Genomic DNA, 71,402 nt, shown 5'->3' on the forward strand with positions numbered 1-71,402 from the left:
TTTCATAGTGGAAAACCTCTCTCTGTTTATGGACAGGCCCTTATTCTTAAATTTCAGTTTATTTGTTTAGACGAGAATTACGAAAAAGTATTAATTGAACCAAATGTGAGGAAAGTGGGTGGATTAAATATTTAGTATAAAAAAACAAAGTTTCATTTTTTTTTTTTTTTTTTTTTTTTTTTTTTTTGAAGCTTCGGCTGAAAGATTTACGAAATATCAATTAAACTTACTAAAAGTTCCAGACTGTACGAAATTCATCACTTTGAAAAACATGCCTTTTTATTTATTTAAAGCTTCCTAGCGATTGGTGAAACTTTATTTATTAGCAATTCGTGGGTTGAATAAACATGTGATCAAAATAAAAAGTCTCAAAGTGAAATAACAATAACGATTTCAAACATTTTTTTTGACTGGGTGACAAGAGCAACTCAGTCTAGTTTCAATAGCATAAAAATGTCATCTATAAAAAACGATCATGCTCAACTAGCTATAGTGATAGGTGGTTTAGAAATTTTTATCGGTGTACTTGTCTTCGTTCCGTTTTATTTGACCTCTACAAAAGATATTTTCGGTTTCTTTGACACACCATTTTGGGTTGTAATTATGGTAATATCACTATGAGCATTGCAGTTAGGTTTATTATTTCTGTTGTTATGATATATGCTTAAAACATTTTGCTTTTCTAGTTTCTTGTCACTGGAATTGTTGGAATTATAGCTGGTGCAAAAAAGAACCGAAATGTTGTAGGTATTTTGCCTTTCATAAATGTGAAAACATTTAAAAACATTTTATAATGTAATAAAACTTTTTGATAATGAAAAACCGCATGAATATTAATTTACATTAAAAAAAAAACTGTTAAAAGTATTGAATTATCTTTAAAACGTGACTCATATTTCAGATGATCGCATTTACGGTTTTGAACGTTGTTTCGTGTATTGGTATAGTTATCGCTACATATATGTGCATTAAGCTCAGAGTGACTAGTAAGTGATATTGTTTGATTTGTAAGTGCTATTTGTATCCTTAACATGTAAATGTCATGCCGACGGCTCATAGGAAACTTTTAAAGATTATAGAGCTACTTGAAGATTTCGGTTAAAAACGATCTTTGGTGCTGTCTTAAGAGTTTTTATACTCTTAAAGCAATAATAATGTTTGTTTATTTTTCGATAAATGAACTAAGAATCGTTAATATGTAGGTGTTGCAAAGAATTCTTCTGAATCGTCGATGGTTTCATCCATTCTTAGGGTAACCCGTTGGCTGTTGCCTATTACAGCATCTATAACGGTTGCGGGAGGTATACTCGGAGAACGGGCCATCTTCAGCGCAATTGTAAGTTTTTATGAAATAGCTTCTATTTTGTTAAAATTGTTCAAAATAATAAAATAATGAAAAAATGTAAGACGCGACTGTTAATAATTCTACTATAATAAATCAGACTGATAGCATTTTGATATTAAAGTTTTACAATATTGAATACTGACTAGCAAATTTTAACAAAAATAGCACTTACTATCGATGACCTGAATACCTTTCTAAAATTTTTGAGATGAAGCGTTTTTAGATTAAGACTTTTTCGACTAAACAAACGATCGAAATTAAATAATACTTTGTAACCGTTTACAAAATATCATTTTTTTTACATCATACTATGTATTATCCATGTCATTTTCCAATTTCGTTTTTCATTTATAATCCAATTTGGTTTTTTATTTAGCCCGCTCAATCGCCGTCTATCGAAATAACAGAAACAAATTCGTATAAAAGATTTAAAAATGAAGTTTAACAATACTAGTTATAAGAAAATGTAACAAAATATTACGCTTATAGCGTTTCGATTGTGAATTCATATTTTTATTAAGGTGTTAGTAATTCATATAAATCGATAATAAGATTAACTTGAGTCATAAATTCATATCTATTTTCTATTATATATTATATAATATATTTCTATTATATATCTATTTTATTACAATCCAGCTCTGTGATTTTGTCATGTAGATTGCGTAATAATGTAATTATATTGCATAATTAACATTGAAACTTTTGAAGTAATAATTTTCTCTTGTAACAGAAAAAGCTACAGATTTATTTGAGAAAAAAATGATTATTTGTGTTTGACCGAAATATTTTTTAAAAAAAAAGTTTTTGTAGTTTTTCTGTGTTAAAACGCGCCTTATAAAACAAATGTGAAAAAAAAGTAGGATAAAATAGCCCGAGGCTGTTTGGTGTATTGGGTTTCTGTAAGAAATAAATATTAAAATATCTTCAGATTTTTGTTGACATAAACAATAATACACGTATACCTACTGATTCCCTCTACCCAAACAATTGGTACTTAACTATATTGTAATGTTACTTAACTATATTGTAATTGTTCTTATAATATTATTAAATTTTTCTTATAATATTTCATTAATTGTCTATGTAATACATAATACTACATACACAAGTTTTTCTAATAAAATAACAAAATGGACATGCAGGGAGGGGGCGCTAGATCGCATGCATGTAGAAAGTTTACAAACAATTTTAATTGTTTTTAAATTTACTACACAATCTAAATGCATGAGATCTATTTTGCATATGTATCTGCAATATTTTTCTATTTCAATAACGAACTCCAATTTCGGGAGGGGACGATTGTTTTCACATGGAATTGTGCCTAAATATATATTATTACATTTTTCTTCAATTCAAATATATTTGAAACCACAGATCTAAAATTGAAAATTTTATATATTTTTTTAGACCCAAAAAGTAAAACCTTTTTTTACAAAAAAAAAAAAAATCTCTAACTATTACCACATTTCAGAGCTGAAGATTTTTTATCTGAAATTGTATTTTAGTTAATTTTATTTTTATTTTATTTAGTTAATATTTAAGTTTCTCTGGTCTATGGTATGAAGAGTTTGGTAAATAAAAGCTGGTTAGAGTGCAACTAAGGTCCTAAGCAATTAATAAATGTCTAAACTTTGTGTACAAGAAAGTTCGCAGTTTGATCGCAAATACATCAAGATAAAACAGTTATTTTTTGTGAAGGGTGATTACTTTCTGATAACTCTTAGATTTTTGTATTTATCTTTATATATATATATATATATATATATATATATATATATATATATATATATATATATATATATATATATATATATATATATATATATATATATATATATATAAATATATATAAAGATAAATACAAAAATCTAAGAGTTATCAGAAAGTAATCACCCTTCACAAAAAATAACTGTTTTATCTTGATGTATTAACTGTTTTATCTTGAAGGTAAGTATGGGTATTAAGGCCCGGCGGGTAATAAGGCCCACTAATCCAAAATTAGGGAAAAAATAAATTGTGAAACTTTTTTTCGACATTAAAATATTAGAGTTATCTGGTTTTATCACTGGCAGCAAAAAAAAATCAGCATTTCTTTACCGCGCATTCGACAAAGGTGGGCCTTAATACCCATACTAACCTTATATATATATATATATATATATATATATATATATATATATATATATATATATATATATATATGTATTTATATATATATATATATATATATATTATGTGTTTTATTTATGCTATTACCTTAAAGTAGATAAAACCTATAGCTGACTAAAAGCCTAATTGTTTTAATTAAGTTTATTGAAAAAATGATTATAAATTATTTATTATTTTACCAAAGTTTTATTAAGCTGTTTTCCAGTCCCTTTTCTATCAGTTATTGTTCTCTTGACAGACGATAGTCACACTTTTTTTGCGAAGTAATAAATTTTTCTTGATAAATTTTTTAAAATAAATAAATATGGATAGTTAATAAATATTTGTTGAAAGCTATTATATTTGTTATCGGTTATATAATTAACATCTATCATCATTATCAATAGCGTTAGTTATTTAGTCTAAATTAAATGCATAATTTATTATTATTCGCGGAAGTGTTACTGGATGTTAATAGGTTATATATAATACAAATATATAAATTTATTTCAGCCGCTTTCAGTGAACTAATTGTTTCTACTCCAGTAGCAATAACGCAACCATAGGGTTTAGGTGCAGCAGCTAAACAATCTACTCTTGGTTTAGCAAAAGAATCATCTACTCCTGGTGCAGCTTTGGAACCAACTATTCCTAGTGCTTTTGAACCATCTTCTTTAACGTTTATCGGTAGTTAGGATTTTGTGATTTTTGCCATATCAGTAGCAACACCAATTTCAAAATCATCCGATCGAAAGCGAGGTGCACTATATAAAGCGGTGCTAATAAATATAAAAGCTACAAAAAAAAACTAAAGTATCTATCAGGAAAAACAAATTAGCTAAACGAAACAACAAAATCAAAGAACATAAAGAAATTCCAGCGTGCCTAAATTTTCCTAAAGTTCTCTGAGTTAGACAAATGAACATTCTGATTCTGTTAGTTTTGATAACAAAGATGGCGATTTAATGATCAAGTAATGAAAAAAAAAAAAAAAAAATTGAAAAAACTTTGACTTAATTGAACCAGTTTTGTGTCATGCTTCTTTGTTTTTTCGTTTGCTTGCTTTTTTTTTTTAATTTCTAAATGCAAATTAATGTTGCTCTTTACGTTTTTCTTGTTTTCCAGTTGGTTAGTTTTCTATCTATTTCAGCCATAAACCCTTTGTTACCATTTCTGTTAATCACCCATAAACTTAAGATAAGTTTTATGTTTAATATAATTGTACATTCTGTATATTATGTATTCTGTAGATTGTGTATTCTGTATATTATGTATTAGCATGAATTATTGTTAGCTACTATTTACTGTTTAAAATTTTATGGAGTTTTTTTTTAAAAAATCTAAAACTTATAAAGAACTTTAAAGTGTGTGCGACCTTTCTTCATCAAGTTTATTTTAAGTTTTATAGAACATACACAAAGTAATTATTTTCTCCAGTCCAAGATATAGAAATAACAGCGTTAACCATAGATAAAAAATCTGCTGTAGAACTGTTTAATTGCCGGAGTTGAACTTTTTCTTATTGCGACAACCGCAATGATAAACAGCCGGTGAAGAACTGGTGATGTGGAATAGTTCCATAGCGCTCTAAAACGCCCTTGGATATTTGTTTTTTGTTTTTGAAACAACATTTTTTTTATTCTGTATTTTTTTTATTCTTTTATTTACAATTATATGGACAACGGATGGGTTATCCTTGGAACATTTCTAATCCCGCTTTATTTTATGTTCAATGTAAAAATGCTGATAAATTTTTCTATTAAATGAATTTTTTTAATTGCAAAAAATGAGTATTATGGAAAAAATGATGTTGTAAACAACCAGACAGATGCGAAAAATGGATTTAACAAAAAAAGTGTCGAAAATATGAAAACAATAAGTGACGTATTTTGTAAGGGGAACTGAACAGTTTTTAATTTAAAAAAATTTAAAAAAATTTTAAAGAGAAAAAAGAAAGAAAAAATTAAAAGAGCAATTATATTAAGAACGGAAGTTTAACTTTTTAGAGCTCACTCTTATATAGGTACTCGAAAATGATAAAATCATGAGAATGACGCAAAAATCTGATAAATCATGAAAATGATGCAAGAATCTGTAAGTTTAAAAAAGACTAGTATCTCTGAAGTTGATAGTAAAAAATTCAGAAAAAAGTTTTATATTTAAGGTCCAAAGGACATTTTAAAAGTAAATTAAGTAGCGATTGTTATTTTAAAGTAGTATCTTGACGTCAATCAGACGAACAGCCTTACGACCTTTAAAGGACATCTAATAACACAAAAATTTTTTAAAGATTATATTTGAAAAAGGAGGGAAAACAGAGTCTAGTTTGTTACATCGAGATCTTTATAATTTTAGGGCTCGATACGTCGAAGTTCTATCGTAGTTATAAGTAAAATTATTTAACAATTTCATATCTAATCAATCTAATTTACTTTCATTAAGTTTAAGAAAAGACTTTTTTTTTTTTTAGTGATGCATATTAAAAAGGTTAGCCCCGCCACAATTGGAGTTAAAACTTTATGTAAAAATTTAGTTTCAGTTATATTTTTTTGGTGCTCGTTGCGCCAAAAAAATAATCCACCTAATGTGGATTATTTTTTTGGCGCAACGAGCACTAAAATTTTCTCACGCGGATTTTGCCTTTTTATTTTCCTTTTTAATTTCATTATTAAGCAATCCTTAATTTTGTGCGAAAAAAAAGCTTTCACTTGATGTGCGCTAATCAATTAAAAAAAAATAAAAATATAAAATTGTAAATTGGTTTTTTTCCCTATAAACTGCTTATTGTAAATAATAAGTTTTCAAACTTTATTTGACATTATTGCTATTTTATTATTTGACATAATTAAGTATGAAACATTATTTATATCACTTTTTATTTATATCACTTTTTATTTTTAATCTGTTTTTGATGAAGCAAATAAAAAAAAAAAAAAGAAAATCTAAAATTGGAATTAAAGTTTTAAAACAAATTTAAATTATTTAGTGTAATAAAAAGCGCGCATCCTAAAATCTGCTTTTTTAAAATCATATTGTGGATCTTGATGGTAATAACAATGTATAAAACAAATCCCGCTATCCTCTTTTGTTTCTAGTATTATTATCCATAAGACTTAATGAATCCACCATTTTGGTTTTTCGCTCCCATCTGGAGTTGTTTAACGGCAAACTGTTTTCTTTTTGACTTGTTTTTTTCATCCCTTTGATTACATCTTTGTTTTTATTAAAAAAACACGACGCCTTGTTTTCTAAAAATTTCTTCGTTTATTGCTTTCTGCATAATTTATTACTTCTTCCTTTGAGGTTTTTGAATTTAATAGGTGAGTGGCGCCAAGAGTTAACGTTCGTTATTGCTGCACTGCTCAACTCTGCCGACTCGAGGACATCGCTGAATTATGAAAGTTCTCTCCACTACCTCTAAAATCTCGTACAGATCACAAAAAAAGCTAACTTTTGAGTTAGGTTCGGAATTTTAAGTTTTACTAAACGTGCTTTTTTTTCAGGATCCTTTTTTTAATATTGGTTTAGCGATTTTTGCGAAACTTTAATTAACTATCTGTTTACTTGTTTCAATGACTGTTTATCAATGTTAGGTTGAAACTGTCCGGAAATCAAATCCTTTTTCCAAATATTTATTTCGATAATCATTAAAAAAAAAAAACCACCGACGAACCGGTGGTTTAGCCCGTTACTGCTTTTCTCGAATTAAAGTTTTTTTTTTTAAAAAAAAAACAAAAAAAAACAGGTAAGGTTTTTGAATGCTAAACGAATTTTTATATCAAATATACACAAATCGCAAAGTGCTAAGAGTATGCAAACACGTTTTTGATAGTTAAAAAAATTTATTCAAAAAATCTTAACCAATTTTTTAATTAAAAAAATGACTGCGATTTCTAACAAAGCATAAGAATAAAGTCATTTTTATTGCTTGCTTAACTTATTTAGAAATATAATTGGTACCGCGCAATAAAGAGAATGTCTTAAAGTGTCATTCTAAAAAATCATTAAAACATCCGCTTAAATCTTCTAATTTTTATGAACAACTTCAGAAACCTTTTTTTAAAGTGACGGAAGCTTATACAGCTTGCTCCTTGTGTTTTCTTTGGTACCAATCGTGCTGACTGCTCCACGTCGCAAACCAGCAAAAAACTGAATGCTTATTTTACGGTTTGACGAATCTGAAACTGGCACTGGTTGTAAAACTCGCTCAAAGTTTATCCGCATCAACAACTTATTGCAGTACGTTTGCATAAATTCAACAACATCATTTTCGTTGTTTTTGTTTATAATGACATAATCTTCATCATTTTTTATTGGTGATCGACGCCATTCAAATTTACATTTTCCAGATTTCTTAAAAATAATAAAGTAAATCATAGGATTTGCAGAAAATCCCAGCCACGTTAAAGTCAGCAAACACTCGTAAGCTACCAAAGTATTTTGTTCTGCAAATTCACATTTGTATAGAAAATAACATACTAACTCCAAAAGCATGAGTGGCAAATTGCAACTTATGAATACTACAAACGCTGTTAGAGTGAATCTGTTAAAGTTTCTATAAAGTTTACGACGGTAAAGAACCAAAGCAGTTGTCTGCTTTGGATATGCATTATTAAAAATACTACTTATAGTTAAAAGTCCAGGTGCTATGTACAATATTATCAAAAGAAATATTAGGTAAAGCTTTATTAAGTCCGAGGAAGGATATTCGCTTCTTGTAAACCAAAAATGCTTCTTTTTCAGTATTAATTTTGGAGAAGAAACGACAAATCCAGACAGCAAAAGAAATATCTGTTCAAGTTTTGCATGTTGACTTGTTTGTTTTCGTGTTAGAAGGTTGATAGAACATTTCTTTCGTATAATAAAAATAAGAGTCCATACAAAGCTGTAAGTGTATATTAAATGAAATGCTGATAAAACATTTCTTAGGGCAGGTGTATGTTTAGAGAGAGATGTCTCTTTATATACGACATATATCGGTATATAGATTATAGAGACGAAGAGCGCAATTCCACTTAAGTTCATAATATAATGTCCGAAAAAGTACCGACTATTTGAGCAACTGTCCTTCAACAAAAGATACATCTGGTAAACATTGGTGGAAAACAATAGTACGAGCACCACAGGTATTATTGACAATCGAACCAAGCGAGCTGAATCGTTATCTTTTGTTGTAAAATATGCAGTTAAATTTTCCATAGCTTTTTTTCCTATCGTCTAAAATGCTCAGTGTCCCTGAGAGAAATCGTATAAATTTGTTTTTGGATTGTTCTGCTATTGAAGTCGAACTGATTACACATTTCTAAGATAATTCAAGTATTCTCTTGGTTTCCTCCATCACGTTGTTTTTTTAGTTTTCTTTTACTTCTTCTTCTTCTCTTTTTCTTTTCAAATCCTAGCATTGTAATGAAGTAAACGAATGTATAGTATTCAGATTATTCAAAAAAAAGATCATTTTTACGGAAAACTACAAAAAGGGTATTTGAAAGCACGAGGAAAACAATTGGTGTTGCTAGAAACGTAAATGCGTCCTTAAAAATAAAATAAAACAATGAAATAGAACCGTCATCGTGATTAATTAATAATATCAGGAGTGTTCAAGCCCTTTTTATTAAAAGCCGAGTAATTGGAATATTTAAAAGAGAAATCTCATAAAAGCATTATTTCATTAAATGGAAACGTTTACTGTGATCTTTTTGAAGCAATATGCTTTTATTTTTTAAAAAATGAAAAACAGCCGGGCATTTCTCAGCTTATATAGTGTGATAATGTGAGTCACAGAAACAATAGGGTAATTGAATCTTTAGAATAAAATCTACGTCAGACAAATTAAATCAATTCAATCACTTTAAACACAAAAATCAAAACTAATAATCAACTAATACTTCTGTAACTTATGCTTACGTATCTTCGTTTTTCTTTTTTTAATGTACGCACGTCAACTTAAATTTGTATTACAAACCCTGAATGGGTTCTTTCATATGTATCTTTTGTTTTACATTTCAATTTTGTTAGCAAAGTATTTAATTTGCAAATATGTAAACTCTGATCGAAAAAAAAGATTTTGAAAACAAATGAATGGGTGGGCAATAAAACTCTGAGTTATGTTACTCATTGCACCGCATACTATGGGGTTAGAATTTTTTTTTTCTACACTTATTCGGCTCGCAACTCTCATTATAACGTAAACGCCAAACAAAAGATTTTGAAACATTCATCGTGGTTTTTTTAAAAGTAACAACGTCTCTTTATTTGAGAGGCAATTTTTCTATTTTTTGTTGCATACGTTAGCTAGAGCCCCCGGCTCTAAATCTGAACGTTTAGATTTTATCTCTGAAAAACTTAGTTAAAGAAGTTTAAAAAATCAGTAAAAACATGATTAACGTAAAAAAAACAGTTTGCTTTATTTATTCTACTGTTATGTGCTTTTATGGTTTTAAAACATTTTTAGAAATATTTTAATTTGGATCGGAACTCTAGAATATTTTGTTGCACACAGCTTAGTTTATTAGCAAGGTTTTTAAAAACTGAAGAATCTGTTGAATCGATGAGACCGTGGATAATCTAACCTCAACTTCCAAACTATGCATATACGTGTGTGCTTGTGTGCTTGTGTGCGTGTGTGCGTGCATGCGTGCGTGCGTGTATGCGTGCGTGCGTGTCTATGTGTGTGTGTGTGTGCGTTGTGTGTGTGTGTGTGTGTGTGTGTGTGTGTGTGTGTGTGTGTGTGTGTGTGTGTGTGTGTGTGTGTGTGTGTGTGTGTGTGTGTGTGTGTGTGTGTGTGTGTGTGTATAAAAGCGTACTTAAAGTTTGCATAAAGCATGAAAATTTATTGTTAAAGTTCATTTACATCCTTTTTTTTTAGGATTAAGCGAATTTTTTTCTTAAAAAAGATTGTATTTTACCAAATATAAAAAAGGCTCATTAACAATCCTCCCCTCCTCTCCCCTTTCTCGTCTTTTCCATATTTTTAATAATACGGATTTTGTTGGGTATATTACCAACACATTCTTTTCTCAAATGGTTTGTCATTGATTTGTCATTTTAGTTTAACTTTGCTAATTTTAAATTTTTGATTATTGAATGCCGTTATATGTTAGGCTAAATTTTCTTGTATTCTTGATATTAAGCTTCAAGGTTTGCTTATGGTGGTAACCGTAGTACTCGTTGTTTTTAGTATATTCAAAAATGAAGTTTCTAAAATCTGTTATTACTGCTTCTAATTATTTAGAATAATTCAGTTTTATTTATTTATTTATTTTTTTGATAACATTAGTAAGAAACTGTTTTAACAACTTGCCTGACTTATTTTGTTGCTTATCTTTATTCGACGCGCTCTAAGGTTAGTTACGTTTTGCTTAGCGCTAACATTTTGTAAGATCAATTTTAACGACGAGTAACTTCAAACGTTCTCCAAGTAAAAAAATTTATGCATAAATAAATACATACATGTGGCGTGGTTTATGAAAAAACCCAATGGTGAAAATGAAGTTAACAGCATGGTTGTTTGGTCAATAAACTAAGGAATTGAATTTTGAAAAAATTACGTAAAAACAGCTGTAATAGTTACGAATGAAATCTTTTTTCGTAACAGAAGTTTGAATTTTATAATTTTTATGAAAGTATAAGAAAAATAACAAAATAAGGTAAAAGCCTAGAAAACTATTTTCATTAACGATTAAAATACTTTTCATTAAAAAAAAAGTTTCACAAACTGATAGGTTTTTCCTACATAATTTTTGATATTTAATTTAAGTTATATTCCTACGCAAAGTTGATCAAAAGTAAATTTACATAAAAATAGATAACAGAATTGGGCACCTTTTCATAAACCACGCTACATATGTTTGAAATTAAACTAAAGGTTTTTATAAATTTTTAAAGGTTTTTACCCATATAACTTGTTCATAGGATGATAAAGTTTATTTTTATACATTAATCTACGTTTGTAATAGCAATAATTTGATGGGTTTTGAAAAATTGCATTCCCTGACTTTTTATTAAGCATCTAGATACATCTGTAATAACAACTTTAATTCTTAGAGTTAGCGTTTATTAGGAAATAATGAGAACAAACGTACAGAATTAAGATATATTACTAAAGCTAGGCAATAAGCTGGGCAATAAGCTGGACAATAAGCTGGGCAATAAGCTGGGTAATAAGCTGGGCAATAAGCTCAAAACTGTTTTTAAGTTTGACTTAAATATAATTGCATTAAAAGATCGAGTATAAACAAAATAATGCAGAAACAAGGAAACATCCTTGAAATCCTCATACACAACAAGCATCTACTCAACTTAATAACAACAAGTACTCACTTAACTCAATGGCAATAAGCACTTACTGTACTCAATAACATCAAGCACTAACTAGCATCAAAGTATTCGTTTATCAGCAACTCACAACTTCGTTTTTTTTTTATATTTTTGATTAAAAACTCTATTTTAAAATGGTTTAAATATATAAACAGTAAACCTCTATTAAATCTAGCTTCAATGATCATTCTAAAAGTTGAAATTGATAATACCATTTATTAGACGCTGATTTCATTTAGACAATTTTTTGCCTTAAGATTCTTTCAGAAATGACATTTTCCCTTTTGTTCAGTGGATTGCAAGAATCAACGTTTTATAATCCTATTTTAACAACTCCTTTCTTCTCCAGATAAATATCGGTTGCACTAGATTTAACTCATCAATTTACAGCTCGTACAATTAAATTCTCTCATCTTCGTATAGAACTTTATGTTACCAATTCCACAAAGATACCTATACCACAAAGAAAAAAAAAGCGGATGTAACTCATCAGCTTATTAAAATCTAACAAATATCGAGCAAACTTAAAAAAATCGAGCAAACTTAAAAATTGTGTTCGGTGCTTCTGATGAAGCTTGTTTTTTGACAATATAGCAAAAGTTTCGGAAAACGATTGGCTGTCTCTCTTTGCCTTAAAGATTGTTTGTGACAGAAATGTTGATAATTGACTTAAAATTAGATGACGCAATTAATTCACAATACAAAACTTTGGTTTGCTTCGATTTATTCCTTTACATTAACTATTCAGTCAGAGCTAATTTCTTCTCAACACTTCAGTTTTATATAGTTCGTATGAAGTAAAATTGTAATTAATGTATTAAATTGCTTCATGATTAAATCAGCCATTGCCGTACCAATAACTTTAAATTAAAAAAAAAAAAATTCAATTAAAATTCAACTTCAAATAAAATGATGAAAATTTCAGAGAAGAACTCGTGCAGAGAAGTTGCAACACCCAGAATTAGAGTAGAGGTTATTTTTATACATCGTCACTCGGGCGTATGTTTAAAACCTAATATTTGCTTTTCATAATCTTCACAAGAAAACATCTGGATTCAGATAAAAGAAAAATATTAGTTTTTATTGCTTTTGAAAGAGAGAGAAAATCCTTTTTGTTTGTTGTAAAAGGTTTAGTTACGCAACTTACTGCTTGATTTGACGGGTTTATGATGTTGTACACGAATTTTTTGAAGAGAGATCGCAAATAAGGTTCTTGTTCCAGAGAACGATTTTGAAATTAAGTAACTAATTAACTTGAAGAAACAATCTAATCAGTCTGTTTAATGGCGCGAGTGAATGATATTTGTTCGAAATATTAGTAATAACTAACTGTTCTTTAGATATCTTAAGAATGTTAGTAATTTGTATAAAGTTAATAACTTTCAGTTAAGATATACAAAATATATTTGTTATTAGCAGAGTTGTTCTGCAATCAATTCTCAACGATAATTGAGACATTCACTAAAGATTAGCTTTTAGCTTTAACTTAATTGAACTCCATCACGGTGCTTTGAAAGTCTCATTAGAATGTTAATCAAGCGTAAACAAAGGGTTGGCCTAACAGCCTGAAAATGTTACAGTAATTTTTAATATAGCATTTTTCAATGCAAAGCTGATCATCTCTATGTAAGCAAACTTTTCAAAACCCATGCCTGCTTCCAAACAATAACTGTATTTATTTTATATGCGTGAAAGAAGCGTGCGATGTGTTTAAGAAAAGTTTTTAAAGAGTTAATCTCTAGATCTCTTGCATTTTGAAGAAAATTTGTGTAAAATGGTTTGCAAAATTTTTCAGCATTTTTCATTTGCCAACGAAACATTGGAATTGATTAATGTATTACGGAAAGAGCGGCAACTCTGCGATGTTATTTTGAAAGTTGAAAAAAATGAATTTCATGTTCACAAAGTTGTTTTAGCTGGTACCAGTCCTTATTTAAGAGCAATGTTTACCAACGGTATGTTAGAATCAGGTCAAAAAGTTATTACTATTCACGGAATTAAATCTAAGACTATGGAAATGTTAATCGAATTTTCTTATACTGGTGTTATCGAAATAAATATTGAAAATGTTGAAGAACTTTTTTGTGGTTCTAGTTTACTTAATATAGAATCTTTGCAATCAGCCTGCATGAGATTTTTATGTCATCAGTTAGAATCTTCAAATTGTATAGGCATTAGGGAGTTTGCAAATATTTATTCATGTACCAAGCTAGAAAGCTACGCTACACGTTTCATGCATCAACATTTTCTTGATATAGTAAATTCAGAAGAATTTTTAAACCTGAAATTTGAAGATCTATGCAATCTTTTAAAAAGTGATACTATTCAGGTTCGCAGTGAAGAAGATGTTTATAACTCTGCAGAAAAATGGTTGCTTCATGATTATATGAAGAGGCAAAAGTTGTTCCCTGAAATATTAAAATATATTCGAATCCCTCTTTTGTCTCTTGAATTTTTAGAATGCAAAGTTTTTCCAGCCTCTTTTATAAAATCCAACTCTACTTGCCAGCTCATTTTAGCAAAAGTTATAAATGAAAGGCCTGAAAACTTGCCAAACTATCTTTGCACCCAAAGAGCATTACCTCAGTCAATATATACTATTGGTGGACGAAATAGTATGCATTGTCATTTAAATAGTGTTGAGAGGTATGATATATACACAGATAGCTGGTTTATAGAAAAAAATCTTAGTATTGCAAGAACTGCAATCTCTTCTGTTTGTTTAAATGGATGTTTGTATGCTGTGGGAGGCGAGTGTGCTGTAAATGATCCTCAAGATGAAACCCTATATTTGCCAAACGTTGAATGTTTTGACCCAAAAACAAAACAATGGTCTCGTGTTGCAGATTTAAGTGTTCCAAGATCATTTGTGTCAGCTGTAGTTTGCAGTGGAAAGCTTTATGCCATAGGAGGTGAAGATCGCATATCAAGTTTTAATATTGTGGAACAGTATTCTCAAAAAAAAAACTGTTGGAAGATAAAAAAGCCAATGCAGAAGCGTAGAGCTGGAGCTGGTGCTACTTCACATGATGGTTGTTTTAACATTGCTATTATCTTAAACTTAAAACTTATTATACTGTCTTACAAAATAAATTAATTAATTTCATAGATAATACTGTGTAAAACAGTGTATTATTTGTAATAAGAAATCCCAATAGTTCACAAATGTTAGTTATCTTTAAGATTAATTTTTGTTTACATTCAAACATTACTTTTTATAATATAAAAGATTTTCCACCAGTTTTTCATTAAATTTAGCTACTAAAACTATTTGAAAGTTTTGAAAGAACCTTTTAAGTAACTTTTATCCTTTGATTCAATTCAATTGAAAAGTTCTTTTTTTTTTGTAGGTATGATATATGTTGCTGGTGGCTATGATCGAACTATGCATTGTGATCGAGCCTCTGTTGAATGCTATTGCCCAATTAGAAATGAGTGGAAATTTGTTGCTGAGCTTGAGAAGGCACGTTCTGGATTAAATTTGGTATCAATGGGGTCTTTCATTTATGCTATTGGTGGTCGTAATCGAAGTAGTGACACTTATTTTGATTTTTGTGAACGGTACCCTTGTTTTAGTTTCTATTTTTTAAGTATTTACTTCACTTTAACTATTCACACAATTTTACTTCATGCTAAGTATTGACTCCTCTAACCTAAAAAAATTATGCTTTTTAGTTTTGATCTCTCAACAATGCAATGGACAGTAATATCATCAATGCTTTCACCACGTGCATGGTCAGGCGTTGCAGTGCTAAAGAAAAAGATATTTGTAATGGGTGGTTTTGACGGCATGAATCGATTGAGTTCAATTGAAGTTTATGACTCTGAAAAAGATTGTTGGGTTCATAAAAGAAATATGAACTTTGCTAGGGCAGGATGTGGTGCTGCAGTTCTGTAGCTTGTGCTTTAACAAATTTTTTTAGGTGATAATTTAATATATTGTAGAAATGTTTTCTACTAATAATCTTGACAGATATGTTTATTTTTTTTCTTTACAGATTTTACTCACAGCTACTCTTTCTTTGTTGCATATACAAATATATCATGTCTTATAAAATTGTGATTGGGATATATATATATATATATATATATATATATATATATATATATATATATATATATATATATATATATATATCCCATAGCTTTGTAAATATTTTGTTAATATTGGCTACTATCATAAATACTTATTTTGATACACTTTTATTGGAGATTTAATGATGTATATATTTATAGATATATATGTATATTTTTTACTGTATGTATTTATTTAATTTCAATGGATTCGTTTTTTAAAAAAGTTGTCGTTTGTTTTGGTGTGTAACATTTTTGGTTTTTAAAAACTTTCGAATAATACTTTGTTGCTGTAAAATGGTGGATTAACCGTATTAAAAGGTATTACATTTTGTTACTTATTAGCCCCTTAGCAACATTAGCGGTTGTATTTGTTGGTAATTGTTTAATAATAACCCTTGATTTGTTTAGAAAGGGTAGATTACTGTTTTCATGTTTTTCATTGACTCGGTTATAACCGAAACAATTACCGCCGGAAAACCGAAAATCACAGTTAAATTATTTGGGAGAATAAAAGGAATTAGCGTGATGTAACACGATGGAGTGTTAAGATAATGAAAGGTAATTCCTACAAATATTAACTTTTGATGCTTCTGGTAAATTATCAAAAATGAATTTTTTAAGTTAATTTACTAATTAAATGTCCTTTTAAAACAAAAAATTGTCAACGGTCTAAATTTTTTCCTTTTTTATCAGTGATGTAATTTTATACAACGCAGTTGAACAAATTATTGTATTATCTAAATTATCTTTCTTAAGGTTTTTAAAAACTTAATAATAATTTCGAGGTTCTTTTTCTCTTTAAGTAATTAAACTTAATTGCCATAAATTTTTAAACAAATGCGTTTCGATAATTTCCTTCAACGGTTGCAGTTGAAAAGCCGTTTTATATAAATAAATTGTTATATATTGCACCTGTTATGAAGTTCTAACATTATATTCAGAGATTTGAAATTTTAAAGTTAAAGTAAACAGAAAAATCAATAATGACAGAAGAAATAAAAATTTCTGGGTAATAAACTATTTGAACTTTGTTTTATTCGTTTTAAAACCAAGGATATTTTTAACTTAAATTTAAAATATTTTTATAGAAAACTTTTATTACTCCTGTATTTTTCTTTTTATCAAAAACGATGACATTCTTTCTCGCCTCCCCTAACCCAGTTCACGCTGTTAAATTTAAAAAGTAAACACTTGTGAATCAGGAAGATTGCTGAAAAAAAATGTGTTTTTTTATGTTAGTAAAAATGTGAATGGGGAATTTGCAGCATTTATGATTGAAAAAGAGTGCACAAACTTGTGAAAAAGGAGTTTGATTTTAATAATGAAAAGGTTCAAAGAGTAAAACCAAGGGATTCAACAACATGATTGAAGATTCTTTTGTCTTTGCTGAAAACTCTTAACTTGTACTGAATTAGATCGCCCCTCTCCCCACTCCTAAGAGAGTTTCATCTTCCTTTGGTGGTTTTTAGTCATCATTTTTTTCAAAAATCTTCTACAGTATTGGCCAGAAGTGGCTGATCTGCAAAACTAAATATTCAATTGGCAGGGAATGATTGCACTAACCTGTAAAAGAACCTTATTATTCTTTAAAGAATGGCTGAAAATCTGCGCATTTCAAGCTCGAGGCTTTGTTGAAAATTTTTATATTCTTCAGAAGCGTTGTTAGCTCAATTTTAGACAAATGCTAGTTAATAGAATATATATCTTTTTTGTCAATGATTTTGACTCCTACTAAAAGAAGGAGTCAAATCATGGTTGTAAACATGCTGTTTACAACCATGATTCGGAAATTGAACGCCATAACACTTCGCTTATTACATTGAACAGACAACAGAAGTAATGCCTTCAATATTCAAAGATCATAATTCAAGCGTTGTCGACTTCAACAGCAAACATTTGCGGTCGTTGAAGAAATATTTTAACTGTAAAATGTTAATAAAAAATATAATAAAGTAAAAGCGCGCCTAATGTTGGTGTTGTTCAGTGAGAAGCATATTTTTTAAAGCATTTTTAGAAAAAGTTTATATTTAAAAAAATGTATCCTTGCTAATTAAAGGTATATTTCATCGAAATTTCAAAAGTTGAGAATATCTCTTGAACAAACCTAACAGATTTTGATATTTTACTTAGTTACTTTATCTGTATTTATTCAGAGCTCTAAAGGGTCTTCTTAGGAATCGCCGAAAACATCAAAACTCAAAAGTTTAGAAAGCGTGGTAAAAGTAAATATTTTTTGTCTTTTTTATTTTTTCGCATATTTTTTTTTTTTTTTTTTTTTCATAACTACTTTTAAAGATATTAATTGTTTAATATAAAAGTAGATGTACCAAAGATAGATAAACTACACTAAGTAGCAATTCTACACGCGTTTTCTACTGTTCACCTGTTAAATAGCAAGTATAAAATGTCCACTAAAGTGCAACAGAGATTCTATATTTGCTTAGTTGATAAAATACATTTTTAGGACCATCGAAACCAGTTTTAAAAAGGATTTTAGTAACAAATAGTGGGTGATATAAAAAATACAGAAAAAAAGGGAAGTATAATTGTAGCAATTTAAAGCACTTAAAGTGTCATGTCTATCAGGCACCAACAGCAACGGTATCCAAATTAAAAAAAAATGGTTAAAATAGTAATTTAAGGTGTAAAGTGTTCCTACGTCATAAAAAAAGTAACACAATATACTGTAATAAAAAGTATTAAACATTTGAAAAGCTCTTAAAATGTTTCTAAAAATTTTTTTTAATAACAAACAACTGGAGCATGTTGAGCGGTGTGGTTTTATTGAGCGTTCTTTGCTCTTTTTGTTTTTAAATTTGCTTCAAAAGTTACCTTTAATATACTCTCTATATTCTGTAATTTCTTACACAGCCATTGTGAGGAGAGAGGGTTGTAAATAAATTTATAGTTCGATAACTATAGTTTACAACAAAATCATACTGAATATTTTACTTGCGTCATGAGTTTATGCACTTTTTGTAAAAGATAAACAATCTTGCGCCTGCAAAGCTTGGTTTAAATTAACAATATGATGATAACGATATGGCAAGATATTTGTATGATGAATGCTAAAGACATAATGAGACTTTCTGCAAAGATTCGTTTCATATAAATTTCCGATTGTTATAAGAAAATTTTCTCAGTACTTCACAGATAAAATAACTTGATTGAACAAAAAAATCTCGAACGGAGAGGGGGTCCTGTCATAAATGATATATTACATAACATATTACTGTCAAATTCATAAGAATCTAGCGGTTAGGTAATAAAGACGATATTTGTGGCTTGGTTAAAAGAAAGATGACTAGAAATATAAAACATTAATGGTCACTGTTTACTTTATGAAAACCAAGTTTTTAAATTTAAAAAATCCTGAATGGAAAAAATGCGCTTGAAAGTCGAATAAACCTTTCAAAAAACCTTCAGCTGCAAATTAAAGTTTTAATTATTTACATATTCTAAAATATAGTCATATTTAAAATTTCATAATATATAGAAATTTCATGCCAAGCAAATAAAGATATAATTCTTGTAACTGTGTTTCTTAATTTAATAAAAAAAATATTTTCTTTTTAAAATGTCTATTTCTTTTTTTTTCCGCTCATTTTGTTTCTCAGATCATCTTTCATCTTTCTCAATGTTTCTTGAACTTGATTTTCTTTGTGAATAATACTGTTTACAACGGAATGCATCTGGTGATGATTTTCTTCCCACGGTGAAGAAAACGACCCATTCCGATCTTTTAATTTGTAATCCGGACTGGCATCAGGAAACTCTATAACAGGATCAAAATCTTCGTGAGGTGCTTCTGTCGTTGGTGGCTCATGAGAGTTTAACAAGGTAAATAAAGTTAAAAACAATAATAACCCAAAAATGAAACTCATTGTTTTCATGCTGAATGTGATACTTAGATGAAAATCTGCTCAAAAGAATTGTGAAGGCTTAAGAGCCCTTCTGAATGCACAACAACCGTTGAGAATGTAAAGTGTAGCATCAGTTTCTATCAGTTTTCTATTTTTTGATTGTTTCAAATCGAAATAATAACGCTTATTAAATTACAGTAAACCATACCAAACCATAAAACTTAACTGGGGCTGGGGTAAATGGTGAACTGATTTTTAATTTTTTCTAAAACGTCGTACAATGCGTTTTTAGCCTGCTCCAAACCGTTTGTTGCTTTCCAGTAGGTTGCATTTTTTAACTCGTCTTTAGGAGGTTCAGGATATTTAATTTTCTCTAGAGCATTGTATGCATCGTATGCATCGTCACTGTATGCACAGTATACATTCTCATTAAATTGATTTGTCTTAGCAGATAATGCGATAAGCATCAAACCTAAATAAACTAATCTCGAACCTTTTGTACGCACCATGGCAATTAAATTAGTTTTTTTTATTTTATCAATTTTAGCTTATAAAACCCAGTTAACACTGTTCGACCATCTGTAGTAAACAATCTCTTAATTCAATGTTGCTGTTCATCTCAATAAAACTCGTTCATCTCAATAAAACTCGTTCAGCTCACATCTTTAACAATGATCACGTGATTGTAAGTAGCATCAACTGTTAAGATTTTTTCAAAACATAAATAGTCGTAGTTAAAAATACAAAAATAAAGGCAGAAAAAATTTAGTGTAATAAAATAATATAGTCTTGGTAAATTTATCTCATTAGAATTCACATAGTTTAAAATTTTAGAAAAATGATTCTTGATATCAAGCGAATTTTAAATCTTCTTTGAGATTAACAAAATTTTTAAATAACTATAAAATATGTAATTAAAAAACGAAAAATTTATACCTTATGATTATTTTATTTTAAGTTTAATCTGATTATTTTAGTCAAAAAACAGGGTAGTTGATTGTATACCTACAATTCTTAAGAAATCTGCTGAAAAAATCTGCTTGCAACATCACTTTAAAAAAGTTCATTAAACAAAAAAGATCATCTAAAAACAATCACGATAAACGTAAGAATTCAGTTGTTAATATACATACTTTTAAACTAAGCTCGATTTTAAATTATAAATCTAATATTTAAAAAAAGTTTATAGAATTTTTACATGTGATTACATAACAGTAATATGTTTTTACGTGATTTCATCGGTTTATTTTTTTTTTTTCTATTTTAAACTTTCAAACTGCTTTAGTGTTTTGTACCTTTTTTATACCCACAATTTTAAATATACCTTACTTAATTTAAGCTGAGCTATAAATTACAAAAAATTTAAACAATGTTAAACGGTGTGCAACAAATGCCACTAGCAAACTACTTTCTTCAAGAGACTAGAGATTACAATCGTCTTGCAATTATACAAATATATATTAAATATTTATATGTACTTGTCTCGGTGCAAGACAATGGCAATCTGTATCTGTTTAACTTAAGCACAAGATTATAAATGCAAAATATAATAAATTAATTTATGTTTGAACATTTTACTTTATAATATTGATGCATAGATTTTTATACATTCTTGTATATTATTATTCATTACTATATACTACTGTACATCATGGTATATTGTAATATTTTATCCAAACAAGTTATAAAGAGTTTTGATTTTGTTTTCAGTAAATTTGAGAAATCACTTCAAAGGATTTTAAAGGAAGCGTCAAGCCAGAAAACATAGTTGCTCACGGTTCAACAATTTTCAATAAATAATTGAACGCAGTTATGCTGAATGTTTGCATGAAAAGCTTTAATTACTTGATTACCACTGCTTTCGCCGCAAGAACTGCGCAGTTAAAATGCAAAAATGACGAAAGTTCCCATTCCGTCGTTACTGTTTCTTTTGGTTTTTGTATTGAATTGTTACGCCAAGCTCGGTGAAATCTCTGACAAAGACACTCCAAAAAACGTGGTTAAAAAAGGTGGAAAAAAACAAGAAATCTTACTAATTGTAAAAAAGTTCTCAACTTCTACACAGGAGCAGCAAACAAAAGCTCGTGAAATATTGAGAAAAGCTCAAGCCAAAGATAACATAAGCCCAGTTTACCAACTCAAAAGCAAAACAAACTTAAAGAAGAAAAAATCGGCCACCAAAGTTCAAGAAGTGCTTTTATTAGGCATAAATAACACGAGCTCCTACAATAAAACTAAAAATCTCGCTTCAAAATCAAGTTATCGCAATATCGGTCAAGAAGTTGCGGCGAACTCTTCTAAAAACGAACAATCTACCATTTTAAAAAAAGATAATCATAACATTGATAAAGTAAACAAGAAGCAGCATGGACTTAAAAATAAAACAGTTTCTATTAAAAAACAATTTAGCAAAAAATTCGATAAAATGTTAATGCCAATAACGAACGTCAGTGACGATTATCAGATCGAAAGACTCCACGCGATGAAAGCTTTAATTCATAGCGTTATACTTAGTACGAACCCCGCCGCATCGATACCAGTTATGAACATATATAAGAATAAATCGACAGAAACGCTTCATACAAAACCTAAAAAAAATAATGCAGAACTAAAAGAGTCCGATTTATTTATTTACCACGACAATAGTAACGATATTGTTACGACTACTCCAAACGAATTGAGACATCACCATCTTGTTTTAAAAGATGATAAAAATTTTGCTTCTAAATTTTTTACAAATAATAAAAATACTTTAAATAGAACAATTATGCAAACGAACTTTAACCCTATAGCTGATTACAGTTTTGGAGTTATGAATAAAAAACCGACACTTTATGACCCGCTCTCAACAAAACTCATTCAGGCTAAGCATGGGGGCGCTAATAGTTTTCAATTTATTCTCCATCCAGTGAATAAAAGTGTAGAGTATATTGCTCACAAGAAAGAAAAAACAAAAGCACAAGACATAATAAAAAGCATAGAGTATAAAGTTTCAAAAATGCATGGAAATGAACCAGCGAAGCCAGACCGACCAGAACAAGAAACTCCTAAAGGACTAAACTTAGAAAAAGTAGGCTATAAAGACTATTGGGAACAATTAGAACAGGAAAGACAAAGAAGCAGTGATCGAATGAAAGAAAAATTTGAAAAACTTGAAAAGGCTATGAATGACCGTATGGAAGATTATAAACAAAGAGCCGAGGAGAGGCGCAAAGAGCGAGAACGCAAGTATGAACAAGAATGGGGAAAGAAGCTCTATTCTAGAAACTCTGCAGTAATTTTGGAAAATAGAGGTATCGATACACCACTTTTTAATAAAAACGATTCTCTTAGAGAAACTAAATGCAAGCTTTATAACTGCAGTTTATTAAATAATGCCTCGGCAATATCATTTAGAAACAAAAAAATTAACGTTTTTTCCAAGTACATTAATTCTCCTGTCAACCATGAAGAAGTAGAATTGAAAAAAAGCAGTAAGCTCATGATTTCTAATGAAGAAGACGATGAAGAAAACAATTCTAAACATAAGAATGAGTTCGACGAAAATGTCTTATTAAACCAAAATATCGAGGTTGGGGCACTAGGGGACTCTCATCAATGGCAAATCATCAGTGAAGATTCTGTTGTGAAAGAAGATATGGTAAATAAACAAAATAAAGCTCCAGTCAAAGGATCTCCTAGAAACGGGAAAAAATCAAAAAAAATTAATGTAAATGAAGATAATTTTGAGAGAAAGAATCATCATAAGAAATTATCAAATAGCAGCATCAGTAAACAAGAAAATACCTCTCAGTATAATATGGCACTCCACTCAAATAATATAGTTTTATTGAAAGAAGCTGAGGATGATACTTTATTCGGGACTGTTTTTAAAGAAGAACCGTCCTCGCTTTCTCTTCGTGAAAAGGCTTCTAGTAAGATTGAAGACTTTGTTAAACACGAAACTTTAAAGAAACGACTAGATGATACTAAAGAGTTTCTAAGAAACACCAAAGACATTATCCATTTTCGAAGAAATTTCATTTGTCATCCAAGTAAACAAAGAAAAACATCAAAAATTATTCTCAAAGGTCAAAATGATCCTCAAAGAAAAATTGGTGAGCATCGTTTGCTACAGAAAGACATTTTAACCGATGACAATTGAAGATCAAAAAATTTATAGACAGCTAATATAGCTTACCAAAATTATAGTTTACAAAAATACCGTAAAAGTGACTTTAATTTATCTACATTACAGTAAATAGAATGATAACCTCCGAAAACACACAGACAGCCTGAAACATCAATTAACCGACAGCTTGCACAAATGAACCGACAGATGAGAAAAACAAACTAAATACGGAACAACGATTATTACTGTACAAATAAAATAAAGATAAAGTAAAAAATAACAATTAAAACATACAATTTCAAAAACTTTAACGGTATTAATGACTTTTGATGGTTTGTATTCACTACTAGTTTAAAAATATAAGAATTAAAAATTAAAAATAATTAAATAACTATTGATCAATACAATTTATTCTTTTTAAGTACAAACAGGAGCGTCTAGCATTGAACCGTTTCGTCGCTCAGAGGTACTAAAAGATGAGAAAACTATCGATATCAATTTAGTTTTGCCTAAAGCTGAAACTCCACCTCCTACTTCCCCTGCTCCTTCAACATTAAAGGAGACGCAAGAAAGCCTTGCTGAATTGTTACAACGCACGCTAGATGCGCAGCAAAAATCATCAAATAGTGCAGATGTTTCATCAGATAAAAATATGATGAGTCACATGGTTTCAGATTTAACTCGAGCTCTAGATAGACAACAAATGACAAATGAAATTAATCAGATAACCAATACACTCGCACAGACAATGATGAACACTATGTTACTTAATCAACGCCCGCAAGAAAAGTCTTCTTCAATTGTAGATCTAGAAAAAGAGATTAATAGTCTTAAAACGAGAACAGCAGTTCCAGTTGAATCAATTGATTATGAAGCCGCAGCCGTGCCTTCACTTTCCCGAATCTTGCATAAAATTAAAAGAAAGAACAAACGTTTAAAAAAATTGATAAAAAAAGTAAAAAAAGCAAACCGACTTTCGACAAATTCAATGCTTTATATGGAACCTCCTTCCAAACTTATGCAGAATCAAGTGCCTCAATTTCAAACCGGAGGGATGTTTATGTCCGGAGGAACTGCAGGTGTGCCACAAACTGTTACTCAACAAACTCAGCCTGCAATTATTCCAAATATCCAACAAGCTCCTGCACCTCCACCAATGATAATTCAAAGTCCCCCACAACCTCAATTTATTTCAGCTCCTGCTCCTCCTCCTGCTCCTCCACCTCCTCCTACTACCGTTTTACAAGTTGCTCAACCTGCAGTTGTTCCACAAATTCAACAAGATGTTCAACCTGCAATAATTCCGCAACCTGCAATAGTTCCACAAATTCAACAAGATGTTCAACCTGCAATAGTTGCGCAACCTGCAATAATTCCACAATATCAACAAAATGTTCAACCGGCAGTTGTTCCACAAATTGAACAAGATGTTCAACCAGCATTTGTTCCACAAATTCAACAAGATATTCAACCAGCAGTAGTACAACAAGTTCAACAAGTATCGGTTGTTCCGCAAAAGGTAGTTAAACAACCAGTGCAATATGTTCCGCAACCTCGTCCAAATGTTGTTCAAGTTGCTGAACCAGTAATCCAAACTGCAGAAATCACAAACTTACCTGTAGAAACTCAGCCTAGCGTGGAAGTTCCTGATACTCAATGTCAAGAATCTCAACCACCTCCACCAGACATTATTCAAGATATTGAGCAAATCCCAGTTACTGAGGAACCAATAATAGAAAGTCCGGTACAACCTCAAGTGGATGCTCCCGAAGATCGCCCAACAATATTTCAAGCTTCTAATCTTAAACCATTGCGCTTATCTGAAGGAATGTTAATCCCAGAAGAACCATTGACTGCTCAGGATGAGATGGATCAAGAGAGTGAGGATGGAGTAGAAGATGGAAGTGAGGGTAGATTTCAATACAATCAACCTGAGTATATTCCCAAGTTAAGACAAGCTAAGATAGGGCAGCAATCAATTAATGAACCTCAAAACGTTCAAACAGACGCGATGAGCTCACAAGACGTTCAACAACCAGATCTTCCTCCTCAAAGAAATTGGTTTAAAGAAACGTATCAACAACCCGAAGTTCTAGTGTCAAAATATCCCAGAAAGCAAAAAGCTCGACAACAGTCATCTCCATATACCTTCGAAGATTCTGAATATGCTTCCATCAACAACACGGGACTTTATCCTACTGAAAATTCACACCTCCATCGGAAAAAGGGCTCTAAATTAAAACTTTATCCTGGCCATCACCCTAAAAAACTACAAAATGGACAAGGCACGAACGATGGGAAACTTAATACAGAAAACCAAGGCGGAAATAATCACAAGAATCTTCAAAACGAAAATGGAAGAAATGATGATAGTAGAGCTCCTACTGGTTCTAATGTAAATCACCATTCAGCCCACTTGAAGAAAACGAAAAAGGGAAGACATTTTTATAAGAAAAAATCTAAAAGTAAAAATGACAATGGTAACACTTCCAAGGTAACACCTATGAAAGGAGCAAAACCACATAAAGATGGTCAACCAGATGAAGGTCAACGAGATGAAGGTCTAACCAATAGCTTAAATTATGAAAACAACTACGGACAAAACGAACAAACAAGTTCATTTGATGAAAAAATGGACGATCAAAATGACAGCGACGATTTTCAAGAAGATGCAATCATTAATTCTGCTGGTCCAAATTTTAATTATAAAACAAATGATCCAATAAAGACATTAATGGAAATAATAAAACCATCTAAACATCGTAAAAACAGCAATTCTAACGGAGAAGGTTTTTCAAGCAGAAAATTTGTTGAAAGAATACTTTTAAAAACAGCAATAAAAGCAAATAAGTTACTGCAAAAAATGTCTAAACCAAATATGTCTAAACTGAAAAAGACTAAATCAAAAATACGAACAGAAAAAGAAAATAAAGAAAAACTGATGCTCTCGAAGTATGTGAAAAACAATGTAACTCCACTTTATGAGGCGGTTACAAAAAAAAGTTTGAAAAGAAATTCATCTTCACAAAAGAGTTGGAAAAGAACTCCTTACGGACAATATAAATTGCGTGAACAGCAACTCACAAACGTGTGGTTGAATGACCCAACTTTTTAAAAGTATTGACTTTATTGTTTTCTTAATCGATAGCGTCGAGTGAAAAATCTTTTACAAGAATATTTTTAAAAATATATTTTTATACATTTTAAGTTTTTATGATGTGTATGTCGCGTAATAACTGCTTCTACATTAACGGTTTTCAATTCTGCGCTTAAAAAAGAGTTAGCCTGATCTTCTCTGGAAATGCTTTGAAAAGCTTGAAAAATAATTCTGAGACTCATATTTTTCGAAAAGGAGCATGTTGCTTCTCACAAGGTATGTTGATAGGATTTCAAAAAAAAAATTGTTGACGTTGCCAAAGAAGAGTTCTTTATTTATTACTAAATAACATCAAATGTATCAAAAGTTATTTTCTGTTATTCCTGTTAAGAAACTGTGCACAGGGATCTTCCTAACTGTAAATGGAATTTTAACTAAATATACAATTATCAATTCTGAATGATCTAAATATCCCTTCTAATATCAAAAGATCTTTATACAAAAAAAATTCTTTATCTACATTTTAAAGGAAAAATAATAATCTCGCACTTAGTTTGATTCATACACGATAACGAATCAGCTCATACCACGTTAGAAAAAAATTATTATCACGCAAAGAAAGCTTTTACAAACACATAGCAAAGATAGAGTTTTTACATTACAGGGTGTAAACAATTAACCAGCTTTTAACAAATCACTATGAAATGTGCAAGAACTTTCCCGTGCATTTAAACCTCATTCAGCATTTTCCATCTCCAGAGCTCTTAACTGTATTAATAGTTTAGCATAGTTTTTCAAATAAAAAAATTTTCACAGGTCACAAAAAAAAAAAAGAAAACAGACACTTCGAACCACGTCTTACAAAGTAGTTTCTTACAAGATTTATGTCTAATATTTTTAAGCATAACCTAATCTAGAGAAAAATCTAAAAAACATATAAAGTTGGAAACTGAACGTTCTTAACTTATTTTGTTTTTATCTAGAGTATATATACTGTGTGTGTATATCTATATCTATATCTATATCTATATCTATATCTATATCTATATCTATATCTATATCTATATCTATATCTATATCTATATCTATATCTATCTATATATATACATATGTATATAAAGATCTAAAAATCAAAAATACAAATGTATACCTTTGATCCAATTTCTTGCTGATTTTCTACTCACGGACGACAAACAAAACAGAATGCCAGTAATTTATTATAGTCGCTCTTAAAATGCAATAACCGAATTATCCTTAGCAGAGATTCATTACACAGTCAATAAAGAAAAGCTCAATTCAGAGAGGCGTTAATGTAAAAACAACAAATATCTTACAATTGATGTCTTGTAAAAAAGCCACTTCAAAATATTGATAGGTTTTCTTTTACAATTATCAATTTAATGAATGGACCTACAGTTTGGTTAATGGAAATTTGGGTGTTATATGCTTGTTTGTCTGATGGACATTTCCCTTCGAAACGACATCTACATGAAAAATTGAGTTTTCATAACATTAAATATTGTTACACACTTACTCTCACGTGCTTAATACAAGGGAGGGGGGGGGGGCAATAAAAGGGGGTTGGGTGGGTGGGAATTTTAGTCCACATCTAACAAACAAGGGGGTCTTAATAAAAGGGTGGGTGGGAATTTTTTCTCAAATCTAATAAAGTGGGGCTTGTTTTGATGGAAGAGCAAAGGATTTTGTCTCAAAATGTAATAGGCGGGGGTTTCTTTAAGAAAGGGACCTTTTGAGTTCTAATAAAAGGAGGGAGGGATGAATACCTCAAACGTACAAAAAAAATTTCCCAGAAGAAAATGAACAACTTTTAAAACAAGATCACTATTTGGGAGTTTTCAGAAACCGATAATTTGTACACTTTTTTGTAACTTTTATAAAATTTGCCTAAGCATTTTTTTCTTGTTAAATATATTTATCTCGGCAGTTCGTGAAAACTTCCGATCTGACGCCATGTAACGATATAAGTATTTTTTGTAAATAATTTCATTTATCGTCAGCCTATAATCAAAACCTCGTAAATCCCAATAAAATTTTTTTTTACAGAACACACATAAAACATTTTAATTCTAGGGTGGCTTGCGGTCAAATGCGCATTTTTTTGACATCTGTTTTATCTAATTTCAATAGGATTTAATCTGCTTATATAATTTTTATAGTATGGTGAGGAATAAACCTAAATCTCATTTTCTACAAGTCGAGATTTGAGAAATTTTTTATTGGATTACACTGAAAGTTATTTTATCAGTGAGTTATATAAATACTTTCTAATTTTTTCACTGAATTTTGTTTTTTAGTTTTGAATTTTTTAGTTTTTTTGTTAAAAACAAGTGAAAATTAATAAACAGGTGGAGAGGGGAGGAGGAGGGGGTAAGGGGTCTTAATAAGCTTGAGGTGGGTGGGAAAATTTTCTGAAAATTAATAAATATCCCCTCCGTGTATTAGGCACTCGAGAGTAGCTTCATTAATTTATTTATCCCCACAAATAAAATTATGCATCGTATTATATAATAACCATTTAAATTGTTATCTAATAATCATATAGTTTACTGAGCAATCATTTAATTTATTAAATAGTAACCATTTAATTTATTAGAATTTCTGCCGTAACAGAACAAGCGGCAAAATTATTCATATCCTATAAAATATATAAAGTATAACTAATAAAATATATAAAGTATAACTAATAAAATATATAGTAGCAATAAAGCAAAAACCAAATTGATCTAATTAATTTTAATGGATACTTAAAAAAAAAAAAAAGATTTTAATTTTTTTTAATAATATAAACATTGACATTTGCAAAATTAAATTTTGTTTCCAAAAAAAATGAATCTTTTAAAAATGGTGATATTAGGATCTTTAAAAATTTTTTTTTATATATCCGAGTTTTTTTCTTTGTTATTGACTAATATTTAGTATGAAGTCCTTGGGCATTGATGACTGCTTGCAAACTACGAGGAATACTATTAATAAGATTTTGTAAATAGTTTTAGGTAATATTCGCCATTAAAGCTGAAAATAAATTTTGTTTTTTGGTACTGTGACTACAATTTGAACTAAGTTAGCAACTCCATTATAACTTAAACAGATTTCAAACAAGAATATTACCACCTTTGTTTAGTTTAACTATAATCAAACCAAAAAACTGATTTCCAAAAATCTTAGTGGCTTTGAAAGGTACTTTTTCGGAAAGACAACGCAATTTGTTTTATTTTTTCTTGAAATGAAACGGTTTTTTTTTGTGCTATGGAACCAATATAAACCTGCATTATTATACCAATATAAACCTGCATTATTATACCAATATAAACCTGCATTATTATACCAATATAAACCTGCAGAACGAAGTCCACGTTGTGGTGTTAGTCCAAAAACGTTCACTTTTATAGCTCTGCCAGAAATAACAGGCTCTTGCTCTATTTCTCATACAATAAGCTTATTTTCTCTAGATGTTACTGGTGGGCGGCCTGAACTTGCTTATTTTGCATACTTTTAGATTTTTTTATATATTTGTGTTATTGATTCCAGCAAAACAATCAAAAAATAAACTTACAACACAAAATAAATCAATAGGTATGAATATTTATTTCGCAAATAAAATTGCACTTTAAATGTTATGCATTAAATATAAGCTAATATAATGATTTCATCATATTTTTCAATACAGGAATATTCCTTAATATCATGTTTACACATATTCTTTTTTTTTACAGCATTAAATAATCAACATGTTTATGAAAATTAAGTATTATGCGAGAGGTATATATAAGTTTGTCGCATACTATAATCGTTCAACTTTTATGTTACGCAGGTTAAGCCAATATTTGCACTTTATTATGTAGGAATTGTTGTGTTTTTTTCATAAAAATTCGGTCAGTTTATTTACCTTTTTAACGTGTTTTAATAGTTGCAATGTTTTATGAAACATATTTTAACTTTCATGACTGTCCAGGTTCTTTGGTATCCACTTGATTCGACTGATCCACTTAATGATATGTCTATACTGAGATTCATTTTCCTGCGTTGTTTTTTTATATATAAAAACTTTTTTCAAAGAAGAGTGAAGATGGAGGATGATGAATATGGATGATGAAGATGAAGCATGAAGATAAAAGATGAAGATGAAGGATAAAGATAAAAGGTGAAAGATGAAGATGAAGGATAAAGATAAAAGATGAAAGATGAAGGATGAAGAAGAAAGAAAAAAGTGATGATGATGATGATGATGATGATGATGATGATGATGATGATGATGACGACGACGACGATGATGATGATGATGATGATGATGACGATGATGATGGTGTTGTAAAGAAGATGTAGGCTTCCGTTGTTTAGGATGCATATTCTAAGGGCTGTTTGTGCAGTACCTTAACAACGGATCTATCATAAAAGATGTTAATCCTTATTTAATGTTTTTATCCAAGCTGCGTGGGTCTCAGGTCTGAGGTTTGTGTACTGTATAATTTCTCACACAATTAATTCCTGCTAATGGCTTTCTAATAAAACTTGGCACTTAATCTCTCTAATAGTTCGATAGACTAATGTTTATTGGTTATGTGGCTAGAAATTTGTATGAATATGAAAACTCTGATTTAAAATATGGTAGGTTGTTGTGGGTGTAGATAACCATAGCTTTCTTAAGCTGTTATCCTCTTTTACTAAGTGTTAGTGTTTTTAAATTCTTTGACTGACTTTTCAGGGTATACTCCTTGGGAATGACATTCTACTGCTTGATGACAGAGACTTTCAGAGCTGCAACACTGCTGTGAGGAGATGCACAGGCCTTTGGCTCAATACTGATCTCCTGAGGGTTTAAGTCTAGGAAGCTTGGTGGCCACAAAATTTTCACCCAAAAAATAGGCATGCTTTTTCTGGACATTCTCAAATTTCTAGTATATTGATACTGGTGTCGAATGAGGATGACTTGCAAAAAATCAGTGTAATTGGAGCTAAACCAACCCCGCCCCGACCCCTAATTGCCCCCTTTGTAGAACTACGTCTCCTTTAATCATAATTTTTTTTTTCTATTACAAACTAGATCAACATTCATCGATAGATTTCAAATTTCATCAAAAAATTTCTTTTCTTCTAAGATTTGTAACCATGCAAAACTTAAAATTACCTCCAACTACCCCCTGAAGTAACTTTAAATGGTCTTAATTTTTAATCGAAAAACTTTTTTTAATTGAATTGAAATCTGTCAATGAATTTTGATTTAGTTTAATATAAAACAAACAAAAAATTGAAAAGGGTTTTTAGGAACCATACCATAGGGGAGGACTGTTAGGGGTCGAGTAGGGTTTGTTACAATCACTTATTACCGTAAAAAAAAAATCCTGGTCTTTATGGATAGTTTATGATTAATACTTTACATTTAATACTTTACATGCAGATGTTTATTTTAGAAAGATATCGGTTAACAAACTACAACCCACACTCCTTTTTTTTCAAATAAATCTTTTTTAATCTCTTTTAAAATTTTGTTTACAACACCTAGCAGTATATCTAGACCAGGAAAATTTACAAGTTCTGGTACTTTTTTTTTTTTTTTCCGCCTGTTAATAAAGTAGGATTAACAACATTTATGTACTTTTTTGCATTCTTTTAAATAAGCATTATCAGCCGTCCATTGGTTGTACAATCAACACAAAAACTCTCGAGTATAAAGATCAGCTTTTTGAAAGTCTGGAGATGACATCATGCAATACGGACAAGGGTGCTTTGATGTTGCTGGGTGATCTATTAGATTTTTTTCATCATAGTTGTATATGTTGCCTGGTAGAACATATTGTATGATTTTGGTAAGATATTGAATATATTCTTCATAAACATTTGCTCGTGATTTTTTATGTTTGGCACAAATTTATTTGTTAGCTCTGGATGTCTTTGAAAAGATGACTTGACTAAATCAGGCCCAGGAATGACTTTATACTATTTTACTTTTCTACCAGAACTATGGGTATAACTGTACGTAATATTACGTAAGTCTTCTTTACCAATAGGAAATGCAAATTGATTTAATTGAATGGTACATTTGACCAAGCAGTCTTCTCTAATATGGAAAAACAATACGGTTTACCAGGTATAAGTTATGTTTTCCTTTCAATTTGTAACAAATCGTTCTTCGACTATCACCATATTTTATAGCTTACTCCTGTGTCAGCTTTTTAGATTTTACCCCTTCAAGACATATAGCTAGATCGTCCTCTGTATAGTTTTTGCATTTTCTAATCTTAAGTTCCTTTTTGTAATGACTTTATATCTGGAAAAAACGTCACTAATATTTTAATTTGACCTTGAGTTACCCAAGAAATTATTTAAAGCTAAAAAAAAGTATGAAATAACTCTGCTTATATAAAATATCAGGAAGAAGTTTTAGAAAGTATTGCTTTTGGATGACCAACGACATTTAAAGTGAACTTTGTGCATTGTGCAAAGTTACCCCAATATCTGCCAAAAAAGTACTTTATTTACAAAATCGTTAAACTTTAATTTTTTTCAATCGATAGTCGGTTAAACACTTAGTATACTTCAAACCAATACCATGACAAAACTTTAAGCAGTTTATTCACTTTTGACTTTATTTCTGATCTGCTGCACAGATAAAAGTGGTTAGACATAATTTTTGTATTCTACTTTTATGTTTACACAAAACGACTCGTGTTGTGAGAAAATGCGTTTATAAAACTATTTTATATGAGTTTCGTATTGACACTAAAACAAACTGTCGGATTCTAAAGTGATTTGCATTTTTAGTTCAAATTTTTAGTTGCTAGAGAGTAAAAAATGTTTGATATATTATTGTGCAAAGTTACCAACGGTTGAGCAAAGTTAGGCACTTTACGGTATGATTTTTGAACTTTTTAGCAATTAGTTTTTGCTCTGCATGTTTTCCTTTTTTTTCCCCATCCCTTTTCCGTTCCCGTAGCTAAACAGATGAGTGGAAACTGACCTTAAGTAAGTTCGTGAGGATTTTAAAGGACATGCTTTTCATTATCGGATAATAAACACGTAATATATTTAATATCCATTTCAAAAATGTAAATAAACAGATCTTTTTGTTAAAAGTTAAAAGGACCATTAGGAACCTATAAATATTCTTTGAATAAGATATAATTATTTGTTGAATATCCTGAGATCAATGAGAAATATTTTGGAGAACTAGAGAGAATATTTTCTCAAATGTGAATTTTTGGACACCCTACCCCATACTTTTCATAAATTTCAATTCGTGGATTTTTTAAGCTTTTATAGACATACTTTATTAATACCTAGGGGAAAACCTCAATGAATGGGACAGTTTTTGCAAAATGCTTTTTAAACGTAGATAAAATTGTTTAATATATATATTTAAATATGTTTGATAACCACCGACTCTTGCTCAATGATATAGTAAAACAAAAAAATTGGATTTGCATTAGGCTATTGGTAAAAAGAAAGTTTTATTGGAGCATGGCATTTTTCCCATTCATTATGTCTCATTGAATGGGACAAGCATAAAAGAATTAAAAATAAACGTATTTAATTCAATCATTTTTCAAACTAGTTTATCAATTGTAAATGTAGTTAAATATATAGATACATACATAAAGACCACACAAAAAGTATTTTTAACTTTAAACATTTTAACTCTAATTAAATTTCAATCAAAGCAGAACTTTCTCATTTTAGAATATTATATTTAGTTCTTTTTATTTAAGTAAAATATAGCAGTATAAAAGTGTGTAAATAATACCCATTACCCATGGGGATAAAAGTAAGGGACTGCACATCCCTCTGCTGAGCTGTAAATAATACTTTATTAAATTCATTCAATAGGTAGTACTTTGTCCCATTCAATATGCGAATCACTTTATCCAAAAATGATTAGTCAAACCAATAACACCATTAATTAAGCTTGAATGTTTTACTCACTGTAGTACTAGAGACTGTTATCTATTTATGCATGGAATTTTATTTTCCTTAACTTCAAAAATTGCTGCAAAATCAGAAAAAAAAAACATTTTTAAAAATTACTTTTTACATTCGAAAACACAATAACATCCATTGTCATTACGGTCATAGAGCAATAGGATGGATGAGTCGGTCAGTTGAGTTCTTGTTTCTATCACTCTACACAACATAAATTTGAATATCCTTACATCGATGCTTCTATAAGAATCTGAGTTTATCCCATTCAATAATCGTCCCATTCATTAAGATTCTCCCCTACATGAAATGGATGCGTGCATGTTTGAGAGGATTTTTAAATCTTTCTAACTGACAATCTAGATATCACCTCAATTTTTGACCAAGATGTAGCTTCTAAATCGCTTTTTATTTTCTTTAATAATCTTTACATGCAGCCTATCTTATTCGTTATCTCACTAAGCCAACTTAGAAATTAAATAATAATACTTAATGACACTATTCAAGTGTGGTTGTCACGAATACAGCCAATTTTTTCGAAACTCTCTCCTGAGTTCTCCTGACTCTATTGTAATCAATTAGAGACAAGTATTTCCAACAGCGATAATGAAAATTTTTACTTTTTATGTTAAAACTTCAGACATTGTTACAAGCTTTTAAGTATTGTTGGAAATGAAGATTTAAAAGGTAGATCTGTTTAATATATACCAGACAAAGTTATTTTGTTGCAACAGCTAATATCAATGTGCTAAATATAGCTTTGAAATTACGATTTCAGATCCATGTAATATACTTACTGATGAAGCGTATTACATTGATTCGTAATTTTGCAGCAGCCTCACCTAAAAGTGACTCAACTAATGCAAAGTTAACCAAGAGCTTTTATTGCTGGGAAAAGGTATAGGCCTAGACTAAGAATTAGTATACTTTAAAAATGTAACGTCAGTAAATAGGTTCAAAATACCTAAAAGTTGGCACTGATTTGCGCTTAAAATCATTTAAAACCACCTACCGTATTTCTCGTAATTATACTTGCAGAAGATGTATTTTTTGGCTTGTCATTTAAGAATTTACGCTTTAAGCCTGTTGATTTTTACGGAATAATGTATTATTTCTGAAACAAAGAAAACCCACACAGGAAATTTTTTAAAAAATTTTCATTTGATGACAAAAAATTTAGCAGTAAATTGAAAAATAACTTTCAATTAAATAGATTATGTAAAACGTCTACTTATTATTTGTAAAACGTCTACTTATTATTTGTAAAACGTCTACTTATTATTTGTTACTGACGAAGCAATTAAAGTTTTACTTTGGTCAATTAAAATTACTCAAAGTTGACTAATCGAGTTCGTTTTTACCTCTAAATTACCATATTAGGTTTCGCATTAATATTTGTGCAACTAACAATTTCTTATTTTTGTCAGATATACAGCAATCGAAATTTTTACAATGTAAATTTTTACAAAGTCCATTTTGCAAAAGCGAACTGATATTTATCTTCCATTTCCAGCTTTTTAACAGTAAAAAAAGTATTAACAAAAAAAGTACAAATATCATGCACTTGGAACGCTTTTATCACTTGTATAAATAGATTTCTTAAGTAAACTTAAAAATAATCATCAAGAATTTATAAATGCAAATTTCAATTAACATTTTAATGGACTGTAACACTGCAAAGTTTTTATTTTTATTTGAATCACGGAAAACCTTTCAAAGGGCTCCTATTTCACATTTCTTCCAAATTGACATTTCAAAATTCCCTTTAAAAAACAAAAGTTTTTTGCAAGGTTATGTTTTCTTCCTCTATGCATAAAAATTTATCGATGATAAGAAAAAGATCAAGTAAAATTGGATTCTTAAAGTTAAAGAATTTATAAACAAAAACTTTTAAAAGAATTTAAAATTACAAATAGTTGATAGAAAGAAATTATAATGTAAAAACATAAAAACATTTTAAAGCTGTTTATCAATGTTTAAATTTTGAACGGCATGTTAAAACGTCTTTAAAACGTAGACACCTTTGAAACGTGGTGACGTTTTTAGAAAACATTAGTTATTTTTTCCACCTGTAATAGGTCTCATTTCGTAAGATTTTGCGGTTTGAGATGATGATGCAAATTTATATTCTTGATTGTTAACGAAGCAGCGACGCCACTCGTTCATAGCATCCTTATTTCTCAGTATATGAAACACAAAGATGAAGAAACCTTGCAGCGATGTTGTAATGCAAAACAGCCATTGGAAGACTGTTGACAGGTCTTTGACTGCAAGAACAGCAAACACCCACGATAAACCAAGGAGAGTAGCGCACATAAATGTAATTCTAGCTTGTGACAAGTTATGCTGCTTATTACCAACATCTTTACCAAATTTAACTCTTTTTGTCAAGCTGAGTATCGTGACAACCAACACAACAAAGTTCACAACCAAGATCAAGCAGACTGGAAGTAGTACAGCAAAGTAAAACGGATTTCCACGAACAACGCATCTAAACAAAGGTTGTAAACACTTTTTCACTGTCTCAAAGTTATGAAACGAAAAAGAAAGTATTGCTAATCCACAAAAAACGCCATTTTTTCAATCTAAGAGTATCACAATTTCATATCTTACACTTTTTCATTTCCAAGCTCATTTGGTTTTGAGATGCCGGAGATAATAACAATGACAGCAGGAAATCCTATTAACAGAGCGTTTTAAAGTAAAAGAGTTAAACTGTGTTTTACCTCACCAAGCACTATTAAGTTCTTTTCACACAACATAATCTCGTTGATAATTAATGTTTATTTCATTGGAATGTTTGAAACTAAATGACCTTTAAATGCTACTTGGTTATCTAAATGGATCATAATCAATTAAACAAGTCATTCAAAGAATAGCGAGAAGTACGGTTTTAAACTTACCCCATGCAAAGATGTTTGCGTTTCTAAAAACATTTGTATCGCCAACTTTTTTAAAAACTTTAACAAAAGAACGATACAAGTTGAACGCTTCCACCAACATCCAACTAAAAGTCGATAAAATGAAGAAATGCAGCATAGCTGCAACAAGTTGGCAGCCCAGTCTGGGTGATGTTTTTACTGCTCCGATCAAAAATGTGAGAAGCAGACCCATCAGAGAGAAGCAAAGGCATATAAGAATCTTTTGAGGAAGTTTTTGCCGAAGGTTTCTGTAAAAGTTACAAAGAATGGTTATTAGACAATCTTTAACAACGATTTTTGTTGTTAAATGTTATTTTAAATTTGAAAGGTTTTTTGAAATGTACTTTGAAATCGAAGTACTTTGATTTTGAAAAGCACTCATACCGAAACACAGCAAGTGTTAGTAAAGTAAATGATAATCCGACCAAAGAAATACCACAACCAATGAATGTGATTATTTGCAAGCCCAAAGGATTGTCAGAAGCTTGGTTAACATCCAACAGCAAAGCAAAGTTAGTAAGGTGATCACAGGCACATGTAAAAAGTTCGTCTGTATTAACTCCAGCCTCGTATTTATAGCAACCAGTCTTCAGCCATCCTCCAAAAACGTTTTGAATGCCAGTTTCTAAACGAAATTACTAAAAACTAATAACAATAGTTTAGACTAAATAGAAATAAGAACAAAATTAATACTAAGGTGAAAAAAGCTTAAAATGGTTGCAGTTATACAGGGAGCAAGAAAAATATTGATAAAAATAAGCACAAATTAGCTGCATCATTAGAGTTTAACGCCGATGTTTGATGTTTAAATGCATGAAAAATAGTGTTATACCTATAAAAATGTTGTGACATCTATCTTACATCATTTATTACATTTAGACTCACAATGGATATTTCCGAGAATTGTTGACATGATTCCTTAACGGAAGAAGTTGTACAAAAATCGGAATACTGACTTTCGCCAATCGTTTTTTGAAATGATTTTTAATTAACAGTAAACACTTCAACTAGTGAAAAAATGAAAGTTTTCTATTCTATTACACGCTGTGTATGAGATATTGAAAACAGACAGAAAATACATGCTATTTCTGGATATCGAAAATGGACAGACAAGATACGCTTTTTGCCATAAAAACCTGGTTCATTTAAAAAGCAATTTCTTACCAACATCAAAATAGCCCCTAGTTCATCTATACAATAAATTTTTGTGACTTGCAAGAAAAAAGGTACAAAAAAATTGAAATCCCAACTTTTATTACCAAAGTTTTTGTCCCCGTAATTCTGCTATCTTAGCGTTAGGACAGGTAAGGGTAAAACCAAAACTTTCTGAAAGAAGATCCTGTACAATTTTAATTTATAAAATTGAGTACTAATGCAATTCAAATGATCTTACTTTTGTCGCAAATCAAACAGATTTGAAAACTAGTTTCGGAGTTGGCTTGACGGAAAATTCAACATTAAAGAATTAATTGATAAAAAACATTTCTTCATCCTAAGCATCATCAACGAGACGTGGACAACTTTTAAAACGTTTTATAGACATAATCGAAAAAGGGAAACGTGTCATTCATAGTAAAATAGTTGATCCAAAAGAATGTCGTGAATAAAGTCTTCAAGACGTAATTGAAGGTGTGTTAGTGTGAAGGCGTGTTTGAAGGTGTGTTTGCGTGAAGGCGTGTTTGAAGGTGTGTTTGTGTGAAGGCGTGTTTGAGGGTGTTAATATTTTTAAGTGTTAAGGTATTTAATTGTTAATGCATAAAATGTGTGAAAATGACGCGATTGTAAAAGTGTATAAAAAGAGTGTGTATTTTGTAAAATAATTGATTCGCAGTCAGATGTAAAATATATTATCAAGTTCAAAAAGTGACTCTTTAGTGTCTCAGGGAAAGTATAAATAATTCCCCACACTATTTGGTGGCGACTACTGCCAGGACGAACGAAACCTACGAGTTAGCGAAGAATGGACCAAGAGCAAATTTACCAGAGAGAAATCAACATGATAAGAATAAACATTAAAGGCATAGAATGCAACACGATTAATGGCGAAAAATCAAGCATAATCTTAGCGCTGGACAAAATAACAAATTTATTGGGAAGATTTGAAATGGCAAAGGATGAGCTGACCAGAAAAATGCTCGACGACGGCGAAAACATCGATTCGGTAGAAGAATGGCTTTCGAAACCAGTAATGGAAGTAGAAGCAGCGATTGAAATCAAAAACAAAATGGTGGACAAGTTGGATTCGATAAACAAAAACGAATGCGTCAGAAAATTCGAGTATGAAAAACAAATCATGGAACAGCAGTTAACGATTCAAAAAGAAGCAGAACAAGCCTCATTGAGAAAACTTCAAAGCGAAGAAGAATGGTATCTAAAGAAACTAAAAATGAAAGAAACAATGCGTAAATCACTTGGAAACGAAAACGAAGCTACTCAGCAATCCGTCAAGCTACAAAAGTACACAATCACAAAATTTAATGGCGATTATAAGGACTGGTTGCGATTTTGGAATCAATTCACGGTAGAAGTCGACAACTCAAACATATCAAACATCAGCAAATTCAATTACTTACTGGAACTCGTCGAAGGAAAGCCCAGAGAGGACATACTTGGTTTACCACATTCGTTGGAGGGATACGATGAAGCTAAACGCATACTACAAGAAACTTACAGAAAAGATATTTGGGTTCACAAAGCATTGATTAAAGATTTGGAAGGATTGACGGCTATACACAGCACGCACAAAATCAAAGAAGTTCACGACTTTTACAACAAGCTTGCGAGAACTGTACGAACATTGAAAACTATGCAGAAACTTCAAACGGCTCAATCATTCGTGTATTCATTGATGGATAAACTTGGACCAGTTCGTGAAATACTCACACAAAACGATGATGGATGGGAAGAATGGGGACTGGAGCAACTTGTCGAAAAGTTGCAAAAGTACACTGAAAGGAATCCGTTGAACTCAGCTTTTAACCCAAGCGACGAACAAATAAAGGGCGATAAAAAGAACACAAACGTGCAGTCAAGGTCCTATGAACATCGAAGCACTACATTCAAACAGTACAATGGCGGTCTTTATGACAAAGAAATCATGGCAACTAGTGGTAAGCATGGATGTATCTACTGTGGGTTACAAAATCACAAAAGCGAGGATTGTACAAAAGTGCTAACTGTTGCAAGACGCAGGGAGATTTTAACAAGCAAAAGATTATGTTACAACTGCGTTGGTTACGGACACTCGGCGGCAAATTGTAAATCAAGAGGATGCAGAAAGTGCAACAAAAAACATCACACGTCCATTTGTCAAGATGGGAACGCAACGATGGATGGTAAAATGGAAAATAAAAAAGAAACCATGGGAGCGGTGCTAAATGCAAGTACAACTATTCACCCGACAGTGATTGCAAAAGTAAATGGTGAAAAAGCAAGGATAATGTTGGATACGGGTGCTGGAAGTTCCTATATATGTACAAACTTGATTACGAAACTAAAGCTGAAACCTACACGAAAGGAATATAAAAGTATTGAACAGCTCTATGGAACGGTGGACAAGCGTGTGGAAATCTATAACGTTACGATAGAATCAACAACGATACCGGAATTTCGAATTAAGGTTGAATGCACCAACGCAGAAAAAGAAACACTCACCTTTTTACCCAATCCGATGATTAAGGATGTTAAGAAGCATTTTGCAAGACTAAGGAGACTGAAATTTAGCGATGATGAAGGGAGTGACGAACTTCAACCTGTTCACATTATACTCGGCGCTGCTGATTATCAACGTATAAAAACCACGGAACCGGTCCCAGCTAACACAAAACGTTCAAAAAACGTTCGTAGAACGTTAGAAACGGTTGGGTACGTTCTAAGAACGTTCTAAGAACGTTTCCAACGTTCTTTGAACGTATTTGAACGTTTTGTGTTAGCTGGGGTAGTTCTCGGAAAAAATCCGGATAAAGATCCAGGAGCAGAATTAACTATGTTGGGATGGACTCTTTCTGGGAGACGAACACAATTGAGCTCTGGTATTGAGAAAAGTTTCTTATTGAACACTGGTCGTGATGAGTTTGAGCAAATGTGTAGTTTAGAAGTACTTGGATTATCAGACACAAACAGTGAGTCAATGTTCCACCAAGACTTCAGCGAAAAACTGCATCAAACCGACGAAGGTTACTATGAAACCAGAATGCCGTGGAAAAAGGGTATTGTTCAACTGCCAAACAACAGAAATCTGGCTCTTAAAAGATTGGGAAGTGTAACAACTCGATTGAAAAAACTTAAAAAACTAGAACAGTATAATGATATAATGATGGAACAAATCAATGAGGGAATATTGGAAATGGCACCAGAAAAACCTACGGGAGAAATTATTCACTACGTTCCTCATCTAGCAGTAATCAAAGAAAATGCTGAGTTAACGAAAATGAGAATAGTTTATGACTGTTCAGCTAGGAAAGACGCTCAATCACCTTCATTAAATGACTGTCTAGAAGTGGGACCATCGCTGCAACCTTTGATATTTGACACACTCATACGAAATCGGATGAATAAACTCTGCGTGTTAGCTGACGTGAAGAAGGCGTTTCTACAAATTAGAATACACGAAATGGATAGAGACGCACAACGCTTAATTTGGTATAAGGACTTAAAGAAAATGGAATTAACGGAGTTACGATTTACAAGGGTAATTTTTGGTTAAAGTTCAAGTCCTTACATTCTTGGCGCCACGATTAAAAAGCATATATCAAAATACAAGGACATTTATCCAAAAACGGTGCTTGCTTTGGAAGAAGATACTTATGTCGATGATATACAGGCAGGTGGAGAAACAGAAGAAGAACTTATCAGGTTTAAAAATGAATCAACGCAAATCTTAATGGAAGCTGGGTTCCAGCTGCACAAATGGCATAGCAACGTCAGCAATCTGGAAAGCGACGCTGAGGCTAAATCAACAAAAATACTTGGGATTCCTTGGAACAAAGAATCGGATCAACTATCGATTGACTATACGGCATGCATCTCTATCGGAAATAAAGGAGCAATAACAAAAAGGAAAATGCTATCAGCTCTCAACAGTGTCTTTGACATATTGGGATTTAGTGCACCTGTATTAATCACTGGAAAATTACTATACAGTCGAATATGCTTGTTAAAACTCGGTTGGGATCAACAAATTCCAAATGAACTTTTAGAAGAATGGAAAACCTGGATCAAGGCAATAAACATCAAGAGAACTATTTCAATTCCGCGGAGTGTAGTGTCTGGAAGAATCATTGAAATGGAGCTCCATGGATTTTCAGACGCAAGTAAATCAGCAGTATGTGCATGCGTCTACGTTGCAGTGAGTCATCAATATTCAAAAACAAGCAACTTACTTGTAGCAAAAGCACGGATTGCACCGAGGGATCTTAGTATTCCAAGACTTGAGCTGGTAGCAGCGCACACCTTGTGCAAGTTAATGAATCATGTTAGAAAGACATTAACCAAGTATAATGTCATTGAAGTATATCATTGGGTTGACAGTACTGCGGTACTTTACTGGTTAAAAGAAAGGGGCAGTTGGTCACAGTTTGTCAGGAACCGAGTTCAGCAGATCTTATTGAATGGAGAAGTAAAATGGCTATATGTCCCAACAAAAGAAAACCCAAGTGATCTTGGAACAAGAGGAGTGAGTCCTGAGAAATTATCAAGCTTGTGGCTAAATGGACCTATATGGTTGAAACACAAGGAAAATTGGCCAATCCAACCAGAAATAATCGAAGCGCCGAATGCATCATGTGAAACTATTAGTGTGAAAGAGAACGTCGGTATGGCAACTGAAGAAATAAAGGGACATAATATATTTAAAGAAATATTGAGTAAACACAAGTATTGGAAGATCATAATAATATCATCCTTTATAAAAAGGTTTATATACAATTGTCGAAATGAAGTAAAAATAACAGGACCGCTAAAAGCTGAGGAGATGATGGAAGCGGAGTTAATGAACATTAAGTTACTACAAGAAGCTGTTGCAATAAAGTCCGATGTGGAACTTAAATAGGATGAGAAACAGCTTTGGAGATGTCACGGAAAAGTCTCTGGGTATAATCCGATATTTGTACCAAAAGGATTCCAACTAACTCTAAGAATTATTGAGCATCATCACGGAAAAACGCTACACGGGGAAGTAGGAGATACAATGAGTAGCATAAGAGAAAGATTTTGGATACCGAATTTGAGAGTTGCCGTAAAAAAGGTCATTCGTGAATGTAATCTATGTAAGAGATATAGAGTCAAGCCGCTTTTACCGCCAACGAGAGTAATGTTGCCACGCTTTAGAACTGAAGATATTGATTTAATAACAAGGGGCGATTGTGCACTCCGGAGAGTCAAGCTTGTGAAAACTTGTAAGAATCACTTAAGGAAAAGATGGATGAACGAGTACGTGCACGCAATGGAAGAACGACAACAAGCAAAGGAAAAGAGAGGTAATGCAAAACTCCCAGGTGTCGGAAGCATGGTTCTCATTAAAGACGATGTGAAGGACAAGGCACTTCTAAACATCGGTCGAATTGAAAACAACATTAAAGGGAAAGATGGAGTTATTCGTGGCTTTAAAATACGACTGGGAAATGGTTATGTAATTGAACGACCGATTCAGTTGGTGTGTGACTTGGAAATGAGTTGTGGGGCAGAAAGCGAAATCGAATCGGACGAGAATTTGGAAACCAGAACCGAAGAGGATACCTTGAAAAGAGAAACGAGACTGGCGAAATTGGATGCAAGACAAAAGATCAATTACATCATGGAAGACGAGATGGAAGATAGCTGATTAAAGCCGAAGTCTCAGCTTTAATCGGGGGAGGGTGTCGTGAATAAAGTCTTCAAGACGTAATTGAAGGTGTGTTAGTGTGAAGGCGTGTTTGAAGGTGTGTTTGTGTGAAGGCGTGTTTGAAGGTGTGTTTGTGTGAAGGCGTGTTTGAAGGTGTTAATATTTTTAAGTGTTAAGGTATTTAATTGTTAATGCATAAAATGTGTGAAAATGACGCGATTGTAAAAGTGTATAAAAAGAGTGTGTATTTTGTAAAATAATTGATTCGCAGTCAGATGTAAAATATATTATCAAGTTCAAAAAGTGACTCTTTAGTGTCTCAGGGAAAGTATAAATAATTCCCCACAAGAAGACACCATCAACAAGGATTTGCTAACAGCTCGGCGTACCGCATAAAAATGGCGGGACCTTTAATTTTGTTAAAAGTGTCAGGCATATTTTAAAGAACCAAGAATGTTCTACAAAAATGCTCAATCAATTAACTGATCAACGAAGAGTGATGTCAGCAGAAGAGGCTTTTAGTCTTTTTCCGAAAACAGGTCTAAGAAGTTCTGCATAAAAATAATACGTCACGAATCACCTTCAAGGTTTCCTCCTAAATATGTTAAAAGAATAATATGATAAAAAAATAATCCTATATATAGGAATAATATGATAATAAAATAATCCTATGCCTCTTTTTAAAAACCTTGTGCCCCTTTTTTTAAATTCATTGAAATAACCGCGCTAAAATTAAGAATATAATTACAAGAACAAAAAATAGAACGAATCTTTAAAATGATTGATGCAGTTGAATGAGTATTTTGATGCCTACAACATGGATTGTTCCAATCTGTTTCTTCTTATTTTCAATACTATCAAGCATTACCAGAGCACTATCAGGATGATATAGACATTTTCATCAACTCTAATTCCAATTCAGATGTTTATACGTAACTGTTAGATGCAGGTTATGTGGTACAATTCTATGCCTCAACGTATATGATTTTGTAGGCCTTTCATCCTTCAATTCATTAAAAAAAGGGAAGATACAATTGGTGATATACAAAACGACGTTGAGAAAAAAAAAAGTAGTTAATTAATTCCGGTGAAAGTTGAACTTTTTAAAAGAAAGATTATACTCGTTGATTTAGATTTTGATCAAAGTATGAGTAATAGTCACTACATTACTGGATTTCATTATTGCATCACCAATCTGTGGAGTAACATCAAAAATGAATACGATTTTTTTGGTTATAGTTTTTTTAATGCCTCTGATATATTCTATATAGAATGATTATAAAGCAATCAAAGGAAAACCATTAAAAGAGATATATCGACAAACAAAAATACAAATAATGACATGGTTCTACAAGTAATTTGTAGTAATAAGGGATCAACTGAGACTCGGTGGAGCAGGTACCAGTGCTACAGCTTTTTTCTTTAACTATTAAAATTATGTTACATTACACCTGTTACATTGCAATTTCTATTTATATTGGCATTTTTTAAACAATTATTAAAAAAAAACATGAAAATAATTTAAAAAAAATTTTTTTTGTTACTTTATTAATTTTTAACTACAATAATTATCAGTAAAAAGCAGTGTAACTTACATTTAAGCAATCTAAATTAATGCTCTTCTGATTCTGAGCTTTTTTGTATTATTATTAGAAATGTACAATAGTTTATAAGTGTGATATTGTAAGCACATCAAGAAAATCTGATGTAGAAACACTAATAGTATATTATTAAATCTATATTATCCAAAGAAGCTTGGAATTATGCATATTATTTAAAAATTGTCCATAGGATTTTAAAGTTACTTTGATAACCACTAAATTAATTTTGATAACTTTTTGGTTTTAAAGCAAACTTAACTTCAAAAGTTTAAAAAAAAATTGTCTTCAAGCTCATCACAGTATTTTCTCAATTTAGTGCGGACTCCATCCATTAGCTTTTGCCCAACAGTTTTTGTAAAATTTCTCAATAGCACACCTGAAATTCAGCAGAATTAATGGATGTATACCACAATTTATTCCTTCTTACGCAGTTCACGTTTCATGCTTGCCCCAAATTTTTCAACTGGACTAAGTTGTGGCACGTTTGCTGGATTCACGTTTTTGGGACACATTCCATACCATTTTGTTGATTTCACTTCTTGAGTAATGGCAAGATGCAAGATCATAGGTGGCTTTTAAGACAATCTGTCATTTAAACTTTGAAGTTCACTTTTCAATTAAGTTTTAAAATTGGTTTCTCGACATTCTTCTCAGTCCGTGGCATTCGCTACGATTATGTCTGTAAAACGATTAAATGAAATAACTAAAAGTTATTCTTTAAGCTTCAAACATCTTTTGGCATTGGGTTTTCTAGCAAAGCAACGTCTTTGTTTTTAAGATTAAAAACCAACGTGTTTATTGAGGTTTTAAATACGTGTCTTAAAAGGTTTCAAGCACGTATTAAATGAGGTTTCAGTATGGAACTTAAATCTTGAATAAACACGTGTGCGAGATGGTCCCAGCATACACCAAAAATGCGCAGGTTTTACGAAAGTTTTGTTAAATTCTGTCACGTGTTTATACTTAAGTTTCAATCACGCAAACTTTTAAAATCATTTTAATTTATAAGAATAACATGTACGTTTAACATGTACCATAAAATTAACGTAACTATATTTCTTCAAAAATTTTACTTTAAGAAAAATAAGTGTGTGTATATATATATATATATATATATATATATATATATATATATATATATATATATATATATATATATATATATATATATATATATATATATATATGTATGTATATATACATGTATATGTATGTATGTATGTATGTATGTATGTATGTATGTATGTATGTATGTATGTATGTATGTATGTATGTATGTATGTATGTATGTATGTATGTATGTATGTATGTATGTATGTATGTATGTATGTATGTATGTATGTATGTTTGTATGTATGTATGTATGTATGTATGTATGTATGTATGTATGTATGTATGTATGTATGTATGTATGTATGTATGTATGTATGTATGGATGCATGCATGCATGCATGCATGCATGCATGCATGGATGCATGCATGCATGCATGTATGTATGTATGTATGTATGTATGTATGTATGTATGTATGTATGTATGTATGTATGTATGTATGTATATAGACATATATATGCATAAAGATATATGCAAGTATATAAATTTAAAAAACGGCAAATAAAAGAAAATGCATAAATTAATCAGTCTCTTGGTAGAAAGTACTCTTTTCATTCCTTGCTTTAACCTTGCACTCAAATAAGTTTTAAACTGTTTTTTAGGAATCTTCCATGTCACTAAAGACATTAAAATTGTCGACAAAATCAAAGGTAAGTCATGTGTTAATGACAAAAGGACAGTATATTCCTTGTTTGGCACATGTTTACCATACATAAAGTTAGTTTTTTATTGTACTTCTTCCGTCATGATAGAATCTAAAATTGCATAACTATGTGCTTTTGCATCCTTACAAACAGATCCATTTGCATCAAATTTTCGTTTTAACTTTTCTTTTATTCTAGCGTCCTTAAGGCGGTTTTTAAATTTTGCTAAATCATTTATTGAGGAAACCTGTTCAAATGTCACTTCAAGTGCAAATCTTTAATGATGTAAATTCCATTTAACTGAAAAAGAGGACTATCAAATAGTTTGTGATTTGGATAACATCCTTTATGAAACTATATCAGTTCTCAATTTTCTACCAGTTTTTAAGTAAGATATTCTATGACTTACTGGTGTTGCCTCTATTGAACATCTTTCATAACCAAACTTTGCAGTGTGTCCCACTACACATATAATAAATGCTTGTTCATGTGCATCACAAATAAATGAGCAAACACAAAATGGCAATTCAATGTCATAAATAGAAATTCCACGTTGTTAAATTCCATCAGCCAAATTTGTAAATTTGATGGTTTATGTACAGGTAAGCTGTCAATATTTATGGCCACTTCAACAGACCTAATTTCTTGAGTGCTTCTTTGAAAAATCGATAAAATACCCTTAAGTAATCCAAGTTAAATATACTTCCCATTACATTTATCAACATCTGCATTACGAGGCATATGCAGTAAAGTGCAAGAACCTTTTGGAATGTCTTCTTGATGAAAACAATCACTAATCAAAATACTCTCTTTGAACTTTGTATTTTACCACCCATTTGATAAAATCTGATAAAAGTTCATGCACAGTTTGCTTAATTAAACATGTATCTTCATTCTCTGAGCTTGAACTTTCAAAAAGATCTGTTTCTTCGAAGGCATCAAAATGAGAATGACTACTTGAACTTACAGTTATCATAGGGAATCATTGTGTGAACACTTTGAAATATTACTCTCACTATCCTTGGATATTTCTTCTAAGAAATCAGGTTGAGAATGAGAACTTGATGAGGATAAATTGAAAGCACAAGGCAAAGATATATTTCCAGCTAAAGCTGCTCAGCATTTTTTCATATATTCTTTTATATATGATGCTGAATTTGCTGTCTTCATTTTTGTTAAACTGCTAGTTTTACAGCATTAATTACTAAAACTTGTAAAATGTTAAAATAAATATAGGAAGCACACCTAATTATTAGAGAAAATATAAATATAGTTATATATCTAAAATATTGCCATATTACCAATATATACATATTACCATTTAATTGAGAATATATTAACATCCAACTATTTATATAACATGCAACATTTTGTTGCTTATATGCAATAAATTAATCTATATTATGGCAACAGAACCAGAAATATAGATATATATCTAATATGTTGCATAGGCTTGGTCTAAAATCTACATTAGGCAACAAATGTACGAAAAGCAGAAACATTAAAGTCAAATACATAAAAAACTGTAATAACTATTTATTTTTTTTAACAAATATTTGCCCTAATATACTCTAAGTATATTGTTGAATCTTCGAAAAAATATAAAATGAAGCAGCTGTAGCTTTCTTCTAGAGAACACAACTTTGCAACTTTAAATCTTCTCTACTCATTAAAAACTCTGCTCTATAAAAATCTGTCCTAAAATTTATAACTTGAAAAATGCCTAAATAAAGTTCATAAGAAAAACTGCTCAAACTATATTTAAAGAATTTTCACTTCAGTTTCCACTTTCCGTTAATGCTTCCGCGCGTTAATCAACATTTAAATATTCGCGTGTTTTTACTACTGGTTTCACAATCACTATAAATATCTATTACAAAATCATATCACGACTCTGCAAAAGTGAAACCATCCATAAAAACACAATATTCTATAAAATATATCACAATTATAATTGGTGTTTCGGTAAATAATGCAACTTTACTTCTCGGATAGAAAACCGATTCTTAAACAGTGTTATTCTTTTCGCGGGTTTTAAACACGCAACAGAAACCACGCGTAATATATCGCGGTGTTGTGCCGACTGGGTAGTTATTTTCTTACGCCCGGCAGTCTTTTTTTTATACCTCATAACAAAAGTGCAGTTGATGATAAAGAGTAAGCATATTTGATTATTTGTAATAAGCTTGTAACATACTAATTTAAAAGTACTAATTAAAAAGATAAGTTTCTAAATAAAAATAAAAAAAATTACCAAGTTTTTCATCCCAATAATTGCAGCTCCTCGAACCAGAAAACTCTGACTGAATCTTTTTAAATGTTAAAATCACTGGATAAACTAGATTGGTTACATTTTTGTTATAAAAAGACGCTGAGAAGATGGCACTCTGGACAATCTGCCTATTTGAAACTTTTCTTCCCACCAACTTCAACAGGTTTTTTTCACTCAAAAAAAAAGAGTCGTAGCGGAAAAAGTATGAGTACAAAAGTTCGCTTTCGTCAGAAAATACTTCACTTGGTATTTGAATAGCAGCATAAGTCACACCAGTTTTGTTAAAGTCAGTAACGTTACTAAAACTTATCTCAACAGAATTATTTGATAACTGCTGAGCTAAAAGTATGAGGGGTCCTTTTTCCACTTTTTCAACATGAAAAGCAATATTTTTTTTACTAATAGAAACAGAGCTTTCAATTTGCTTTGAAATTAGTTCAGCAAACTTAGTGAGTGCATTCAGAATAATTGATGAAGATGATGTTTCAATTTGTGATTTTGCAATAAACTTAGCATCTGACTCCATTAAAATGTCAATAGACTGTAAAACATCTGTGAAAACCTGTAAAATGAAAAAAAAAAAAAAAAAAAAAAAAGAAAGTGGTTTGGGAAACTAGTACCTAAATTCTTCTATTTAGACTTCTATTTAGAGCATAGGTCTTACTTACCTCCTCGGATATATCATGATCTGCACTGGCAACTTTTTCTAGAATTGTTGCAATTAAGTTTACATCATGATAGTTTGTTATTACAGAGCTGTTAGCAACTGTGTCACGGAGATTTTTTGAAATACTTGTTAGGGAGCAGCTCGCTTGAGAACTTTGATCACAGATGGTTTCCTGGAACAAGAGATATATATATAAAAAATTCTTATCAACAACAGCATCACATCAAACTACGTTTTAGAAAAAATTGTTATTAATGAGATAAAAAAAATAAAAAAACAACAAAAAAAAAACTTATCAATAAGTAAAAATAAATGAAAAATCCAATAAAATGTGATTTTTGGTCACTGATGGTTTCCTGGAACAAAATATAAATTTAAAAAATTCTTATCAACAACAGCATCACGTTAAACTACTTTTTAGAAATATTTGTTTTAAATGACATAACAATATCAAAATAAAACTGATCAGAATCTAAAATTAATTTAAAGTTAACAAACGTTCAACAGGCCATAATTATGAAATTACAACTTCTGTCTTTAAAGAAAGATTACTGAAAAGTTAAGCAACAGCTGGAAATAATATACAGTACTGTGAATGTGTTTTAGACCACTTGTATAATTAGACGTATTTACAATATTTTTCCTATGTAATTTTTTTAAAGTGTACTTAAGTTTAATGACATAAAAGAAAAGTTAAAAGAGTATATTTTTTTGAATAAGTAAACAAAATTGATGAGAGAACATGAGGGATTTGTTTGTTTATTTATTAAAACGATGTGTCATAATAGCTACCGACTAAGCGTTCATCTAAATTAGAAAGAAAAATAAACTGGTTTAAGCTGATTCGGATTCATACTCCTTCATTTTTTGTTTTTCACAGTATAAAGTGCAGTTATAGAATAAATTTGGTACAATAAGTATGGGTTTTGGTACATTTTTAAAAAATTGTTATTTTTTATGAACACAGTTAAACAAATAGTTAAAAATAATTAAACAATGTTATTAATTTGCATTTTTAGATAAATAAAATGTTTGTTTTCATTTTTAAAAGTTTAGTTTGCATTTTTAGATTAATTAAATGGGTAAAATATCTTTAATAGAGATACAAAACGTTATTGTGCTTCACGAAGAAGGTTATTCGCAGCGCCAAATTTTCGTCCAAAACAGGATATTCAAAGACTGCTGTTACAGAAATCATTAAAAAGTTTAGAGAAACTGGCTCCTTGAAGATAGAAAGAAAAGTGGTAGACCTCCTAAGGTAACAAAAGATGACAATAAATATTTAAAAACCCTTTCTTTAAGAAATAGGAAAAAAATATCAACCGAGTTGGCAAAGGACATTAACACAGCAGCTGGGAAAAATGTCAGCTCTTCTTGTATTCGACGACACCTACTCAAATCGGGATTAAGAGGGTTTAAACCCTACTACTAAACATGGAGGAGACTCTTTACATGTTTGGAGCTTTTTATCTTCATCTGGAGTAGGTGATTTGATCAAAATATCCTAAGGCACCATGCCGTATCATCTGGAATGAGACTAATAGGTCATAATTTTATTCTGCAGCAGGACAATGACCCAAAACATTGTTCCCGAGAGGCAAAAAATTATTTAAATGAAATGGCAGAGAAAGGAGTACTGGAGTTGATGACCTGGCCTGCCCAGAGTCCAGATTTGAATATAATTGAGCATATTTGGGATTACCTGGACAGAAAGAAGGTCGAACATGCTCCCCGAAATGCTGAAGAATGTTTTGAAGTACTTCAAAGAGAATGGCACAATATACCCCAGGATTTTATAACTAATTTGAATGAATCTATTCCCCGGCGAATTTCGGCTGTAATTAAGGCAAAAGGAGGACATAGCAGGTATTAGGAGTTTTTTTACAAAGTTCGAAATTAAAAATTTTAGCATTGTTCCGTATTTTTGCGTGAAATACATGTGTTTTAACAAGAATATAATATAGAACTACAAACTTAAATATTAGAGAAGAATTCTTCGGGATTTTTTAAAAAATTTAAGCGGTCTATAACATATTCACAGTACTGTACATGCCATATTCCAATGATTTGTTAATATAAATGAATTCCAAATAAATAATTCAACTGAAACGCTAAAAGTGAAACAAATCAAGTCGAATTAATTTTTAAATCAATAAACCAACTTTAAAGAAATATTTAAAAAATAGCAAAAATAGAAAGTAACTTTCATCAGACCACATATCTTCAAACTTTACCTTACTAAGTTGGATCAACTTCTTAGTTGTCCCAGTTTTTGGTTCACACCTTGAAAAATCAGGAACGCCCCAGGTAGGACCATCCTTTAAATTGCCGATACATTCTATTTGTACAACTCCATTACCTTGATAAATGCACATTTGCTCTGCAATTTGGTCTGCTGGAGTCTGCTCAAATGTATACTCACCTTTATAATTAACATCCCCAAAAACGCTTTTTGGACAATAGTCTATAAATGCAAAATAATTCACTAAATCTTCAATGTCAACTTTAATCCAAAAAGCTATCATAATGCAGCAAAAAGATTTTTTTTAGTTGCTAAAAGAACTTTAAGTTAAGGAGATGAATTGCATTGATTAAAAGGAAATAAATATAACTGATGAGAAAAAAAAGAACTAGCTTGGTGAAAAGAAGATGAGTTAAAATAATAATAAGAAGAAGGTGAACAATTTTTTATAATCATTAATGCCACCGATAAAACAAAGTTTTAGCATACACATAACTACATAACAAACTTTAAAGATAAATACTCAGACCACGACTATTCAATAAATTAAATACCTAAGCTTTTAAGTTCAACAGATTCAGCATTTATTTGTTTAAAAGAATCTTTATTGATGTATTGCAACATTGCATTCGATAGTTTTAATTTCAACGAGCCATGAACATCTGCAATTGTAATTCGTGATACTACATTCCCACTTTCTGGGCTAAAAAAAGGTGAAACCATTTTAGCTTTTTCAATTTGTAAATTTTAAAGCCAATAAAAGTGGTTAAAAGTTAGAAACGTTTATTTCAACAAAATTATCTTGAAAACTATTTATATAAAAGCAATTCAGGAAAAATGTGCATGCTAAATGAGTAATAGTTATATATCCCCGAAAAAAGTTGGGAATGTACAACTGTTAATCAGTTCTATAATTTAGGAATGTTTACACAAAAAGTAGTATGAAAGTTTTAAAATGTTTTTCAATATTACCTGAGCTCAGTAATAGTTACAATTACCATAGGAATGTAGTCTGTAATGTCATTTATAATAGCGAAAGTTACTTGCTTGATCTACAATGGAAGATAAATAAGATAAACTTGAGATACCAACTTCTAGTGTATCCAGTTCCTTAGTACTAAAAATGCCAGTTCTATATAACTTTTAAAGCAAATGAAAAGATAAATTTTAGAAGTGATTTATAATATGAAAACAATACTTTATAATTGCTTTTGACTCTTTGGTTAGGACTGAATTAAAGGTTCTCTGGAATTGAGGTATCAAATGATTTATTTTTTTTAATTCTATAATATTTTGCTATGGCTATTATCATATCAAATTTACTTCTTGTGCATTTTACTTATTTTCTGTTTTACAACTGTTATGTAAAAAGAAATTCAAAATAAAATTTACAGTAAGTTCAGGGTACAAAAAGTCTTTAATTTCATTGTATAATGCTTGAAAGGTTAAACCATTTTTTAAAGTGAAAAGATATTTCACTGATAAGTTATAAACATATAAGTAAGCTAATATTTACAAATGTATAACAAATAATGTATAAGGCATAATAACATAATAGATAACAGCTTTTTTGACTTAAGTACTGACTAACAGAGTTCGTTTTGAAAGTGATTTTCTCAGCATTAAACTTTATTTTTATAATTTAGTATTAACTTAATGGTTTTTTAAGCTAGCAGAAGTACAAAGTATAAGCTTCTAAATTAAAAATTCTGTTTGGAAATATTTTGATGTTTCAAAGAATTAGTTTTCAGTGTTAGGAAATGTCTAAAATCATTCACTTGTGCAACTCAGTGTCATTAAAACAAAAAAAAAAACACTCCCCAAAATATATATTGAAAAACAGTCTAGCAGAAAAAAATATTTTTGCAACATTATCTGCCTCTACATTCAGTGATTCTGAAATAAATAAAAATATCACTGAAGAGTTTAAAATAAAAAAAAAAAAAGATATGAGGAATTAATGATCATAGAGCAATAAAAATCCACAATCACATTGGAGAAATGATGCCGTTGGACATTTAATCATTTACCATCGAACCGAACTTTCGACAAAACGGTCGAATTTTTGTTTTGTCAAACATTCGGGGCATCCCTAATTTTTTCCTATCTGTTTTGTTCAACATGAAATTGTCACCATAGAAAAAAAAAGTGTAAAAGAATGTTATTGTGCAATCAAAACTGTGGAAACACCAATTAAATTTAGAAAAACTCGCTACATACATAAATTAAACTGTAACAGAAATTTAAAAAAATTGGAGAAAGGAATGTTTTGTTTCATCTGGCAAATTAGTTTTTGGAAATGATTCATAGAATGATGCAGAGCTATTAACTTTAGCTAAATGGGAAGTGTAAAATAAAAGTTTTTAAATATACAAGCAATTTATAACATGCGGTTTTAATCCTTGATTGCATTCTTTTATGTCTTCCTAAGGTCCGGTATAGCTTTCTACTAAATTTCAAAAAGTTTGTATGATAAGGAAGTTTTTGGCATTTAAGAAAGTTTATCTTCATAAATCTTTCACTGTAAAGATTTTTCTGCATTAATACCTTTGATGATAAACGCCTTGCTAATTATCACATTCATTAGATCTAAAAGATTTACTTGAAATTAAAGAACAATCAAAAACAAGATTCCAACTGTGCTCAAGTTAACTGTCAAAAGTGTTTCTCAAAACTTTGTTTTTAAATAAGCCTTCAGTGAAATTATTATACAATTAATTAATAAAGAAAAGCGCCTTTTTTTTATAAATCTTTGAAATTACTAAAAACGTTAAATTAAGAAAAAGAGTTCAAGGTGTTAATACTGCATTGAAAATTAAATAAAAATCACAAATAAAATGCTTACAATTTTTAAGACAGTATTCTTCAAATGATTAAAAGCTTCAGAAGATTGATTCGAATAATCTAATTTCCACTGTCTGTTTAGTTTAATGCTAAGCTTTGTATTTGAAGTATCTAAAAAAGTTAAGCTTTTTTACAAAACACAAACTTTAATCTAGCAATAAAAATCACAAAATAATAAGTATATAATCTGTATTATCTTACTTTGCAGATAAAAATCATACTGTCTAACTATAGTTTCCTCAAGTGGTGGTGCAACTGAATTCATTATTTTTTCGTAATAGCCATGATCAAAATAACTGATACTGTTAATATTGTGACAAAACCTATATTTGAAAGGGAACTGCTCTACCACCAAATTAACATAAGTATTGATTTTTTTCACACCATCTTTAATCCAATACACCTCCTCTTCTTTAATTTTAAAGTATGACTCGAACTCACAATCACACATGGTAATGGCATTACAAACTTCTACACTTCCCACCACCATATTTTTAACGTTTTTTCGGCTAAAAGGAGTTTTTACAAATTCTGGTTCTAAAAAAGTAAATGCATGTTATTCTACAATAGCATATTTCAAACTATCAATTGCTTAAAGTGGTTCAATAAATTTGCATGCGATACTCAAACACTCTACCAGGTAGTGTTGGAATAACAAATATCTCAGACATAAATTCTTTATCCATTGTGTTGTTATCAAATATTACACATTGATATGAACCAATCATGTCGTAGCTTTCAATTCCAAGAGGGGGCACTTCATACTGATTCAAAGTACCCTCATTAGTAGATCTTTCAAATCTGTTCTGCACTTTATACTTTACATTTCCATTTAACAACCAATATGAAAAGTGAGAAAGATCTTCCTGAGCTCTATATTTGCAATTATGCAATGTTAGTGGATAAATGGAATTCTGAAGGTCAATTTTTGATAAAAACTCCACAACTTGGGCTGGAAGGTAACAAAAAAGATAAGTGTAAAGTAAAAAATTGTATTATATTAATTTATCTAGATATAAGTTTAGGCGAAGTAATTCATATTAAAAAAAATGAAAAAATAAATATTTACGTTTAATTTTCACTTCAAATTTATCTGAAAACGCTGGTTGTTCCATTTGGTTTACTATTTGGACTGCACATTTATAAACCCCAAAATCAGATAAAATACTTCTATAGATTTGAAAAGTAGGAAATAAAAATTCGTTATTTTCTAATAAAACAGGGTCTTCGGTTGAATTAATTCTGAAGACATCATCTTTCATCCAAAATATATCAAACTTTGTAAGAGTCGCTCCAGGAGTTGTTAACTTTAAATGACATTTAGGAAAGAGTAATGCTGAACCAGCAACAATCTCCAAGTATGTGCTTTCCAACGGAAAGAAATGCAAATCTACAAAGAGAAAAAAAAGGTAGATTATCTCGATGCTTTTACTTTTTGTGGAGATAAGTTAATGCAATTCCATCAGCTCTTATTTCAGTTTAATTATGTACTGCTAGATAATTTCATAAGCTTTATCAGAAATTCAACTAATAAGATTGGTTTTTTTTGACCTACAGTAATATTTAGAAATGCTTTTTACATACAAAAAGACAAGTTTTTTTTGAAGGCTTATTTAAGGGAACTAGTTGACAGCGTAACTGAGAAGTTAATGCGTTTTGCCCTCTTGTATTACAGAGTAAGCTGATATTTAACCGGTACATAATGACTATTATTTTAATTTATTTGACGTTGAATTTTAAACTGCTTGCAATAAGCTTTATTTAAAGGTATCCATCCAGTATCTAATATTTAAATTTGTTTGCCATCATATCTAGCAAGTACCCTTATTTGAATGACTTCCTTTCAAGGATTGGTAGTTCATCACAACAATTTGTACTGTGTGTAAGTTGATTAATGGCTAATATTTTAAATAATATCTTGAGCCAGGGGGTGTAGTTAAACTGGAGGGAGCTAAATAGAAATATTTATTTTGATTCCAAAGGTTTTCGGAGCAAAAAAAATTTTTATTGAAAATGAAAATTGCGGTTTGAAAAGTTCTTTAAAAATTGAAAAAATAGCAAAAATTTGATAAAAGTCTAATTAAGATCTTTTATAATAAATGTTCCGAACTCCTGCGCTTCTCCTGTGCAACAGTAAATCGCTTGCCTACTTCTATTAAAGATAGACTATTGACAATATCAGCGTGCGTATTCAGCACTGGCAAGGAACTTTTTGACCGATTGTTTATCTAAGCCACGTTTTGATCTTCCTCTGCATTCAAAAAGAGCGTTCTGGCGTGGCTGATGTAGCTACACTTGTTAACACAATTTGGATAACGATCCGAATATTCTATTATAATAATATATGATTGGACAGTTTCCTTTATCCATTTTGTGAAGTGTCTTGCATATATCTCGAAAATCAATTTGCATAGAGTTTTTAAAAATAGTTGGTATGAGATGAAGCTCACATTCTTTTTGGTTCCGGTTGAATTCTCTCTGGAAATCAGATTCTAAAATCTTTAACTCTTTTCATGCATCGGTCATATTGATGGCTTTCAAAAACAGTTCTTCAACGTTCAACGTTCATAAACTTCTTGAATGCTGGTTGTTCAAATCGATCTTCTATCGCATTATTAATTGTGTTGAGAGTAAAATAATAATTGGCTGTTTTCGGGTAATAGGCATTTGTTATTTAGATCAAATGTTAAATAAAATGTTAAATACACAGTAAATTGGCTTTAACTAAATTATCTTTTGCGTTATGAGGTCATTCGCAGGTATTTAAAAATGAGCGTAATTTTTCGTTTTAAAAATAGTCGGTGAATATAAACAATAAATTAGAACATTATTTAAAAAATATTAATAATATTTAACATTATTATTACAATACTTATAAATTATTAATTTAATAAAAATACATAATTTTAAAAAAAGTATAGTTTAAAGTTACGTAAAATAACTCGCCACCGTTAATGAAATAAGTAAGTATATATTTTTTAACTGACTTTTTTTTAATGGCGTAAAAGAACTAATTATTTTACTTGCATAGTTACCACTAAAACTAAATAATACAGCCAATTGATTTTTGTGCTTTTAGCCGAAAGTAGGTAAAAGTGTTTCCATAAAGATGAAAATACTAAATTTTCCTCTCTGCAAAAAAAAAACAACAACACTACTTCGCAAAAATCTGGGGGAGGGGAAATGGCCCTCTTGACACCCCCGTCGCCGTGGCCCATTAATGTGAAGTATATTATATAATAAGAATTTGTAAAATACCTTTACATGTATATGTAACTGATATGTATATTAATGATTACGTAAGTAGTATTCTATAATAAATGTATAATTAACATTGAGATTGTAACAATCCATATTAGTACATTTGGTGATCCAATAAGCTCACAGAAGATTGTCTTGAGAATGACCAATCTTACAGTTTGACACAGATACTTGGAAAAAATGAATCATCTGTTTTGGAATAAAATGTTAAAAAAAAAAAGGAAACAATTATTGAAAAATAATTTTTTTTTAGCCACATTCTCTGTCTATTGTTGAGGATGATGCATCTGTAGCAAAACATCAGTATATGATAATTGAATACCGTAAACTTCGTCCAGTAATGAACATGCTGATAAATTGTCAGCAACGTTGTTGGTCTATGCACGCAAAGTGTTTTAATGGTCGTCTTTGCACATTTCATCATAAAGCAAAATATCCATGGCTCTGCTCTACTCATTTGGTTAGCTTTTAACTATTCTCTTGATTTTATTTTTTGTGTGTTCCAACTTAAAAATAATCTTTATGATAATAATGTTAAAGCTTCTTAGCGAAATGAAACTGAGATTTGGTAAATATCTTGATGAATAACTTCATCAAAGGGAAGATAAAATGTTTAGTTAAATTTTTTTTACTATTTAAGATGCTACATTCAATGGAGCATTTCTTTGATTTTCACGTCTTTTCAAACAATTTGTTTTTACTTGACATCATTCCAAGACAGAATACTGCAATCCCTTGAGCTCAAAAGCTGTAGTATTATATTAGATGGCTTAAGATGATAAGATTTAAACTAGATGGTTAAGAAATAATTGAGCATCATAGTGATGTTGATACCTCATGAGCGATGGCTTGCCTCTTATATTATTTATAATATACAATACCCTATTCAGTTGAAAAGCACATTTTTTGAACACATTATACAGTGCTTCCAGAAAGTATTAGCGCACTCGTAATTTTTTAATTACAGACAACTTCAAATCAATATAAATTGTAAAGTAATTTTATTTTTGAAATAGTTTTTTTTTAAATGAAAGGTAAAACCAATTAAATTTTATTATAATGTTAAATATTGTCAACAAGCTTATTTTTTTTTATGAGTTAATTAAAAGTTTAATGACTACTCGGAAAAATGTCTGAAATTAAGCGTACAAAAGTATTAGCGCACTCATTTAAAATGTATTAGCACACTCGTTTAATTCCTTTGAGAAAAACTTTTTTGGTTAATTTTTGTTAAAAACTCTCTGCTGATTAATAATACTCAAAGAGAGAGCTGCATGGACTGTAGAGCAATAGAGAAAAGTAATTTTCTTGGACGAGTCAAGTTTTTAATTTATTAATCGCAAGAAAAGGGTTAGGCTATCAATGGACGTTTTCAAGGCTGACTCCACCTGGCTATGTCAACAAGATAACGCTCCTTGCCACACAGCACGCTCAATAAAGCAATAAATGGAAGAAAAACAGTTGAATCTAATGCCTTGGCCCGCTCGCTCACCTGATTTAAATCCTATTTAAATCTTTGGAGTTGGATGGACTACAAATTACAAAAAAGCAAGCCCACTAACTTTGTGCAGCTCAAAACGCAAATGCAATAGTTGTGGAATACCGTGCCACAAGAATTAATCAGAAAACTTACAGATTCTATGCTGCGTAGAGTCTTAGCATGCCTTAAAAACAAAGGTGGTCACATAAAATATTAAACTTTCTTAGAATCTTTGAAAAACTCTAAGTGCGCTAATACTTTGACACTTTTTTAATATCGTACACTTTTTTAATATCAAATAAAAAAAACCCCTACAACAATTCACAGAATGGCTAATACTTCGTACGAGGTTGTTGATTTATTTTAAAAAATTTTATATTAAAATCTTAACTTCAATTCTTCCTTTTCATTTGATATAATAATAATAATAATAATAATAATAGTAATAATAATAATAATAATAATAATAATAATAATAATAATAATAATAATAATAATAATAATAATAATAATAATAATAATAATAATAATAATAATAATAATAATAATAATAATAATAATAATAATAATAATAATGATAATAATAATAATAATAATAATAATAATAATAATAATAATAATAATAATAATAATAATAATCCTAGCGGCCAAGAAAAATTTCGGGCCCTAGGGAAGTTTTCTTAAGGGGGCCCTCATTATGATTAGTTTTATACCCAGGACTAATAGAAGCGCGCTCTGGGCATTAAAAATTAAAAATAAAAGTTAATTAAATCTTTTAAAAGTCAAAAGTATTTAAATTTTTTAAAAATTATTTCAAAAAATTATTTGTACACACATGCGGCCCCGGGAATCTCCCCCGTCCATCCTCCCCTCTCGGCGGCCATGATAATAGTAATAATTTTTTTTCATTTATTTCCTACATTCAATTCTTAACAAAGTAGCTTCACTAGGTCTACATTATAATACTTGGTTTTAAAAATTTAGAATAAATGGAAGCTTAAAGAATTATAAAATGTTTATTTCTCAATATAAAATTGTTTTTTTAAAGAAAACGTAAATAAATTTCGGTTATCGTTCTTTTAGCATTCGATTTGTTATTTTCATCAGATATGGATGCGGTTTATGAACTAATGAAAATGTGGCAATCTTAACTAATTTTGTTTTAAAAGCGGCCTTAACATCAAAATGATTTTTATTTACAAATAAAGCTACATAACAATATAACAATAATACGCAAAGCAAAAAAGGGAAATGTGCGAGCTAAACACGAGGCAAACCGGATAAAAGATTTGATAATCGTTTGCTCTGACATTGATTTGATCAAGATCACCTTATGTTCAGTAAAATGTAAAAAACTTACTTTGTTGAACATCGGATTGCGAATAAAGTAGAGTATTGAAAACGAGCCACACGACGATTTCTTTTTTTTCCAGCCACGTGATTCTTGACATATTTTTAATTTATTTCATTTAGCTGAATACATACAGCTGAAAAATTTTCTCTTGATTAAAATTTAAAGGTAATAAGTTTTTAAAATGCTTTAATCGTTCGCGTTTTTTCTCAAACGATGTTTAAATAAAAACTAAATCTGCGTAAAGAATACGAATATTAACGATATAATATTTAAAGAATACGAATATAGCGATACGAAATTTCTCTGTACGCTTATAGTCATTTATTTTGCAAACAAAAAAATCATTATGGTGGTTGTATTGACACCACTTAAGAAAATATTATTAATAATATAGTAATAATAAAATAGATGCAAACACAAGTCAAACATGATTTTTTAGCAGAGTTTTATCTTTTTATTGTTGATTTAATACTTTTATTCAAATAATCATAACAATGGTTATAGTCATAATAACGTCTGGCCAGTTGAGCCGTTTTTATAAGATTCGATTGTTTTCAAACAACAGAAATTAAGTTTTTGAAATTATGTCAAAAATAGTTTTCTATCGCGCTCAGACAACTAAATAGTGTACAGCAATCTAAAAAATGGTGTACTAATCAGAGGAACATTTGATTGATACTCTTATTTCGGATCTAGAATCTGACACTTTTTAAAAAAGATGTTTCTTAATAATATCGATGCTTTTTTTACAGAAATTGAGAATGGAAACGTTTCAATCATCTTTAATTGCCAGCAGTGTGTGAAAAAAAGTAAATCAGAGAAAGGACTCAAACGACATATAACAACACAAGACTCTAAGAGCGTGTTCTACAAACGCTTTCATAACTTTCATTAAAAAAAGCCTTATATTTGTTGAAAACGATATTTGCTGCATTAGAGATGTACAAAATTCAAAGTACATTTTCTCAAAAGAAGATACGAAGCATTCATTCGATCTAATAAATAAAGTTATTGATAAAATTTAAAAATTTAAATGGTGACACAGAAGTCAAGATGGTCTTTGATCTATAATATGTAATACTTTATCACTATACAAAATAGCAGAAATAGCATTGACAAAGTCAACAAAAATGTTAAGTAAAAATATTGACTGCTGCAAGATGTTGGCAGAGTCGCTTCAAGAAGTTGGGATTTAATATTATTTCTCAAAATTTTGCGATGTTAGTTCTGCCAAGGTATCTAAAGAAATGACTCTCAATCTTCTTGACCATCTTTTAAAATTTATATATATATATATATATATATATATATATATATATATATATATATATATATATATATATATATATATATATATATATATATATATTTAGTTTTTGAGCTTTAAAAGTTTAGGTGGAATAAATATTTATCACTATTCTTTTTAAAAGATATTTTATCTTGAGACTGAAGACATTGTCATGCTTTACAAATAAAATTGTAAGCAAAATAACAACTTCATATGAATGTTCTGTTTGGTTTAAAGGTAAAGAATATTATTAAATAATTCATACTCTTTAGAGATTATCACATGAAGAAGATATTCATAAAAACTGATTTATTTGTAATACCATATATAATAACGAAATTGAAATAAGGTTAGAAATAGTTGGATTAAACATTGATCTTTTAAAATATTGGAATAAAATGAAATGTAAAACGAATGAAAAAATATACGAATAGTAAAGGAAAAGCTATTATCAATATAAATGTGTGCACATCATCCATCTATTCAATTTTTAAAAACTGTCACTAACATTTACATCCCAGTCAAATTTTTGAAAGCTAATACGTTTAACTAATTCCTTAAAAGATTTATATGATTTAATATCAACTGCTTCATCTGATATAGACGGAAAAGCTGATCTCTTTAGGAATATATCTTTGGTCCCGGGTAGAAAGGGCATAAGTCAGGTATCTTTATATTGTATATAGGGGAGAACCTTAATGAATGGGACGATTATTGAATGGGACAAACTCAGATTCTTATAGAAGCATCGATATATGGATATTCAAATTCCTGTAACAAAGAGTGGTCGAAACAAGTACTCAACTTACCGACTCATCCATCCTATTGCTCTATGACCGTAATGACAATGGATGTTATTGTGTTTTCGAATGTAAAAAGTAATTTTTAAAAATGTTTTTTTTTTCCTGATTTTGCAGCAATTTTTGAAGTTATGGAAAATAAAATTCCATGCATAAATAGATAACAGTCTCTAGTACTACAGTGAGTATAACATTCAAGCTTAATTAATGGTGTTTTTGGTGTGACTAATCATTTTTGGGTAAAGTGATGCGCATATTGAATGGGACAAAGTACTACCTAGTGAATGAATTTAACTAAGTATTACTTACAGCTTAGCAGAAGGATGCTGCAGTCCCTTACTTTTATCCCCATGGGTAATGGGTATTATTTACACACTTTTATACTGCAGAATTTTACTTAAATAAAAATAACTAAATATAATATTCTAAAATGAGAAAGATTTGAAGATTGAAATTTAATTAGAGTTAAAATGTTTAAAGTTAAAAATACTTTTTGTGTGGTCTTTATGTATGTATCTATATATTTAACTACATTTATAATTAATAAACTAGTTTGAAAAATGATTGAATTAAATACGTTTATTTTTAATTCTTTTATGCTTGTCCCATTCAATGAGACATACTTAATGAATGGGACAAATGTCATGCTCCAATAAAACTCTCTTTTTTCCAATAGCCAAATGCAAATCCAATTTTTTTTGTTTTACTATATCATTGAGCAAGAGTCGGTGGTTATCAAACATATTCAAATATATATATTAAACAATTTTATCTACGTTTAAAAAGCATTTTGCAAAAATTGTCCCATTCATTGAGGTTTTCCCCGACTACATTCCTAATACATGTAACCATTAAAATTCTTTAAATCTACGGAAAAAAATTTTTTTGTGAAAAATTGACTTGACCCCTTTTTACCCGGGACCAAAGATATAAGATGCTGATCCTCGCGATTTCGGAATAAACAAACATAAAGAAAAACATGGCAATAAAAAGCTTGTAACTGGAAGATTTAATGTAGGTAGTGAACTGGCTTTAAAGTAGTTGGATCGACAATTAACATGTTATTCTCGTAATGCTTTTCGCAAATAAACAATTTTTTTTTTATTTGGGTTTTTAGGCTTTCATCAATTACTATCTTTAGTTATGTGTAAAGCTTTTTTTCTTCATTATTTGCAAAAACCAAGGATAGGGTAAAACACCCTGTGTTCGATATGTGATCTAGTCTTTTCCACTTGGTCATTAAAAAGCATGCAGAGCAATAACTAATTGCTGGAAAGTTCAGAAATCGTATTAAAAAAAAATGTTTCAATGTTTTCTTAATAACTGTCAAATATTTGACTATTGTAACATTAAAAAAAAAGGCACAGAATTTTTTGGAAAGAAAACTTTCCTAAATAATCTGTAATGACAAATTTTAGAAAATCTCCTGGATAATTAACTCAAAAGGAATGTTGTTTGTCACCTAATTTGTTCTTTTTCTTTGTCAGAGTGTTATTAGGATGCAGGTATACTTTATAAACAAAGAATTAGCGAATGAATTTGAAAGGCTGAGCGTGGGGTGGGGGTAGCGAACACTGTAAGTAATAAAACACCTTGTTAATAATTGCCAACAAAATTTTTTTTAAAAAATTGACTTTTTTTGGCCATATCATAAATTTTAAACTCTGACACACTGGTCAATACGCGTATGGCTCAACTTTATTTAAACTTAACTTTATTTATAGTATGATACATACAATTAAAGAGTTTTTAATTACTGAAGACTTAAGTAGTTAATAACTATACAGTCTAAATAGTTATTAACCACTTAAGTCTTTAGTAATTCATTACTTGGTACTACTTAATAAGTATTACCAATTAAGTGTTGCATTTTATTACATGCATTTGTGGTATTCTACAAAATGAATTCAATGCCAACAAATGTTCTGATTAGTATTTTTTAAATCACATTTTTTTGCCATGTTTATGCAGGTAGATCGAAATAATTATTTTATTATGTTTTATATGCATTTTATTTGTATAAACTAAGTATATTTTACATTTGTTTGTTATTAGCTATTTTTTTGCTTCAAATATAGATTTTTATTTTGATATAGATTATTTATTGAAAATAAAAATATGTAAATTATGTTACTGTTATCTACAAACACAAATATATATAACCTATTACCTATAATTTTAACAGTACTTTTGTCTAAAGCTCATGAAATGAAAGATGCAAGTTCAAATGTTTGTATAAAGTTGTATAATGAGGAGCATTCAAACGTTAAAGTTGCTCTCAAGCGAAATCAATATGCAAGGTTTGTAAGAATGCTAAGCAGTTAGAAAGAACATTATAATGTTTAAATATGTGTATAATTTGTACAAATATTTTAATATAATTATAATTATTGTTACAACAAATTTTGATTTTCCTCTGTGTTACAAAGTTAAAGATGCTTCTTTGATCAGCATTAATGTTAAATATTTATTTATTAGTAAATCCATGTGTTTAACAAAGGTAACATACTTTTAGTAGATGGTTTTGTTTTACAAAGATATTAGTAAATGCATGTGTTTTACGAAGATAAGATATTGGTAGTAAATATATGTGTACCTCATTCCTGTATTATAATTCTTATCTGCATTATAATTGTATGTTGTTAAAATGTTCTAAAGTTATAATATATTATAAAACTTCTTGTTTCTGTATAGTTTTTGTATTGTATGTTTTTACTATTTATTGTTTCATTATTATTTATTGACATTTATAATTATTTACTAAATGAAGCTTTTGTTTAAATTGTTCTTTTCTTTCAGGTTTGTTCAAAGGACCGTTTATTTTTTAATTCATTTGGCAGCTGTTAAAGAGGGAGAAGGTAACAATTATTTGGGAGTGTATTAAATATATATATTTGTGGCATTTTAATGGTAATTGGAATTCCTTTAGTATTTTTATAGTAGAGTTTTGAAGCTTGTTGTCTCTAATTATTGCAGTGAAGTACTGATACTATTATTTGAAAATTTTCTTTATAGACCATGACTTGAAAAAATGAATGCAAGATCAACAAATGAACCTATTATTTTTTCACCATTTTTGTGCAGGTAAATCATGAAAAAAATTATTATGTTTTATTTATGTGCATTTTACACTCACACAAATATATATAACATAATACTAATAATTTCAACAGTAGTTATAGCAATGCCTAAAGCTCATCAAATGAAAGATACAAAATCAAAGATTATCAAAGACTATCAAATTGTATAACGAGGAGCATTTGAACGTTGTAGTTGCTCTCAAGCTAATTAAAGATGCAAGATTCGTTAGGATGCCAAGCAGTTAGAAAGAACATTATTATGTTTAGATATGTGTATAATTTATACAATTATTTTAACTTAATTGTAATGATTATAACAAATTTTGATTTTCTCTGTGTAATTATAAAGTTCGTTCATTAATCAGCACCAATGTTTACTTTTAATTTTTAGCGCCAATTTTTATTTTAACTTATTTGGACATTTTAATAAACATCACAAAGAAATAGTTGCGTTTTATTTAAATTAATAGTTGTACTTTATTTAAAATTAAAGAATTAGTTTTAATTTGTTTGCAAAAACTTTACTATTGATTCAAAAGGTATGCACATCTTTTGAATCAAAAGCAATGATTTTGCAAACAAATTAAAACTGTTAATAGTAATATTTAACGTAATATTTTATTAACAATAATGATTAAAATATTACGTTGGGCCAAAGTCAGAATGCGACGCTCGCCCAACGTCGAAATCCAACGTTGGATCAACGTTAGCCCAACGGTTGGTTTGGACATCGCGCCGACTACCAAATCGACGTTAAGCCAACGTCGGTTACCGACCATCGGCCAACCAATTTTTTGACGTCGGCCCGACGTTGGCCCAACGTATGCGTGCTTGCTGGGTAATAAAATTGGCCAACTCTTCCGACATTACTCCGACGTCGGCCCAACGTATGTGTGCTAGCTGGGTATGTATTTTATGACTATGCAATTAGAGTTGCTAAAACAAGTCAGAGCGGCAATACGTCAAAAAGGAACGATGTCAAGCTGAAAACGTAGAATTGTCAAATCGAAGAATAGAAATAAGTTTGATAAAGTAGAAAAAGCAGAAACAGCTTTGCAAGTTTTCCGGTGGTGTTTCAGTAAAATTTGATAATTATATTTTTCATTTTGATTATGTGAAGTATATATACATGTTTATACGTATTCTAAGCACATGTTACCTTTTCATTTTGTTCATTTATCTTGTAATACGGTTCCTTCAATGATAAACCTTGTTAAAAAAGCTGGTTAATTAAGTTTCTCATTACGTTGTGAGATTTGTTCAACTTTTGATTGTGTTCTTGTGTTAAATTTGAAGGTATCCAAAATGGGTACCTTAAAATTTGATATCGTTTTATGCACTTTTAGTAAATTATAATTTTGTGGTTGATTTATTTAAATAATGATAATTGTTATAATGATTTAGATTTTTGTTTCATCTAATAGTTCAAAAGCAATAGCAAACTTAAAAATAAAATAGTTTTAACAAAAAAAAACCTATGTATATTATGCTTGTTTTCAATATGATTATCTTGAAGAATACCGTTCTGATCACTACCACGTGTCACTCCTACAAAATAGTAAAATTTTGCAAACCTGGCTGACCCGAGAAAACTCTTTGGTGGGGTGATAAAGTAGACCTAATGGAAGAATATTATGTATTCACAGAAGTCAACTCTAGTCTATAAAGAAGGAGAAAGAAATTAAAGTTTAAAGTATTGAAAAGAACCGCAAATGACAACTGAATTTTACATTTTTAGCATTCAAGACTCTAAATTTGTATTTAATATCGACAAAAAAAATTTAAATCAATACAAATGATTATGTTTACACCATTATTTTTAAAAATTTTTGTGGAAATTTGTAAGAATTTTAAGAGATATTCCTTTAATGTTCATTCAAAAGCCATTAATTATAAAATTATTTCCTTTGACATTAAATATTAGTACAATATGTACTAGTATTTAATATCGTAGAAAATTTTATTTTAAGAAAGTTACTAAATATTGCTTGTAATATAAAAAAATTTCGAATTTCAAATTTCGCAAAAAATGTTTCTTTTTTTGTTTTTGTCTATTGAGGTCACTGGTTTTGTCTATTGAGGGCTATATGACTTTATAGAAATATGACATTAATCATTTCTTGTTATAATTTTATTATATTGTTGTTGTTTATATTTACTGTTATTTCATCTTTAGAAACTAACATTGTTTAAGATAATATATGATCTCGAACAACGACTAGCTTTTGTTTATGTTAAATTCTTCATGTATCCAATTGAATTCCAATGACACACTGGTATTATTGTAAAAGTCCGATATTGCGATTCAGCTACATTTTTCTGTTTGGAGTTGTTAACGTATGAACAAAAAAGCAGGACTTTGCTAACCTTTTCTCTTTCGTAATATGTCCGTCATACCAGGCTCCAGAATGCAAAGTCATCATTGAAGGCCCCAGTGAAGCATATGCTCTTGCACTATTTAACAGCCACCAACTTCACCATCCTCCAAACTCAATTGACATTCATTCAGCCTTCTCAAAGCACAAGGTACCAAAAATGGATCGTCCTCACATTGGCCAGGACATATCTGAAGAAGAGTGGGCAAATTTTATTAGTCGCTGGACATTGTTCAAGAGATGTACAGAAACTAGACAAGAGGAGATGACAGCACAGCTATTTCAGTGCTGTGAAGACGACCTCGGAAACCAACTCCTGAAAGAAAACCCTAAGATAATCAACGAAAACGATGAGACATTTCTTAAAGCAGTGAAGAGACTGGCTGTTATCCCAGTAGCCATTCGTGTCAGAAGGGCAGAACTCCTCCAAATGAGACAGGGACACAACGAAAATATTCGGTCATTCTACGCAAAAATGAAGAGCAAGGCTGCTACTTGCAACTACATTGTACAATGCCACTGCCACCCACAAACAGCAGTTGATTTTACCGATGCTATCATACGAGATATTGCTGTTGTCGGACTATCAGATGTTGACATCCGTAAAGATGTACTTGGATGGGTCTCACTTGACACAGCCTCAATTGCAGATATCAGTGCTTTTATCGAGGGTAAGGAGATGGCACGAAATGCACTAGGCTGTAGTTCAACAACAGCAAGTGTATCAATTTTCAGGAAACAAAACAAGAGTAATACACACGGCATTAAAGATACCAATGTTACAGCCATATGCCCAGATTGCTCAAAATCTTATAGAATATTTACCGAATCATCTAGATGATGGAACACAAAACCTCACAAGTTATGTCTAGACTGCTGGAAGAAGCTTAGATCTCGCAATTCTAAAATGAACAACAGAATCATCCCAAACGGTATGAAATTAAATGCCTCTAAAGATGCTGAGGCCAGCGGACTTGTGCTAAAGTTGAGTGCAATTAAGCATTCAAAAATAAAATCTCAATTGATGCTCAACGTAAAGCATCACTCCACAAAAATAAATCATCACATATTTACCCACGATGGATGGGCCGCAGCTCAATCACTGGTTCATCCTACAATTCAGCTGGGTATGACCACCAACAAATCAGATTATGATGCATTTGGTATCCCATTCCCTCCCATTACACCGAAATATCTACAAGTCATCACAGATACCGGTGCACAGTCCTGCTTATGGTCCAGGAAAGAGTTTGAGAGTACAGGTTTTAAAGCACAAAATTTAATACCTGTGAAATATAGCATGTCTGCTGCTAACAAAACCCAATTCCGTATTGAAGGTGCAGTTCTCGTACGTCTTGAAGGACAATAACCGAATGCGCTGTAATTGTTTATATCAGTCCAGATGCAAGCGGATTCTATTTATCTAAAGAGGCAATGACCCAACTGGGTATCATCTCTAAAGACTTTCCAGAGATTGGTAGTGCCCTCCATGGAGCTACTTACTCAGACCCTCAGACTAAAGTAACTTAAACATTGAGCGAAAACAGCCCAAACCATGCATGCGATTGCTTCAATAGAAGTCTTCCACCAAGTGCACCCACTAAACTCCCTTTTGGTTGCTCTCCGGGAAACAACGAACGGATGAAAACTTGGCTTCTTGAAAGATATGCTGCCTCAACATTTAACACATGCCCACACCAGATCTTACCTGACATGGAGGGACCTCCAATTAGTATTCTAATTCAGAAA

At 30.3% G+C, this 71,402-nt stretch overlaps 6 protein-coding genes and 1 long non-coding RNA gene across 13 annotated transcripts; 5 read left to right on the forward strand and 2 right to left on the reverse strand.

The window, feature by feature from the left end:
- The first annotated feature begins 321 nt into the window (after positions 1–321).
- Positions 322–2,125, forward strand: LOC149888817 (uncharacterized). Its single transcript, XM_090088184.1, has 5 exons — positions 322–606; positions 687–743; positions 902–986; positions 1,203–1,336; positions 1,722–2,125. Exons 1-5 carry the CDS (start codon positions 454–456, stop codon positions 1,788–1,790), a joined length of 498 nt encoding a protein of 165 aa, XP_089944310.1. The 5' UTR covers positions 322–453; the 3' UTR covers positions 1,791–2,125.
- A 5,122-nt stretch (positions 2,126–7,247) lies between these two features.
- Positions 7,248–9,131, reverse strand: LOC145189185 (uncharacterized). The gene has a single exon (XM_090089308.1). The coding sequence runs from the start codon at positions 8,693–8,695 to the stop codon at positions 7,556–7,558; it is 1,140 nt and encodes a 379-aa protein (XP_089945434.1). The 5' UTR covers positions 8,696–9,131; the 3' UTR covers positions 7,248–7,555.
- A 4,095-nt stretch (positions 9,132–13,226) lies between these two features.
- LOC145188993 (kelch-like protein 26) lies at positions 13,227–15,875 on the forward strand. The gene is made up of 3 exons (XM_080065523.2): positions 13,227–14,844; positions 15,163–15,373; positions 15,488–15,875. The coding sequence occupies exons 1-3, from the start codon at positions 13,587–13,589 to the stop codon at positions 15,708–15,710; spliced, it is 1,692 nt and encodes a 563-aa protein (XP_079921649.2). The 5' UTR covers positions 13,227–13,586; the 3' UTR covers positions 15,711–15,875.
- Positions 15,876–15,951: 76 nt separating this feature from the next.
- LOC149888818 (uncharacterized) lies at positions 15,952–17,620 on the forward strand. The gene is made up of 3 exons (XR_016452320.1): positions 15,952–16,207; positions 16,298–16,447; positions 17,129–17,620. It is a non-coding gene; the product is annotated as an uncharacterized LOC149888818 (long non-coding RNA).
- Positions 17,621–19,479: 1,859 nt separating this feature from the next.
- LOC145189163 (uncharacterized) lies at positions 19,480–27,070 on the forward strand. Of its 2 annotated transcripts, none has more exons than XM_080065737.2 (2): positions 19,480–23,849; positions 24,286–27,070. In XM_080065737.2, exons 1-2 carry the CDS (start codon positions 21,647–21,649, stop codon positions 26,976–26,978), a joined length of 4,896 nt encoding a protein of 1,631 aa, XP_079921863.2. In that variant the 5' UTR covers positions 19,480–21,646; the 3' UTR covers positions 26,979–27,070. The 2 variants fall into 2 exon arrangements, with proteins under 2 accessions (XP_079921863.2, XP_089942886.1); XM_090086760.1 differs by having other exon boundaries at positions 21,710–24,176.
- A 9,670-nt stretch (positions 27,071–36,740) lies between these two features.
- Positions 36,741–62,427, reverse strand: LOC149888819 (adhesion G protein-coupled receptor G4-like). 3 transcript variants are annotated; one of them, XM_090086761.1, is made up of 14 exons: positions 62,117–62,427; positions 57,085–57,405; positions 56,653–56,967; positions 56,217–56,552; positions 56,017–56,126; positions 54,144–54,223; positions 53,726–53,874; positions 53,164–53,393; positions 50,931–51,101; positions 50,245–50,824; positions 38,198–38,438; positions 37,796–38,061; positions 37,506–37,572; positions 36,741–37,383 (listed from the first exon to the last, which is right to left on the reverse strand). In XM_090086761.1, exons 1-14 carry the CDS (start codon positions 62,205–62,207, stop codon positions 36,945–36,947), a joined length of 3,396 nt encoding a protein of 1,131 aa, XP_089942887.1. In that variant the 5' UTR covers positions 62,208–62,427; the 3' UTR covers positions 36,741–36,944. The 3 variants fall into 3 exon arrangements, with proteins under 3 accessions (XP_089942887.1, XP_089942889.1, XP_089942888.1); XM_090086763.1 differs by lacking the exons at positions 36,741–37,383; positions 37,506–37,572; positions 37,796–38,061; positions 38,198–38,438 and adding an exon at positions 49,348–50,103 and having other exon boundaries at positions 62,117–62,425; XM_090086762.1 differs by lacking the exons at positions 36,741–37,383; positions 37,506–37,572; positions 37,796–38,061; positions 38,198–38,438 and adding an exon at positions 49,348–50,116 and having other exon boundaries at positions 62,117–62,425.
- LOC149888820 (uncharacterized) lies at positions 58,539–66,498 on the forward strand. 4 transcript variants are annotated; one of them, XM_090086770.1, is made up of 3 exons: positions 58,539–58,671; positions 59,530–59,736; positions 66,384–66,498. In XM_090086770.1, the coding sequence occupies exons 1-3, from the start codon at positions 58,546–58,548 to the stop codon at positions 66,408–66,410; spliced, it is 360 nt and encodes a 119-aa protein (XP_089942896.1). In that variant the 5' UTR covers positions 58,539–58,545; the 3' UTR covers positions 66,411–66,498. The 4 variants fall into 4 exon arrangements, with proteins under 4 accessions (XP_089942896.1, XP_089942894.1, XP_089942895.1 ...); XM_090086768.1 differs by lacking the exon at positions 66,384–66,498 and adding an exon at positions 62,863–63,300; XM_090086769.1 differs by lacking the exon at positions 66,384–66,498 and adding an exon at positions 61,840–62,196.
- The last annotated feature ends 4,904 nt before the right edge of the window (positions 66,499–71,402 follow it).

This window comes from Hydra viridissima, unplaced genomic scaffold, assembly GCF_058129835.1.
Source record: "Hydra viridissima isolate aposymbiotic clone 2 unplaced genomic scaffold, HvirCarnegie_v1 scaffold_5, whole genome shotgun sequence".
Classification (NCBI taxonomy): Eukaryota; Metazoa; Cnidaria; class Hydrozoa; order Anthoathecata; family Hydridae; genus Hydra; species Hydra viridissima.

Excerpts from the sequence above, each read along its gene's own strand:
- LOC145189163 (XM_080065737.2), top strand. The coding sequence starts at position 21,647 with ATGACGAAAGTTCCCATTCCGTCGTTACTGTTTCTTTTGGTTTTTGTA. Across the intron at positions 23,850-24,285 it reads TGATCCTCAAAGAAAAATTG|TACAAACAGGAGCGTCTAGC; the intron begins GTGAGCATCGTT and ends ATTCTTTTTAAG.
- LOC145189185 (XM_090089308.1), bottom strand. The coding sequence starts at position 8,695 with ATGGAAAATTTAACTGCATATTTTACAACAAAAGATAACGATTCAGCT.
- LOC149888817 (XM_090088184.1), top strand. The coding sequence starts at position 454 with ATGTCATCTATAAAAAACGATCATGCTCAACTAGCTATAGTGATAGGT. Across the intron at positions 744-901 it reads CAAAAAAGAACCGAAATGTT|ATGATCGCATTTACGGTTTT; the intron begins GTAGGTATTTTG and ends CTCATATTTCAG. Across the intron at positions 987-1,202 it reads CATTAAGCTCAGAGTGACTA|GTGTTGCAAAGAATTCTTCT; the intron begins GTAAGTGATATT and ends GTTAATATGTAG.
- LOC149888820 (XM_090086767.1), top strand. The coding sequence starts at position 58,546 with ATGGCTTTCAAAAACAGTTCTTCAACGTTCAACGTTCATAAACTTCTT. Across the intron at positions 58,672-59,529 it reads TAATAATTGGCTGTTTTCGG|CCACATTCTCTGTCTATTGT; the intron begins GTAATAGGCATT and ends ATTTTTTTTTAG. Across the intron at positions 59,737-59,916 it reads GGCTCTGCTCTACTCATTTG|ATGCTACATTCAATGGAGCA; the intron begins GTTAGCTTTTAA and ends TTACTATTTAAG.
- LOC149888819 (XM_090086761.1), bottom strand. The coding sequence starts at position 62,207 with ATGTCAAGAATCACGTGGCTGGAAAAAAAAGAAATCGTCGTGTGGCTC. Across the intron at positions 56,553-56,652 it reads TGTTATTCCAACACTACCTG|AACCAGAATTTGTAAAAACT; the intron begins GTAGAGTGTTTG and ends TTACTTTTTTAG. Across the intron at positions 37,573-37,795 it reads CGCAAACATCTTTGCATGGG|GATTTCCTGCTGTCATTGTT; the intron begins GTAAGTTTAAAA and ends CTCTGTTAATAG.
- LOC145188993 (XM_080065523.2), top strand. The coding sequence starts at position 13,587 with ATGGTTTGCAAAATTTTTCAGCATTTTTCATTTGCCAACGAAACATTG. Across the intron at positions 14,845-15,162 it reads TGGTGCTACTTCACATGATG|GTATGATATATGTTGCTGGT; the intron begins GTTGTTTTAACA and ends TTTTTTTTGTAG. Across the intron at positions 15,374-15,487 it reads TATTTTGATTTTTGTGAACG|TTTTGATCTCTCAACAATGC; the intron begins GTACCCTTGTTT and ends TATGCTTTTTAG.